This window comes from Aquarana catesbeiana, linkage group LG04, assembly GCF_042186555.1.
Source record: "Aquarana catesbeiana isolate 2022-GZ linkage group LG04, ASM4218655v1, whole genome shotgun sequence".
Lineage (NCBI taxonomy): Eukaryota > Metazoa > Chordata > Amphibia > Anura > Ranidae > Aquarana > Aquarana catesbeiana.
In genome coordinates this window covers 671,578,931-671,651,019 of record NC_133327.1, presented here as the reverse complement: position 1 = coordinate 671,651,019, position 72,089 = coordinate 671,578,931, and the positions used below count along the sequence as shown (strand labels likewise).

The 72,089-nt window shown below is 44.3% G+C and overlaps 1 protein-coding gene across 1 annotated transcript; it reads left to right on the top strand.

Moving 5' to 3' along the window:
* Positions 1-15,645: 15,645 nt before the first annotated feature.
* Positions 15,646-59,518, top strand: NAPB (NSF attachment protein beta). The gene is made up of 11 exons (XM_073628611.1): positions 15,646-15,873; positions 30,578-30,657; positions 34,674-34,790; positions 35,104-35,150; positions 38,033-38,110; positions 38,934-38,989; positions 39,082-39,166; positions 43,599-43,703; positions 49,047-49,115; positions 49,253-49,303; positions 55,418-59,518. The coding sequence occupies exons 1-11, from the start codon at positions 15,770-15,772 to the stop codon at positions 55,520-55,522; spliced, it is 897 nt and encodes a 298-aa protein (XP_073484712.1). The 5' UTR covers positions 15,646-15,769; the 3' UTR covers positions 55,523-59,518.
* Positions 59,519-72,089: the final 12,571 nt, after the last annotated feature.

The window sequence follows — 72,089 nt, the reverse complement described above, 5'->3', positions numbered from 1 at the left end:
AGCGGAGAAGAGGTAAATGGGTTAATGGTAGGGTAGGTGCAGCAGGTGGAGACAGGGTACTGACACATAGTTGGTAGCAGGGTATATTGGGCTGCAACTGTGGTTGCTGTGGGTGATGGAGAGAGAGACATTTGAGCAGGCAGCTGTCTAGCAGGAGGAATGGGTTGTTGCAAGCTGACGGAGGCTGGGTGCAATATATCTGACCGTGCCTGTAATAATGGTTGCACAAAATTCAGTTTACATGCTGCCTGCCTGACTAGAGACTCCACTGCATTAATACAATCCACTAGCACCTGTTGGGAACATGCTGATTAATGCTTAAAGAAATAAGCTGAGTCATCCTCCAATAACCATAGCAGAGATTCTACCTGAGTCACACTAAAAGAAGGAGAATAATCATTGATACCGTTGGGGATACTAGACAAAGCCAACTCTGCACAGATTTAAATAAATTTCTTTGAAAAATCTGCCTTGATCAACAAGAGAATGAGCCAAACAGATGTATTCCAAAATTGCTCCCTAGTCTGCTCTTTCACAATTTGGTGGCAATATTCCCTGTCTTCTGTTACAAGCAGTGCATAATACAGAACCTCCTCAGAATGCATTTTGCAGCAATTAGAAAATGCTTAGACCTGCCGTATTTATCGGCATATAACACGCACCTTTAACTTTAAGAGGGAAGTTTCAGAAAAAAAAACTTACATTGTAAAATAAGGGTCAGTGCTCTGCAGCCTCACCAGTGCCCATCAATGCAGCCTGATCTATGTCCATCTGCAGCCTCTAATATGCCCATTATTGCAGCCTGTTTAGTGCCCATCTGCAGCCTCTAACATGCCCATCTGCAGCCTCTAACGTGCCCATCTGCAGCCTCTAACGTGCCCATCTGCAGCCTCTAACATGCCCATCTGCAGCCTCTAACATGCCTATCTGCAGCCTCTAATGTGCCCATTATTGCAGCCTCTAACATGCCCATCTGCAGCCTTTAGCATGCCCATGATTGCAGCCTCTTTAGTATACATCTGCAGACTCGCCTTTGCAGATGATTGCAGATGTGCCAGTGCTGGATGACACAGATCCGCGATCTCCTGTGTATCCGGCGCTCAGTCACTCACGGTCCCGCCCGGCTCAAATGATGGACAGAGCAGTCACCCAATGCCGGGCCAGGGGGGTTGGGACTGTGTGTGACAGCGCCGGATACACAGGAGATCGCGGCTGTGTGTCATCTGCGGCGCTCATCCCCTCCTTCCACTCCGAGTAGCAGGGATCGGCGTATAACACACACACGATTCCCTCCTGATTTTTAGGGGTGAAAAGTGCGTGTTATACGTAGATAAATACGGTAATTCCCAGGTGAAGCCGATCTGATTGTATGGCTTCAGTATTATGTCAAGGATACCACATGCAGGCATCCAGCAGGGGTGATCAGATCAGTTGGCTGCACCTAAAGGAATCAGGACCAGATGAGTAAGTGAAAATATATTTATTAACCACTTCAGCCCTGGAAGAATTTACCCCCTTCCTGACCAGAGCACTTTTTGCGAATCGGCACTGCGTCGCTTTAACTGACAATTGCACGTGCGACGTGGCTCCCAAACAAAATTGACGTCCTTTTTTTCCCACAAATAGAGCTTTCTTTTGGTGGTTTTTGATCACCTCTGCGTTTTTTATTTTTTTGCGTTATAAACAAAAAAATAGCGACAATATTACATATTTTTGGTAAAAAAAAAAAACGCAATAAGCGTTTATTGATTGGTTTGTGCAAAAGTTATAGCGTCTACAAAATAGGGGATAGTTTTATGGCATTTTTATTGATAATTTTTTTTTTTACTAGTAATAGTGGCGATCAGCGATTTTTATCGTGACTGCGACATTATGGCAGACACATCGGACATTTTTGACACATTTTTGGGACCATTGTCCTTTATACAGCAATCAGTACTATACAAATGCACTGATTCCAGTGTAAATGACACTGGCAGTGAAGGAGTTACCCACTAGGGGGCAGTGTAGGGGTTAAGTATGTCCTGGGGAGTATTTCTAACTGTGGGGGGGGGCATGGCTACGTGTGACATGTCACTGATCTCTGCTCCCGATCACAGGGAGCAGAGATCAGTGACACTGTCACTAGGCAGAACGGGGAGATGCTTGTTTACATTAGCATCTCCCCGTTCTTCCTCTCCGTGAGGCGATCGCGGATATCCCCACGGTGATCGAGTCTGCGGGACCCACGACCCAACTCATGGAGCTCCCGGCCGGCGTGCACGCAATGGCACAGCGGCAAATTTAAAGGCCACGTACGGGTACGCCCATTTGCCCAGCCGTGCCATTCTGCTGACGTACATCGGCGTGCGCCGGTCGGGAACCGGTTAAGATAATGACACACTTCCAATACCAACACCAGAAAATCATAAACAAGCAAGTGGAAAGTAAACGTAACACAGCCAAAACCCCATATAATAACCTAAATAACTATATACATGTGGGGGGAACACACATGAGCAAAACAGCAAAACAGGACAGTGACAAGAGACAAGGGGAGCAAGAAGCCAGGTTGTGGGAGCAGGAATCAGGTTCCAGGGGACAGGTCTCCGAATCAGGGTACATGATCAGGAACGGATCGGATTTAGGCAGGGACACGGCTTGCAGGGAAAATACTGAAGCGCTGGACCTAAGTAAAAGGCGGGCTTATATACCCCCAGCAGTCCATATCAGGTGCAGCTTAATTCCCTGTATAGTTCATCTGCTGGTGGACACTGGAACTGCATCCTATAGATCTGGGAGCCACAGTGCCACCAGCAGGTGAGTCCTTTCCTGACACAACTTATTAATACATCATGGGTCATAGATTCATACCTTCAGGTGATTGGACACCGGCAAGCTTTTGAGGACAACACGTTCTCCCCCAGGGTGCCTCCCCTATAACCCTACCCCACTCCATTGAGCCCTTTTTTTTTTTCTTCTAATTCTTCAATCAACTTTTGCTGTCTTCCAATGCCTACACAGAAGCTGTGTATCTGAATCTGTGCAACCTAGATAAAACCTTGGGAGTTTTCTCAAGGACTGATCTTCCCCCATGCTTCTCGTTTGCTTGCTTTGACCATCTGGCCAATAAAACCCTGAGAGACAGGGCGTATCAGATTCAGTAATCCCAACCATGCTTAAAGCAAGTCTTCTAACTTCAATAATATTATATTATAACAGTGCAGCGCTATAATAACCATAAGTGTAAACGTTATTGCATCTCACATGTGTATCAACATAGACAATAAAGTGCATTGTGCAAAATAAAAAAAAAATCATAAAAATCGTGAAAAGTCCAAATCGTAAATTAAAAAGCAAAATTTAAAAACAGGAAAAAAAGAAAGAAAATCCCAGTGCAATCATGATGGCAGTAAATAACGGCAATAACAGTTCGTGTATCTTGCACCAATGTGCAGACAACCAACAGTGTTACAGTGTCATTTAAGAGCTGATGGGATATAGGTAGAGGGAGAGTAGAGGAAGGATCAGAGGATAGAGATAGGGAAACCAATCACCTAGGAGAAGTTAAAGAGGTTTAGGGAGCCTGGGTATACGTAGAAATGGGGATCCCAACATGCCTGGCCCAAGGTTCCCAAATAGCTTCGAATTTGGAAGAAGAGTCTGTTAGAATGCTAGATAATTTTTCTTGGGTCATAATCCAAGAGATTTTACGGATGGCTGCTGCGAGGGAGACCCTGGGTTGCTTCCATGCTTTAGCAATCGTTATTTTGGCACCAGTAAGAATAAAGAGAATTAGCTTACGGGTGTGTTTATGAGTCTTTGGCAAGTCATTGTTCAGGAGGGCGATGGCTGGGGTTCTAGGTAGATGATAATTAGTAACTTTGTAGATCAAGTTGGATATCTTTTTCCAAAATGTTCCTGATTCGCGAGCATTCTCACCATATGTGGGCATGGTACCCCGGAGGTGGCAATCTCGGAAGCATAGTGGATTTGCCGTTGGGAAGATGGCTGCGAGCTTAGATGGAGTTAAATACCATCTAGACATTACCTTGAGGTTAGCCTCAATTAGGAAAATATTCAATCTACCGGCATAAGATCTGGGGTGGACCCTCTGCCACTTCTCCAGGTTCCATTGAAACTGAAGGTCATCCTCCCAGGCTGTCATATGGGAAGATTTATCAGTTGGGTTGGCTAGAGACTGGTAGATTACAGAGATTCCACCTCTTAGCTCTCCTAGCTGGCCACACCATCATTCATAAGCTGTAAGAGAGGGGGGATTTGGTTTGTTGGTCCATCTTTTATTTAGAAAATGGATAATTTGTCTGTGTCTGAATTTTTCTGAGTTTGGTAGTTCAAGATTGCTCACACAGTAACTTAAGGAGAGAGGTCCCATGGAATTGAAGAAGTGACCAATTTGGTAAAATCCCTTATACAACCACCACCTAAATGACCAGCCCTGGAGGGAAGTCAGGGTTGTGGAAAATGTGTGCCAGGGGATGGTAGTCCGAGGTCAGGGAGATTGAGGGTCTCAACTTGTCCCATAAGGCTAGGGCCTGCGATAGGATGGGCAAAAAAAAATGAGCGGTCAATTTTTAGGGGGAGCCCAGAGGAGGAAGTCCAAAGTGAAGGAGGGAACTGCCTGTCTATCTAGTTGGATCCAGTCCGGTTTTTCAAGTTTAGAACCAACTGTAGACAATTGTGCCAGTCTAGCTGATTGAAAATACCAGTTGGGTAGACCCAATCCTCCTTTAAGTTTAGGCTGGAATAGAGTTTTTCAGGGGAATCCTGCTGCCCGAGCCACCCCAGACAAATTGGATTATTTTCCTTTGTAAAGGATCTTAAGTGGTCCTTCCTGACCAAAATAGGGAGGCCTCGAAACAAGTATAGCAGTCTAGGGAGAAGCGTCATCTTAATTGAATGAATTCTGCCTTGCCAGGATAGTTCTCCTCTAGACCAGTTTTTCAAGTCTGATTCGAGTTTCTTGTACATGGGGGGAAAGTTGGCTTAGTATAAGTTTTCTATTTTATCTGTGAGAGTTATTCCCAAATATCTGATGGATGAGTCACTCCATGCAAAATCGAATTAATTGTGTAGAGGAGAGACCTCTTCTGGAGGGAGTGATAGATTGAGGGCCTGAGATTTAGAATAGTTAACTTGAAGGCCAGAGACCTCAGAGAAGTCCTTTAGTACTTTGCACAAGTTAGGGATAGACGTCAGGGGGGATGTGAGGAACAAGAGGATGTTGTCCACGAAAAGGCCACATTTGTGGGTCTGGAGACCACATGAAAGGATTCGATTGCAATTGCAAAAATCAGGGGGGAGAGCAGGCAACCTTGTCTAGTTCCCCTGGAAATAGTTATAGGTGCTGAGTAGTGGCCCTGGATACGGATCAACGCTTTTGGGGAGGAGTAAAGAACATGAAGTATGCAAGTGAATCGTCGGCCGAAACCCCAGCATTCAATTAGTGAGAAAATATATGGCCACTCTACGGAATCAAAGGCTTTGTGTAAGTCGAGGGAGAATATCATTCCTTTCTCTTTAGGGCCCTTATCCCAGTTAGACTGAAGAATGGAAATTATATCTATGGCCCTTCTAGTTTGGTCTGGACCCTGTCTGCCTGGGATAAAGCCCACTAGGTAAGGACCTATAAAAGAAGCTAAACGGTTGGCTAAAATCTTTGTGAGTATTTTCAGGTCGTTGTTTATGAGGCCCAGTAAGGATTCTGTTGGACGCTGGAGAGGGTGCAGGGAACTGCTGGCCTTTTACCTGTGAGATGGGGGTGTAAGTGAGGGTCGCTGGAGAAATTATATGTCTCGATTCAGTTTATAATTCAGCGCTGGTTGCCTGTAGATGGTCGGCTGTGGCAGCCATCTTGGTACACCCGTCCCGGGCCTGACTGGCAAATTGCTGCCTGAAGTCCCTCCGCACTCCCGCCTCTGACATCAATATTGTTTGACGTTTGTTGGGTCCAGCTTGGTTACCTGAAAAGCTAGCCATACACTGAAATTTGGCCAGTTTAGCAGAGACCAGACTAGTTTTGATCGGTGTGTAGCTGTCCTTGGTCGACAGAAGTTGATCAAGGTTCATGTTGGAAATTTTTTATCGATCAGCAGCTGCCAGAATACAGTATCCCCATTATTGTCTGTGTCCCCCATTAGCAAGGTTCATCCTCTCTCTTTGTCACCAAAAATAAGAGAAAATTCCACATTTTGAGCTGCCCCCAGTACAGGAATAGAGGGGAAATCTTCCAATGGGGACACTACTTCCGGTGATCACCAGGAATTCCCTCATATTGGAGGGATCTCCTCTCACATCCTGTTGTGGTTAAAGGACAGGAAGTGAAAGGAAGTCTCCCTAATGGGACACAGTTGGCAAAAAAATTGTCAGGGGTTATAACCCCCCCCCCCCCCCCTTTACTCTGTTCAGAATAAAAAAATAAATGTTTTGACTTCAGTTCTAATTTATTATAATCAAGCACAATCTAGTGTTAAACCAATTGACTGCATACTGTAATTCAATTTCACAAACCAACATCCTACACATTAGGCTTGCCGACCAGCCGCCGTCATTACACTGCGGCAGGTTGGCACGGCTGCGCAAATCGCCGTAGTTGTATGTCGGGCGCTTTAGCCAGAAAGCAGGTGTGCTCGTGCCATGGTGCGTCGCTGGAGCCCCATGCGTGTGGCCGGCGGCCGCGATGTCCGCCAGCCACCCGGGATCGCTTCACAGACAGCCAGAAGGGGGACCTGTCAATGTAAGCAAACAGACCCCCGTTCTGTCAGGGAAGTACAGAGTGATCGTCTGTTCCTAGTGATCAGGAACAGCGATCTCTCTCTACTCCCAGTCAGTACACTCCCCCCCACAGTTAGAAACACCTCCCAGGGCACACAATTAACCCCTTGATCGCCACCTAGTGTTAACCCCTTCCCTGCCAGTGACATTTATACAGTAATCAGTGGCTATTTTTAGCACTGATCGCTGTATAAATGTCAGTGGTCCCAAAAAAGTGTCAAAAGTGTCCGGTCTGTCTGCCGCAATGTCGCAGTCCTGCTAAAAATCACTGATCACCACCATTACTAGTAAAAAAAGAAAAAATAATAATAAAAATGCCATAAATATATTCCCTATTTTGTAGACGCTGTAACTTTTGCGCAACCCAATCAATATACGCTTATTGCGATTTTTTTTTACCAAAAATATGTAGAAGAATACATATCGGCCTAAACTGATGAAGAAATTATTTTTTTTATTTTTTTTTTGGATATTTATTATAGCAAAAAGTTAAAAAATATTGTTTTTTTTCCCAAAATTGTCGGTCTTTTTTTGTTTATAGCGCAAAAAATAAAAACCGCAGAGGTGATCAAATAGTACCAAAAGAAAGCTCAATTTGTGGGAAAAAAAAAGGACATACATTTTGTTTGTGTACAACGTCGCACGACCGTGCACTTGTTAGTTAAAGCGACCCAGTGCTGTATCGCAAAAAATGGCCTTGTCAGTAAGGGAGTAAATCCTTCCGGGGCTAAAGTGGTTAATCTGTTTAGGTCCACCTCATAGCAGTTTTACTGCTACAGGGTGGCACCTGTGCACCAAATCACGTATATATACATGATCCGGCTTTTTTGCACACACAGCGGAGGCCACGGCGGATACCACGGACTCAATGTCTGCCGGCAAACGCTGATGATCCAGTACAGAGGCAGAACGCCCTTCTGACAGGAGGGAAGGCATGGATCCTGTTTCTCTGCAAATCAGGGACAAGGATCCATGTCTTCCCCTAGTAAAAGCATTCCCCGCACTGTAATAAAACACTGGCTAGGCACAAGTTAACCCTTTGATCACCCCTGATGTTAACCCTTCCCAGCCAGTGTCACTAGTACATTGACAGTGCATATTTTTAGCACTGATCACTGTATTAGTGTCACTGGTCCCCAAAAAGTGTCAAAAGTGTCAGTTAGTGTCTGAATGTCCACCACAACATCGCAGTCCCACTATAAGTAATTGCCGCCATTACTAGTAAAAAAATAAAAATATCCCATACTTTGTAGATGCTAAAACTTTTGCGCAAACCAATCAATATACGCTTATTGGGATTTTTTTACCAAAAATATGTAGCAGAATACATATTGGCCTAAATTGATGAAGAAATTGCTTTTTTACATTTTTTTTTCTTGGATGTGTTTTATAGCAGAAAGTAAAAAATATTGTTCTTTTTTTTTTCAAAATTGTCGGCCTTTATTTGTTTATAATGAAAAAAAAAAAAAAAAAACGCAGGAGGTGATCAAATGCCACCAAAAGAAAGCCCTATTTGTGGGAAAAAAAGGACATACATTTTATTTGGGTACAGCGTCGCACTACTGCACAGTTGTCAGTTAAAGTAACGCAGTGCCGTTTCCGGAAAAAAATGGCCTGGTCAGGAAGGGGGGTAAATCTTTCGGAAGTCAAGTGGTTAATTTGCTGTTGTCAGGGAGGCCAGCTGGGAGGTATTTATCATCCTTTTCGACTGAGCTACTTGTATCACCGGTTTGAAGTTTTTTTTTTCGTTCCTATATAGAATGTCTAGGATTATATAGAAAATCCACTAGCTAGTAGAAAGTAATTTAGCTGCAGAGCCACCCCCCCACCCCCAGCTTCCATGCCAGAGGGGGACAGATGATCTTCCTGCTGCATTTGACACCTTTCTGATAGAACACAGTAATATTCCCAGGTCCCAACTCACTTTATTGGAGCCCCTAATTACCACCATTTTTTATTCATAATAATATATTTACAGTACATTTGGTTAAAACAAAGTCTAAAGCATTGGTGAAAAAAAAAAACAACGTCCATAAAAATGTAAAAGCATTAAGGATTAAAGCTCCCGGGGGAATTGTTGGCAGTAAGTGTCCATTCTTTCCATCGAATCAATAACCTTCTGGATCACTTTCACTTCTGCCAAAGACAGAGGAACCTCTGCAGAAAGGACAAAGCCTGGTACAGCCTGACATTTCAGCTTCATCACTTCTGGAAGATTTATACGGCGCTGTCTTTGCCTTTATACTTTAAAGAAGATTCGTTTGCATTTGTTAGAGATAGTCCCTTTAATTCTCTGAAAGTAGCTTTAAGACCAGGCTCGTGTGAATGCACGGCAACAACATCGCGGTAATTTATTCTTAATAGCACTCCAATGCACCTTACCAATGCAATGAATCACAAACCATGGCAAGCACAACTGAATGCCGCATTCCAGAAAATGGTGCATAAGTTTTGAGGTGGGTATTGAGGAGCACCTAGTACAAAAGTTCATGACGCTCCGAGGTCTAATCGAAATGTTTATTGAATAAGAGCATCAGGGGAAGCCAACGTGTTTTGGGGGAAATGCCTCCCCCCTTCCTCATGGCTAGTGTACAAAAAAGGCAAAACATGCGAGCAAGTCCAATCACATCCATAGCTTCAGGTTATTGCCATTTTCCTTTCCAATAGTTTTTTGTTCTTTTATATACTTTTTATTAGAGATGGGCTGGACACCCACGGTTCGCGCCAGAACTTTCGTACATCGCAAAACCGAACAACGAACCCGTTAGAAGTATATGGGACTCAAACTGGAAAAATCAAAAGTCCCCATGTTGAAGGCTTATATGCAAGTTTATATGCAAGTTATTGGGCATACAAAGGGTATGGGGGTCCGGGTACTGCCCTGGGGGACCTGTGTCAATGAAAAAAAGTTTGTAAAATAGCTTCATTTTTAAATGAGCAGTCATTTCCTGATGCGTAAAGTGAAACAATAAAAATGAAAAATGTCTTTAAATATAGTGCCTGGGAGTTTATTTAGTCTGGCTGTAATGTGGCACATCTGTACCATTGTATAGAACCTGCTGTAGTAAAAATTACATTTATAAAGCCAAAAACAAATGGTCTTTTTTCCTGCAAGCTTTTTTTATTTTATAAACAATGGCTTGGGGAGCCAGTCTGTATGATGAGGCCACAATATAGTGCACTGGGAACAAGATTAAAGATGTTTTAGATAATTTCTGGTGTCTGTGGAGCAGACTTTAGATAGAAGTAACAGGTGCGGAAAAATTGGGCTTTGGGTGTTTGTGGTGCCTTCACACCGTAACCCTATAGAGGTAATCTTGATGAAAGCCAGAATTGGCCTTGCTATCAAAAATTTAAATGATATGCACCTGTCAAATAGGTACAGAAAAATTGGTCCATGGGTGTTAATTGTGCCATGAAACCTACACCAAAAAATGTCTTCCAGATAAAACCAACACCCGCAAAGCTAGGCAGCGCAGACAGTCTTGCAGGGATTCCAGAAAACACTTAATCAGTGACATCGGCATTAGGGGCTTGATAGCTGCTTCTAATCCAAGAATGATCCATTTTAATGAATGTCAACCGGTCAACGGAGTCTGTGGACAGACGCCCTCTTTTATCTGTCACAAAACCTCTGGCAGCACTGAATGCCCATTCGGAAAGCACTCTGGATGCATTGCAGCCCAGCAGCTCAATTGCATACTGGGCAAGTTTTGGCCAGTGGTCTATTCTCATGACCCCTTAGGACTTTTCCAAAGCCTCTCCAATCCCATGGAATGCCTTACCCCAATCTGTCCACTTATCTTCTACTCTTTTAGCTTTTAGACGATCCTTGAAAACCCTTCTCTTCAGAGAACCCTACCCTATCCACACCTAATAACTGTATTTTCATTTTCTCCATCAGCTCACCCCCCACAGTTATTACCTTTTGTTTCCACTTGACCCTCCCTTCTAGATTGTAAGCTCTAACGAGCAGGGCCCTCTGATCCCTCCTGTATTGATTTGTATTGTAAGTGTACTGTCTGCCCTCATTTTGTAAAGCGCTGCGCAAACTGTTGGCGCTATATAAATCCTGTATAATAATAATAATAATGACCCAGTAACCCAGTGGATCATCAACTGGAAAGCTCTCCATGTCTGTTTTCGCCCGCAGATAATCTCTCACCATATGATGCAGATGCTGCCAATGGGATGTGGAAGCTGACAGCCCTGGGTGCCGGGGACTAAAAAAATGTTGAAATGCATCACTGAGGTAGCCTCCTTCTGCACCGCTCCTCTCTTGACCAACAGAAGCCTCAAAACTAGCTATTACATGAGACTGTAACCTACAAGAGTCTGAAAAGGCATTTCATAAACTCCTCTTTAAGGTTTCCCCAAGCTATTTCATCCTCTGTTCCCTCTGTGGGGACGGGATGAGTTCTAAGACTTTCCCCTTGTAACAGTGGACAAGGAGGGTTGCCAACCAATATTGAGCCTTTTCCTTGATGCCACAAATTCTTGGGTCCTTTTGCAGGCTTGCAGGAGGAGAGAGCAGAGAAGGAGGATGCCTCCTCCACAGGCGGCACAGACCGGGGGCTGTGAGACCCCCTCCGCCCACAACATCTCTGCTTCCTCCCGCTTGGCTTTCAGAGGACTACAAGGGGGCGTGTCAGACCACTGGCTGAGCTCAGGAGAGGGAAAGCAGCCAGCAGTCTTACAAACAGGATGTCAGCAGGCAATAACGTTTTTTCAGCAAGTTCAGCAGCCTATTACAGAGGAACTACAGAGCTCAGAAGAACATGGATGGCAAAGTGGGTGAAGGTAGGAGATCAACAACAGGGACATGGAAAAAAACATTTTGCCTGGAGTTCTGCTTTTAGGTTTCTTGACTGTCGCTTGGCAACTCGAAGTTTCAGCTCCCTCCATACATTTTCTATAAGATTAAGGTCTGGAGACTAGGCCACTCCATGACTCAAATGTGCTTCTTCGTGAACCACTCCCTTGTTGCCTTGGTGGTAAGTTTTGGGTCATTTTCATACTGGAAGACTCATCTTCAGTATTCTGACTGAGGGAAGAAGGTTCTCATCCAAGATTTTACAATACATGGCCCCGTCCATTGGCCCCCAATATGGCAAAGTCGGTCTGTACCTTTAGCCCAAAGCATCATATTTCCACCCCTGTGCTTGACTGTAGGGATGGTGATCTTAGGGTCATAGTCAGCATTTTTCTTCCTCCAAAAGATGGGGGAAAGATGGCCCCACCATGCCGCAACCACTTGGTTGCAGGGCAATAGCCCAGGCAACGTGACCCCCTTAAAGCGGGGGTCCACCTATCTATCTTTTTTTTTTTTGAGTTCATTCACAAACTTTTCTTCTCAGCATTACATACTCACATATTGTGTGTAATATGTCCGCCTGTGTCAGATTTTGTCGGAAAGAATAACTTATATTATTCACTGCAGGCGGTTTCCATCTTCATTGTGGGCATTTGAAGCCCACAAGCATTTATTTCCTGGATGTGGTGAATGCTGTGCTCCCAGCATTCACCGCTCGTTCCCGCACATGCTCAGTGGCATCCTGGGAAGCCTGAGACTAGTTCCCAGGAGTCTTGGAGAGGCTAGAAACACGCCTACTCCCACGGGAGGAGAACCAGGAAGTGCAAAGAAGAATAGAAAAATAAAAGGTAATTACGGCGATTTAAATTTTTTTAAACGGCATGTCAGCATCTAGGCAAGGAAGAGAATACATACAGATATTGTTCAAAATTTGGGTGGAACCCCACTTTAAGTAATTGGGGGGGGGGATGCCACAACCGCTCTGCTAGCGCTTTTAATACACGTGGTTGTAGCAGGCTGAGATAGCAGGGTCAGCATTTTCATGGTTAAAACAGGTAATAAGGGGGCTTCACACCAAAATGTTGACAACAGAAGGGGAAAGACAGGTAGGCCCTCCAAATGAGACATAGTCGGGCGCCATTGCAACCTTATGTCCTCCTGAAATAAAAGCTCCTTTCCAGGCTGTCATGCCAGGGTACCATCATTTTTAGAAAGAAGTCACTAATAAAAACAATCACATTCATTCTTTCTTTTCCAGAAAACTTTATTGATGTGAAAACAATATTTTTTACCAGTTGTGAACCTGCCCATTATAGCTTTACTACTACAGCATGGCTGCTCTGCGCAGAATCATATGTATATATGCGTGATTCTGCTCTTCCAGTTAGAAGGGGTGCGCCGCTTCTGCTGTGATTAGTCAGAACAGAAGCTGATCAGCGGGTACCAGCCAATGGATGACCACCAGCACCCACTGAAGGAGACACGCAGGATGGAACTATGCATATCTAAACAAGGCAGAGCTCTGTCCTATCAGCGGCGATGTGCTTAATTTTGTTTGCCTGCCAAGCAGGGAATAAAATCCATCACTTCCCTTAGTAAAAGCACCACATAGTACAAAAAACACTGGTTAGGCACACATTTACCCCTTTGATCGCCCTAGATGTTTAACCCCTTCCCAGCCAGTGTCAATAGTACAGTGATAATACATATTTTTTTTTTTGTCAGTTAGTGTCCGATTATCCACGGCAATATCGCAGTCCTGCTATAAGTTGCTGATTTCTAGTATTAATAAACTAAAATTTCAGTATATATCCCATAGTTTGTAGACGCTATCAATATACGCTTATTGGATTTTTTTTTTTACCAAAAATATGTAGCAGAATACTGGTTTAAATTGATGAATAATTAGATTTTTTACATTTTTTTATTGGATATGTTTTATAGCAAAAAGTAAAAAAATATCGATTTTTTTTTTTTTCAAAATTAACAGCCTTTTTTTGTTTGTAGTGCAAAAAAACAAAAAAAAAAAACCGCAGAGGTGATCAAATAGCATCATAAGAAAACTCTATTTGTGGGAAAAACAAGGCATCGATTTTATTTTGGGTGCAGCATTGCACGACAGCATAATTGTCAGTTAACCTCTTACCTACTGGGCACTTTTACCCCCTTGCTGCCGAGGCCAATTTTCAGCTTTCAGCACTCTCACTCTTTGAATGATGATTGCGCGGTCATGTAACGCTCTACCCATATGACGTTTTTATCATTTTTTTCACACAAATAGAACTTTCTTTTGGTGGTATTTAATCACCGCTGGGTTTTTATTTTTTGCTAGACAAACAAAAAAACGCCTGAAAATGTTGTTTGTTATAAAATTTTGAAAACGGCTAATTTTTCTCTTTCACTGATGGCCACTGATGAGGCGGCACTGATAGGACTGCACTGATGGGTGGTACTGATGGGCACTGATAGGCAGCACTGAGAGATGGCAGTGATAGATAGCACTGATAAGTGACACTGATGATGAGGCATTGATACGTGGGACTGGTGGGCACTGATTAGCAGTACTGATTGGCAATGTGGAGACTGATGTCCCTGTAAGGGCTCGATTATACTTGCTTCGGCTTCAACACACTTTAAGGGCTAGTTTACACTTGCTTCAAAACATGGCTTCGGACAGGCTTTGTCAAAGCTCTCTGAACGCCAGTCAAAGCTCCTGTCACTAAATAAAATGGTTACCTTACAGTCTTGTTTACACCTTGCTTTTGCTTTTCTTTGGCTTCACTTCAAAAATTATACCCCATGTCGCTTTAGTGGTGCTTCAAAGCGTCTTCAAAGCCTCTATAGAAGTCTATGGCAAAACTCGCTTGAAGCCCCACCGAAGCCTTATCGAAGCTCCACAGAAGCCTCATTGAAGTCCCACAGAATCCTCATCGAAGCCCCACCAAAGCCTCATCGAAGCCCCACCAAAGCCTCATCGAAGCCCCACAGAAGCTCGATCGAAGTCCCACAGAAGCCTCATTGAAGCCCCACCAAAGCCTCATTGAAGCCCCACCAAAGCCTCAGAAAAGTCCCACAGAAGCCTCATCGAAATCCCACCAAAGCCTCATCGAAGTCCCACAGAAGCCTCATCGAAGCCCCATTGAAGTCCCACAGAAGCCTCATTGTAGTCCCACAGAAGCCTCATCGAAGTCCCACCAAAACCTCATCGAAGTCCCACAGAAGCCTCAGTGAAGCCCCACAGAAGCCTCATCGAAGTCTCACAGAAGCCTCATCGTAGTCCCACAGAAGCCTTATCGAAGTCCCACAGAAGCCTCACTGAAGCCCCACCAAAGCCTCATCGAAGTCCCACAGAAGCCTCATTGAAATCCCAGAGAAGCCTCATCAAAGTCCCACAAAAACCTCATCGAAGCCCCACAGAAGCCTCATCGAAGCCCCACAGAAGCCTCATCGAAGCCCCAACGAAAAGCAAGGTGTAAACAGGACTGTAGAGAGCTTTAACAAAGCCTGTCTGAAGCCTTGTTCTAGAGCAGAAGCCCTTAAAGTAACAGTGCTGTATCACAAAAAATGGCCTGGTCATGAAGGGGGGTAAATCTTCTGGAGGTCAAGCGGTTAATGGGATGTGTCCTATGCCTACATTATCATTATTATTATACAGGATTTATATAGCGCCAACAATGCAGCGCTTTACAATATAAAAAAGGACATTTTTCTAATAGGTGTCTATTGTTGGGAGGTCGGCTTCAAACCAACAGGGTGACAACAGAAGGTGAAAGAGAGACAGGCCCTCCACATGAGACACAGTCGGGCGCCATGGCAACCCTAGTATGTCCTGTGAGAAAGCTCCTTTCCAGGCTGTCAGCCCAGGGAACCCTCATTTTCAGAAGGAAGCCACTAATAAAAACAGTCACATTCGTTTTTTTGTTTTTTTCCTTCACAGAAAACTTTATTGATGTGAAAACATGGGATCAGTGGGCGCGCTTTGCCCGCAGTCAACACGTCTCCAGGCCGCGCCGTTGCCCTCAGCCAACATGGCCGCCCACCACGCCCACTAGCGAGGACTCCATTTCCCGTCATGCTCGGCGGCCGGCTGTGAGGCAGACAGTGGCCGGCGGGGGTCAGTGCAGGAGGCGGCTCGGTGTCAGCTGTTTTTTTTTTTCCTCGGTGCTGCAGTTCCTCCTCACAATGGCCATGGACACCTCGGGGAAGGAAAGGGAGGCCGTGCAGCTGATGGCGGATGCGGAGAAGAGGGTGAAATCGTCGCATTCCTTCCTGAGGGGTCTCTTCGGGTGAGGATGAGGAGGAGAGATGGATGGGGGAGGGGAGGGAGGCCTGTCTGTCAGGGATGGAGCTGTCCGGGGTGCTGATCTCTTCTCTATACACTTCAATGGGGATCATCACCTCCCCCACCCAGCATTTATATCTGATAATTTATATCTCACCCACCTGTGATCAGTCACATGACCCCTGCCATGGCATTGGCTGCATGGGGGGGGGGGGCATTTATATAATGAGGGGGCAATATAGGCCTCCCTTCCCCCACCTATGAGTCACATGACCCCAGCATTGGCTGCTTGGATGGGAGGAGGAGGGGGATGGGCATATAGGCCTCATCAATTCCCCCACCTATGATGAGTCACATGATCCCTGCCATGGCATTAGCAGATTATGGGCTGATTGTGTGTGTGGGGAGGGGGGGGCATATAGATCTCATTAAAGCAGTCCTCCCTTCCCCCACCTATGATGAGTCCCATGATCCCTGCTATGCAATTGGCTGCATAGGGGCCCAATCATAAAAAGGGGGGGGGGGGGCAATATAGGTCTATTTAAAGCAGTCCTCCACTCCTCCCCCCATCTATGAGTAGTCACATGATTTTTTTCCATGGCATTGGTTGCATGGGGGGCCCATTCATATAACAAGGGGGGGGGGGGCATTTAGGCCTCATTAATGCAGGCCCTCCCCTCCCCCACTGATGAGTCACATGATCCATGTCATGGCATTAGCAGCTTATGGGGCTGATTGGTATAGTGGGGGGGGCATATAGGCCTCACTAAAGCGGTCCTCCCTTCCCCCACCTATGATGAGATACATGATCCCTGCCATGCAATTGGCTGCATAGGGGCCCATTTATGTAACGGGGGGGGGGGGGGTGTATAGGCCTAAATTAAAGCCCCCCCCCCCCCCACAATGACGAGTCACATGATCCTTGTCATGACATTAGCAGCTTATGGCCTGATTGGTATAGCAGGGGGGGCATATAGGACTCTTTAAAGTGGTCCTCCCTTTCCCCATCTATGATAAGTCACATTGGCCACTTGGGGGGAGGGGCATGTAGGCCTCATTAACTCCCCCACCTATGATGAGTCACATGATCCCTGCCATGGCATCGGCTGCATGGGGGGGGGGGGGCAATATAGGCCTCATTAAAGCAGTCCTCCGCTCCTCCCGCCTATGTGTAGTCACGTGATCCTTTCCATGGCATTGGTTGCATGGGGGACCCATTCATATAATGGGGGGGCATTTAGGCCTCATTGAAGCGGCCCTCCCTTCCGCTCAACCTGTGATGACTCCCATGATCCCTGCCATGCAATTGGCTGCATAGGGGCCCATTCATAAAAGGGGGGGGGGCAATATAGGCCTCATTAAAGCAGTCTGCAGCTCCTCCCGGCTATGTGTAGTCACATGATCCTTGCCATGGCATTGGTTGCATGGGGGGCCCATTCATAAAACGAGGGGGGCATTTAGGCCTCATTAATGCAGGCCCTCCCCCACTGACGAGTCGCATGATCCTTGTCATGGCATTAGCAGCTTACGGGGCTGATTGGTAATATGGGGGGGCATTTAAGCCTCATTAAAGCAGCCCTCCCTTCCCCCTCAAACTATGATGAGTCACATGATCTCTGCCATGGCATTAGGTGCTTAGGGGCCGATTCATATAGTGGGGGGGAGGGGCAGATAGACCTCATTAAAGCGGCCATCCCCTCCCCCACTGATAAGTCACATGATCCTTGCCATGGTATTGGTTGCATAGGGGCTCATTTATATAACGGGGGGACCTTTAGGACTCATTAAAGCAGTCCTCCCCTCCCCCATCTATGACAAGTCATACGACTCCTGCCAAGGCTTTGGCTGCATAGGTTCTCGGGGAGGAGGGGGGGGGTTCATTTAGGCCTCATTAAAGCTGTCCTCATCCACCCCCCCAGAAACGATGCCTCTTCCTTTTTTTTTTTTTTTTATAACTCAAATGTGGGGGATCGGATTGATTTCCTGCTACCTTGGTCACATGATCGGGAGCTCATGCTGCCACCTTCTGGTCGTACGCAGAGCCCCGGGAGCGGCATGTGACAGCGCGGTCACCGAACCCTCGGCTACAATGAATACAGAGGCTCAGACCACTGTGGCTGCTTATGTCTTTACACCCCCAGTGGTGGTGGTGGTGGGGGGGGGACGGGGTTCTCCATTTTGAGTGTTAGGCTTGGGTCACAGGTTAGGCGTTTTCATGCGCACATCACCTAAACGGCAGCGCATTCATTTTTAGTGAGCTGCACTACCCACGAGAAACACGGGGAAAGAAGAGCCCAACATATTTTAAAAATGCACCGTGCTAAGGCGCCATGCGGTTTGGCGCACACAGAAATGTGCGGAGGAGCCATTAAAGTGGTATTAAACCCCAAAGCAAACGTTTATTATACTGCAGCTTACCGATTCTTAGATGTGGTGGCTGCATTCGTTTTCCTTTTTCAGGTTTTCTTTCTGCTATTTTCATCTGGTGATCTAGCCAGCAAGTCTGTTATTTTTCAAAAAGCACAAGCTCTCCAGCATATAGTATCAGGTTACATGGATGAGACAAACCATTTAACACTGGCAGATGCTTACAATGATCAGCTTTTATTTATGTAAAGCCTTTATCCCAAAATGATAAAAGTAAAATGCTGTAACTGATTATAAAGTGTGAGCTGCAGATTGGCTTCAGTTTTAGAAAACTGCTAAAACATCTAACAATACCCTCCCCCCCAGACTGACAATGCTGCTGTCTGCTGTGCCCCCTGTGCTCCTTCATCCAGAGTGGAGGGCGCTCTAATACAGAGAGTGTTAGTGGCCAGATCACCAGGTGAAAAGAAAACAAAACTAGCCTGGTTCTGGGAGAATGTCCATGGATGTCCTCCCACCTGCACCACCCTGTGACCGCTGTGTACTTTGGACACAAATAATCACAGGTTGAGGTAACGGGCCAATCACAGCTGGTTACAGTGTAAACAAACTTGCCAGTTATTGGCTCTCCTTTCCTCACACGTCTCAGCGTGGCCTCGTCTGCGCCCCTTATCTGTGTGGCCTCGTCTGCGCCCCTCATCTGCGTGGCCTCGTCTGCGCCCCTCTGCGCTGCCTCATCTGTGTGGCCTCACCTGCGCCCCTCCTCTGCGCGGCTTCGTCTGCGCCCCTCCTCTGCGCGGCTTCGTCTGCGCCCCTCCTCTGCGCGGCTTCGTCTGCGCCCCTCCTCTGCGCGACCTCGTCTGCGCCCCTCCTCTGCGCGACCTCGTCTGCGCCCCTCCTCTGCGCGACCTCGTCTGCGCCCCTCCTCTGCGCGACCTCGTCTGCGCCCCTCCTCTGCGCGACCTCATCTGCGCCCCTCCTCTGCGCGACCTCATCTGCGCCCCTCCTCGGCCTCATCTCTCATCTGCGCCCCTCCTCGGCCTCATCTCTCATCTGCGCCCCTCCTCGGCCTCATCTCTCATCTGCGCCCCTCCTCGGCCTCATCTCTCATCTGCGCCCCTCCTCGGCCTCATCTCTCATCTGCGCCCCTCCTCGGCCTCATCTCTCATCTGCGCCCCTCCTCGGCCTCATCTCTCATCTGCGCCCCTCATCGGCCTCATCTCTCATCTGCGCCCCTCATCGGCCTCATCTCTCATCTGCGCCCCTCATCGGCCTCATCTCTCATCTGCGCCCCTCATCGGCCTCATCTCTCATCTGCGCCCCTCATCGGCCTCATCTCTCATCTGCGCCCCTCATCGGCCTCATCTCTCATCTGCGCCCCTCATCGGCCTCATCTCTCATCTGCGCCCCTCATCGGCCTCATCTCTCATCTGCGCCCCTCTGCGTGGCCTCATCTGCGCCCATTAGCGAAAAAGAAAAATGAATTATTTGTAAAATTTATAATGGAAACTAAAACTTTTTTTCCCCCAAATTTCTGGTAAATTTTCATTTGTAGTGCAAAAAATAAGAAACCCCAGCGGTGATTACTACCAAAAGAAAGCTCTATCCATCTCAAAAAATGATAAACATTTAATACAGTACATTGTTGTATGACCGCGCGATTGTCATTCAAAGTGTGACGGCGATGAAACCTGAAGATTGTCCTGGGCAGGAAGGGGGTGCTTTCATAATGGAGCGGTGCGCTTGCAGGACAGGAAAAAAAGTCCTGCAAGCAGCATCTTTGGGGCGGTGCGGCAGCATGGTATTTAGAGCTCGTAAACTGCCCCTTCCATTGAAATTAATGGCCAGCGCTGCTGAGGTGTTTCGGCAGCGGCGCTTTCCGGCCGCTAGCGGGGGTTACAGTGGCCAAAAAGCGCTACTAAAACGACAGTAAAGCGCCGCTAAAATTAGCACCGCTTTACCGCTAATGCGGCCAGCGCCTCGGTGTGCTTAGAGTGTAATGTAAAACATGGTCACATTGCTAAATTGCCCCGATCCCCTACTTACCAGGATTGCGGGGTGCTTCTCCCTGCAGCCTTCTGTGTGTGTTTTGAATTTGGCATGTCTCCGCCTGCACAGCCAAATCATCTGTTCACAGGGATCTGCGAATGGAAGACTACAAATCCCACCTTCTACCACAGCAGAAGGGCTCCTAGATCTCAATGGAGCACAAGTGGGGTGACTTCTAGTCCCGTGTTTCCTTCCTCCAGCTCCATAACGGTAGGTTCATCATACTTCAGTACTGACGGCAGGAGCCAAAGCACTATCCCTACCATGCACACATCTCAGTTCACTCTAAAGTCTAAACCAATGATCTGTAAAGGCATTTACATTGGTTGTAAAGGGTGAAAAAAAAAAACGTCTATACTTACCTGCTCTGTGCAATGGAATTGCACAGAGCAGCCCTAAACCTCCTCTTCTCGGGTCCCCCACCGACGCTCCTGGCTCCTCCTGTCTTGTTGGTGCCCCCAATAGAAAACCGATTCCCATGGGGCACTCGTGCAGGCTCTCTCCCAAGCCCCACTGCTGCGTTCATCAGCACAGACAGTGGGACTTGGCCCCGCCCCTTCATCACTGGAGTTGATTGACAGGAGCGGGAGCCAATGACTCCCACTGCTATCGGTCTGCCCAGGGAGGAGGGACAAAGCCGGGAGAGCCGCAGCGCTCCTGCACAGCTCTGGATCGCAATGGGGTTCAGGTAAGAATAAAGGGGAGAGTCTGACACAAAAGATTTTTTACCTTCATGCATTAACTGCTTCTCGCCCAACGCCGACATATGATGTCCTGGATTTTGAGTGGAGATATCTGATTGGTGTTGGTGCAGGATATATATATATATATAATACACACATTAGAGCTGCACGATTCTGGCTAAAACGGGAATCACGATTTTTTTTTTTGCTTAGAAGATAGATCACGATTTTAGCGGCGTAACATCATCTTTCACATTAAAACAAAAAAAATTTGGCTAACTTTTATTGTGTTTTTTTTTTTTTTTTTATTCATTGAAGTGTATTTTTTATCAAAAAATTGCATTTGAAAGAGCGCTGGGCAAATACAGTGTGACATAAAATATTGCAGCAATTGCCATTTTATTCCCTAGGGTCTCTCCTAAAATATATATAATATAATGTTTGGGGGTTCCAAGTAATTTTCTAGCAAAAAATATTCTTTTTAACTTAAGAAGTGTCAGAAAAAGATTTAGACTTTAAGTGGTTAAACTTCCTGCATTTACACCTTGTTGAAAACTTGGCAGACTGCCCAGATTATTTATTTACGCAGAAGTTTTCACCCTTTGATCTAAGAAGGAAGCTTAGTTACAATGTATCAAGTTAAAGACTTGGCAGAATGCACATAGTCTCTCCACTTGTTTATATGAAAGAATCGGCAAACTTTGCAGGAGAGATCATCAGAGGGGGTGAATCGAGATCATGATTTTTTTAACGATTAATTGTGCAGCTCTAATATATATATATATTATATTTTATTTATTTTCTGCCAGCGATTCCCTGCACAGTACAAACAATCATAGTGGCTGTTCAGCCACTTCCCTCCGGTGCTTCTGCCGCCTCGCCGTGCGATCGACGACCCGGATAATGAATCGGCCGGCGGCCGTTTACCATAGAGCTGACTTGGGACCAGATGTTCCCTGGCCATCTCTGACCTTTTTGGAGGCCGGCGTGACGTCATCACGTCACTTCCGGCCTTGGGACGTGTAAACACTGAAGTTGTCTTCTTTCTTCTTCCTTCATTCTTCTTTTCCAGCCTAGAGGAGAGATGTGGGGTCTTATAGACCCCACATCGCCATGTAAAGAGGACCTGTAAAATAAATAAATAAATAAATAAATGCACATTTGTTTTACCTGCAAAATGATGTGTATTTATTTTTTTCTTAAAGGTGAACTTGGCCTTTAAGGACTGTGGACTCTGGTGCCAAAACACCATCACTGGCCCCACATATAATACCGCTCCATGACTGTTAAAATGACATCATCAGAACGTTTCTGGGTTGGTTTGTGGTGAATCCCATCATATTAGACTGCATCCTGGAGTAATGAGGCTTAAAATACACATCTCACTGTTCTCTGAGCCTGTTCATTTAATAATATATACCTGCAAGTTCAAATCAAAGCTTCCCAAACCACCAGTAAATGCAGGTTCACGCTACTGTGCTCTGGGAGACCGCATGTGCTTCGCACTGCAGTGGAAATCGCATGCGATGTCCGTGCGATGCTATTTTCATCTATACAGATAGTATGGCTGATATCGCATCGTTTTTGGACCAAACTCGCACAGGACCCTTTTTTTTTGGTCCGCACCAGAATCGGATCGCATAGGTGTGATCTGATTCATCTCCGAACTGACTGTTGGCAATGTGATATGCGAGCTGAAATGGGGGTGTCATTAACAATGTATTCACACTGCCATATGTGAACTGCTGGGAGTGTCGACTGCCGCGTGAGTCGGGTGCGATGCGGGAACTTGCATTGGATTCGCAGGGTTCCCGCATCGCACCAGTGTGAACCGACCCCCCCATTGAGAATAGTTTATGCAATAAAGAAAAGCTAAGTGCAGTAAGTAGAAGGAATCCGAGATGTATGGTCTGTACTGCATGCTTTAACCACTTCGTTTCATTTTTTGCATACTTGGTAAAATCTGCATTTTTTTTTTTTTTTTGGCGAAAAAACCCAAGAATATTATATATGTTCTGAAAGCAGAGGCTCTATAGAAGAAAAAAGTAGAACTATGGGCAAAACCTTCTTAACTTTTTTTTTTTTAAATTTTGGATAGAGTAAGGGGGATTATAACCGCTGTCAGATTATTTTTTTGCCATCTGTGTCCAATTGTTGAGATTTCCTTTTACTTCCTGTCCCATAGCCAAACAGGAAGTGAGAGGAAATCCCTTCAAATTAAGGGGATACCTTGGGGACCCCTAGGTCACAAGAACTAGTGTCCCCCATTGGAAGATTTCCCCTCTATTACTTTTCTGGGGACAACCCAAAATTTGGGGTTTTCTTTTACTTTCACTTTCAATTATAATAGCGAACATGACAAATAGAGAGCATTTGCTGAATTCTAGGGCAGACTGTCCTTGTTTCTATACAGTATAAATGCAAATTTAAAAAGGGCAAATTAAAGAGGCAGCAGGCTTTCAGTGTTTTATGATGCAGTCAGCATTTTAATTATGAATGAAGACTGTGCCATAGGGAGGAGTGCTGTATGTGCCAGCTCCAGCTTCTGTTTGTAGAGCAGTGGTGTGAATACAATCAAATACAGAACAACTGCTCTGGTTTTGGGGTCTTCTCACAGTGGCCTAAACACTTTGGAAATTCAATGATGAGCACATCCAGGCTTCAGGGTGATTCTTGTTGGCTGGTCCCCATTCACACTGGGGCTAGTAAGTAAAGCATTTGCATATATCAGGTATGTCCAAAGTCTGGCCAGCGGGCCAATTGCAGTTTAATTCCGGTTTAATACGACCCCCCTGATGATTTGAATATATATATCTTTTGTGCCCCCCCCCCCCCCCGGGCCACAAAAGAGAGAGATATATATATATATATATATATATATATACCGTATTTATCTGCGCTGCCTCAGAGGGGACAGGGAGGGGGCAGGGCGAGTGCCAACAGATAGGAAGTCCCGTCTCCTGGGCTGCCATTGGACGACAGTTCTGTCTATCATAGGAGGCGAGACTTTGTATTAAAGAGACCGCCGAGTAAACAGGAGATTCTCCTGTATGTAATCTGTCGGCGCTCGTCCCGCCCCTTCCGAGATTGCAGATGGACATTGACATCAGGCTGCACTGAAGGCAGTGGCGTGGCTGCACTGAAGGCAGTGGCGTGGCTGCACTGAAGGCAGTGGCGTGGCTGCACTGAAGGCAGTGGCGTGGCTGCACTCATGGCAGTGGCGTGGCTGCACTCATGGCAGTGGCGTGGCTGCATTGATGGGCACTGACCCTTATTTTGATTCACAGTTCTTTATTTAAATTTACATTTTTTTCCTGAAACTTCCCTCTTAAAGTGAAGGTGCGTGTTATACGCCGATAAATACGGTATATCCAAATAACACGCCTGAGCTCATTCTTAGTCCTAAGCGGCGCTCAGGGATTTGTTGGGGGCCACAAAAGATAAATATATATATCTCTATGTCTATCCAAATAACATGCACAAGCTCATCTCTTCACCACACACAGCCACATAGGCAAGAGAATTCTTGTAGGGCGGTGTATTAGTGCTCGGACGAACACACTAATGCCACGTACACACGAGCGGAATGTCCGTCAGAAAAAGTCCGATGGGAGATTCTCATCGTATATTCCGATCGTGTGTATGCCCCATCGGAATTTTTCCGTTGAAAATTCAGACGGACTTAGAGAACATGTTCTATATTTTTCCGACGGAACAAATTCCTATCGGGAAAACCGCTCGTCTGTATGCTGTTCCGACGTACCAAAAATGATGCATGCTCTGAAGCAAGTACGAGACGTCGTACGTGTTGTCCCGTCATACGTGTTGTACGTCACAGTGACACAATAAGGTGAGGGACGTGGCGGCGGCAGGTGAGTGGATGCCCGCTAACAGGCACTGCCATGATGGATCTGAAATGACAGGTGATCTTTACATGTAAGGGAGTTCACCTTTTCATTTTGCACTTTAACCCCTATGCACACTTGGTGTTTAGCCCCAGTGCATGGGGCTCTGGTGTTTAGATGCGGGTAGGGGGCAAAGGTGGGGGCGTCCAGCCCCACTGCCAGCAGCCTCTCAAACTCTGAGACGCTGACATCAGTCATGACTGCATGGGGCTGGACAGTACTCCTAGCTTTATTTAGGCAGCATGTGCCCAGGGATAAATGCTTGGTATGCAGATTTCTTGTGGTCCGGGCATTCGTGACCCTTAACGTTCGTATAGCTAAGGGCACCATCCAGCCACAGCAGCTGTCAGACTCTCCTAGAACCTGGATGGGACACCTATGCCTTTCGCCCGCAGCTAAATGCTGGAGCATCCTGCAGCGGGGTAAACCCGCAGCGTGCATGGCGCCTCGCTCTCACAACTTGTCCAAATGTTATCATCTAATCAAGTACAAGCAAAAATGCTGTTTATTTTCCTTGCATGTCCCCCTCAGATTACAGCGACTGCACTTCAAAGTGCACAGTGGGTTTGCCTTTAGTAAATAAACCCCTATGTGTTATGCTTGTGTTGGGACACGTTACGTTCAAGCAACCCAGCTATTTGGAAGAGGTTGGCAGCACACCTTAGTGGTTCTGGCAGAAAGTTTGTTTTTTTTTAATCTTAATGCATTCTAATGCCTTCTGTGTTCATCAGCCCCCCTATAACTTACCTGAGCCCCATCTCGATTCAGCGATGTTGCACAAAAGGCTCGGCTGTCCGGGACTCTTTCTCCTCATTGGCTGAGACAGCAGCGGGCGCCAATGCTGTCAAAGTCAGTCAGTAAGCCAATGAGGAGAGAGAGGGGGCGGGGCCGGGCTGTGGCTCCATGTCTGAGTGGACACACAGAGCAGTGGTTTGGCTCAGGTGCCCCCATAGCAAGCTGCTTGCTGTGGGGGTACTCGGCAGTAGGAAGGGGCCAGAAGTGCCAGCCAGGGACCCGAGAAGAGGAGGATCCGGGCTGCTCTGTGCAAAACCATTACACAGAGCAGGTGAGTATAACATGTTTGTTATTTTTAAACAATAAAAAAAAGAGACTTTTTGCATTAAGATAAAAAAAACCTTCAGTGTGCAGCAGCCCCCCAATACTTGGCTGAGCCCCATCTCGATCCAGCAATATTTCACAAAAGCCTTGGCTGTCCGGGGACGCTCCTTCATTGGCTGTGACAGCGGCGCCCGCTGCTATCAATCAAAGAAATCCTGGACAGCCGCACTCCAAAAATATTTGCCTTTTATTCAATAAAGTGTCATCCAAAATACAGGTGACAGCAGAGTGGAACAAAGCTTACGCGTTTCGCACTACACAGAGTGCTTAGTCTTAGCTATGACTGAGCACTCTGTGTAGTGCGAAACGCGTAAGATTGTTCCACTCTGCTGTCACCTGTATACAAAGCTTAGGCATTTCGCACTACAGAGTGCTTAGTCTTAGCTATGACTGAGCACTCTGTGAAGTGCGAAACACGTAAGCTTTGTTCCACTCTGCTGTCACCTGTATTTTGGATGACACTTTATTGAATAAAGGCAAATATTTTTGGAGTGCGGCTGTCCAGAATTTCTTTAATGTTTAACTGCTACAGCATTGCCAGCACCTGGACTTCTAGACTGAAGAAGATGCCTTTTTACTTTGATCTGACCCACCTGGAACGGTGATACTCTCTCTCCTCTGCTATCAATCAAAGTCAGCAAGCCAATGATGAGATAGAAGGGGCAGGGGGCAGAGCCATGGCTCCATGCCTAAATGGACATGCAGAGCAGTGACTCAGGAGTGAGCCTGCTCTGGTGCCCCCATAGTGAGCTAAGGGCGGCACAGTGGTGTAGTGGTTAGCACTCTCGCCTAGCAGTAAGAAGGGTCACTGGTTTGAATCCCAACCACGACACTACCTGCTTGGAGTTTGCATGTTCTCCCTGTGCCTGCGTGGGTTTCCTCCGGGTACTCCGGTTTCCTCCCACACTCCAAAGACATGCTGGTAGGTTAATTAGATCCTGTCTAAAATTGTCCCTAGTATGTATGAATGTGAGTTAGGGACCTTAGATTGTAAGCTCCTTGAGGGTAGGGACTGATGTGAATGTACAATGTATATGTAAAGCGCTGCGTAAATTGACGGCGCTATATAAGTACCTGAAATAAATAAATAAATAAGTGCTAGGAAGGGGCCAGGAGTGCTGACGAGGGACCCGAGAAGAGGAGGATCGGGGCTGCTCTGTGCAAACCCAACTGCACAGAGCAGGTTAGTATAACATGTGTATTTTGAAACAAAAAAAAGACTTTAATATCACTTTAATGCATTAAAGACTGTATGTGACCTTGTACAGCAGTTCACTTGTTACCCTGCATTGCAGAATGTGCCATAAAACCCCCGACTTTGTATCTGGAAGAAGATTTTGGCTCAGACTCTCACTATGAAGTGCTGTTTCATTTCCTGTTTTTTCTATAATGTGAGATAAGATGTCCAGCAGGGATAGTGAGACCCCCTCATCATGTCCCTGGCGGGTGGCGGGAGCTGAGATCTCTGCTGCACAAACCTTAGCTTGAGGCTGGTGCATAATTCAGCAGATATTTCAATTTAATTCAGACCTCAGCGAACGAACGGAGACAAATTGCTACTAAAGATTGTACTGGAAATATCCAGAGCAGAAGGAGCTCTAATACACAAGAGATGTCTGTGGATGTGTCTGGGGACAACACAGCCCATTATTATTGTGGCAGAAGATAAATTGATATAAAAAGGTGTTTACATGATGAGAAGTCTGACGTCAATATAAAAGCTGACTACATTTTGTAAGTACTCTTCCCCAACCAATTAGGGATGGAAAGGAGTTGAACCCATTAGAAAAACTTTGTAATATACAAACAACGTTTAAAACATGGGATATCCCAAGTATATGGATTTCTGGCAGATCTAGAGGGACGAGGGCCACTACCCTTTACCCGCTGCAAAGGGATTAATACAAAAAAAATGGGTGGGGAGGAGGAAAGAGAACAGGAAGGGAAGCTGTGGTGTTTGATGGATGTGGATTTTATTTCTCTTGCTTTTTTTTTTTTTTTTCCTTTTGTCCTTTTTGTTTGTATGTTTTTATGTATATGGAAAACTAAAGATTAAATAAAATGTGAGGTGTGTGTGTGTGTGTGTATGTATGTATGGAGATATATATATATATATATATATATATATATATATATATATATATATATATATATATATATATATATATATATATATATATATATATATACATAACACACACACACATATATACACACTGGGGACGGAAAGTATTCAGACCCCTTTAAATTTTTCACTCTTTGTTATATTGCAGCCATTTGCTAAAATCATTTCAGTTCATTTTTTTTTCCCTCATTATTGTACACACAGCACCCCATATTGACAGAAAAACACAGAATTGTTGACCTTTTTGCAGATTTATTAAAAAAGAAAAACAGAAATATCACATGGTCCTAAGTATTCAGACCCTTTGCTCAGTATTTAGTAGAAGCCCCTTTTGATCTAATACAGCCATGAGTCTTTTTGGGAAAGATGCAACAAGTTTTTCACACCTGGATTTGGGGATCCTCTGCCATTCCTCCTTGCAGATCCTCTCCAGTTCTGTCAGGTTGGATGGTAAACGTTGGTGTACAGCCATTTTTAGGTCTCTCCAGAGATGTTCAATTGGGTTTAAGTCAGGGCTCTGGCTGGGCCATTCAAGAACAGTCACAGAGTTGTTGTGAAGCCACTCCTTCGTTATTTTAGCTGTGTGCTTGGGGTCATTGTCTTGTTGGAAGGTAAACCTTCGGCCCAGTCTGAGGTCCTGAGCACACTGGAGAATGTTTTCATCTAGGATATCCCTGTACTTGGCCGCATTCATCTTTCTTTCGATTGCAACCAGTCGTCCTGTCCCTGCAGCTGAAAAACACCCCCACAGCATGATGCTGCCACCACCATGCTTCACTGTTGGGACTGTATTGGACAGGTGATGAGCAGTGCCTGGTTTTCTCCACACATACCGCTTAGAATTAAGGCCAAAAAGTTCTATCTTGGTCTCATCAGACCAGAGAATCTTATTTCTCACCATCTTGGAGTCCTTCAGGTGTTTTTTAGCAAACTCTGTGCTGGCTTTTATGTGTCTTGCACTGAGGAGAGGCTTCCGTCGGGCCACTCTGCCATAAAGCCCCGACTGGTGGAGGGCTGCAGTGATGGTTGACTTTCTACATCTTTCTCCCATCTCCCGACTGCATCTCTGGAGCTCAGCCACAGTGATCTTTGGGTTCTTCTTTACCTCTCTCACCAAGGCTCTTCTTCTCCCCCGATAGCTCAGTTTTCAGTTTTTCTGTCAATATGGGGTGCTGTGTGTACATTAATGAGGAACAAAAAATGAACTTAAATGATTTTAGCAAATGGCTGCAATATAACAAAGAGTGAAAAATTTAAGGGGGTCTGAATACTTTCCGTCCCCACTGTATATACACACACCTAACTGGTGATAGACAGGAGAGGATGAGAGGTACCTGCAGATCCCACTGATGGCCCCCAGGAGCCCTGAACCCAAGATGAAATGTCAACATTCTGCTCAAAAAATGAAACGACCAACCCCCCCCCGCAAATAATGGAAACCTTCCTGTTGGTTAGAGAATCTCAGAGCCCTGCGTTGAGGGATGTGTTCTGTATGGAAGGACTCCTTTTGGCATTCATGAAGCATTTCATCTGAAAAAATTGAGTTGCCGATGTTCCCTGCTTCAATTTTCTAACCTGCACTTGAAACATAAAGAGAGTCTGAGAATCAGTGTAACATTTGATCAGTCATACTTTCTGTTAATGTTTAATACCCTGGTGCCCAATCTGTGGCCCAGGGGCCACATGTGGTCCTTAAGCACTTTTTGTGCATCCCACCCAGTCCCTGTAGATACTAATCTCTTGTATCATGTCTGCAGTCTCTGACCATCTCTTGTATCATGTCTGCAGTCTCTGACCATCTCTTGTATCATGTCTGCAGTCTCTGACCATCTCTTGTATAATGTCTACAGTCTCTGACCATCTCTTGTATCATGTCTGCAGTCTCTGAACATCTCTTGTACCATGTTTGCAGTCTCTAACCATCTCCTGTATCATGTCTGCAGTCTCTGACCATCTCTTGTATCATGTCTGCAGTCTCTGACCATCTCTTGTATCATGTCTGCAGTCTCTGACCATCTCTTGTATCATGTCTGCAGTCTCTGACCATCTCTTGTATCATGTCTGCAGTCTCTGACCATCTCCTCTATCTTTTTGGGATCTACCTGGGGGGATGGTGTCTGGGGTATCTTTATCTGCTGATTAATAAACTTTCTGGAATACACATATTGCTATTGTGGTGAAGGATCTGGGCCTGCTGTTGCATCCCCTATATGGATAGCAGGACTGAACTCCAGACCAGAACTAATTTGGATTCTTGCATGAATATGTTGCTCTCTATCTTTGAAGTTCTTTGCTTTTGTTGTAAAAAAGTGGATTTGAGAATTTTTACTCAAACTGTAAATGGTTAGATATCAATTGTGTGTAAGTGTGTGTAAAAAATATATAATTTTACAGTATCTATCTCTAGAAGAGCGGTAACAAAGTTTTTTTATTATAATTTTTTTCCTTTCCCTGAATTAGAGGAAACACAAAAGTAGAAGAAGCCTGTGACATGTATGCCAGAGCTGCGAACATGTTTAAGATGGCAAAGAACTGGCCCGGTAAGTACCAGATTGTTTGGCTTCCATTCTTTGCATATTGACACGTTGACAGTATTAGCCAGAAGCAAGTTTTATTTAGTCATTTACATATTGAAAATTGATAAGGGCATATAAGCATTGTGGTAACAGCTGTTAAAGAGGTATTTAAGCGTAATTCCACCCAAAAATGGTATCATGTCCCCACTTCGGGAGACCGGGCCACGGCAAATTATGTCACAGCTTGGCTCCCTCCTCCTTCCCCCGCCATCGGGCCAGTAGGAGAGCGCAGCGATACCTCTCGTATGCGCAGTAGGGACCCAGCGTGAAGCCGTAATGCTTTACTACCGGGTTCCCATACCCTTACCCTGGAACCATCAGCTGCGGTCCCGACATCGCTGAACTCCAGGACAGGCAAGTGTCTTATTAAGTCTGCAGCTTCAGTATGTGTAGCTGCTGGCTTTTAATTTTTGCAGCGATGGGCGGACCTCCACTTTAAACCCCTTAACCAAAAATGTAATATGTTGCAGCTTACCAATCATTAGATGTGATAGGTGCATTAGTTTTCTTTTTAAGGTTTTTTTTTTTTTCTGGTGATCTGCCCAGTAACACACCTCCTGTGTTAGAGCGCCCCCCACTCTGGATGAAATGAAGGAGAAAAGGGGGCACCTTGTGGACAGCCATGCTGTCAGTATGTGGGGGGGGGGGGGCTTGGGGTGTTAGATGGACTAGCAGATTTAGATGCGCTAACAAATTGAAACCAAACTCCAGGTAGCACTTTATAAGCAGTTACAGCAATCCGTATTTTCCTTTTTAGGACAATCCGTATTTTCCTTTTTAGGATAAAGTTTTTACATAACAGCTGATCATTGTAAGATCCCCTGTCAGTATTAAAGTGGTTGTAAACCCATATAAAAAAACAAAACAAAAAAAATCTGCAAGACAAAGGCATAATGAGCTAGTATGCATCGCATACTAGCTCATTATGAAATACTTTCCTTGGATCGAAGCTGTTGCAGCGGTCCCGGCACACCGCTGTGACCAGCGCCATGTCTCCCAAAGTTATTTCTGGGTTTGCGGGCTCCGGCGCTGTGATTGGCCGGAGCCACGATGACGGTCACGGCACAGGCCCTTTTAGAAACGGCACAATCTAGCTGTTTCTTCAGTGGGCATGCGCCGATGACGTCGGCGCAAGCGTATATATGGTAAATATCTTCTAAACCGTGTAGGTCAGTCAGTCGCCTTCCTTCCACCGCTTACGCAGCATCATAAAGTGGAAACAAAGTAGTGGAATACAGATGTGTTTAGCATGAACCCGATATCTTACAAAGCTTGGTAGCTAGTAGGTGGTGTACAGGGATAGATCTAGAGTGAGAGAGATATTATACATGTGTGCACACACACTGTAACAATAGAAAAATTGGCAGCTGTGTTTTGTTTTGTTTTTTTATTTTTTTTTTTATTAGATACTTCTATAGCTCTGTCAATTTACACAGCGCTTTACATATATCTTGTACATTCACATCAGTCCCTGCCCTCAAGGAGCTTACAATCTAAGGTCCCCAACTCACATTCATGCATACACATACTAGGACAAATTTGGACAGGAGCCAATTAACCCCCAGCATTACTTTGGCGTGTGGGAGGAAACCAGGGTTCATTTTATCAATGAATACAAAGCTTCCCCTGATTGGCTGAGTCAGAGGTTGTGACATCATCAGCCCACCTCTCTGACTCAGCCATTTAGAGGAAGCTTTGTATTTATTGATAGATCGCTTGCTGAGCAGCTGACAGCTGAGCGCCGTTGCTGTAGACCAGGGGGAGGCATCTACATTTCCCACGAGGCATTACAAGGCTGGCAGTTACAATTACTTCCAGAGGCATGATGGGACTTGTAGTTCTGCAACAGCTGGAGGGCCCCAGGTTGCCTACCCCTGCTGTAGACTGATCTGTGTTCCGGGTATGAGACAGGAAGTCTCGACTCGCACCCAGGACACGGTGCGGTATGCTGTGTGTAGCCACAGCTACATACAGTCAGTGTTTAATTTTGTAGACTAAAATTTTTTCGTCTACTAAATGCTATTTTAGTTCACTAAAATATGACTAAAACTAAAATGGCATTTTTAGTCAAAAGACTATAACTAAAACTAAATTGAATTTATATCACAACGGCTAAATCTGTGTCTGTAGTGCACTTTTAAACCTTAAATGGGTTGTAAACCCTCATGTTTTTTCACCTTGATGCATTAAGGTGAAAAAACTTCTGGCAGTAACCGCCCCCCTGGTTTACTTACCTGAGCCCCGTAATTTCCACGCCGGAGACGTGCTGTCCCTCTCTGCACGGGGTCCCAACTCTTGATTGGATAAGTTAATAACAGGGCAGTCATTGGCTCCCGCTGCTGTCAATCAAATCCAATGACGCAGGTGCCAGGGGCGGGGCCGAGTCCAGCATTTGTGTCTATGGACGCAAATGCTGGACTCGAGAGCGCGCCCACAAGGTAACCCCTCGGGAGAGCTCTTCTCCTAGGGGGGTTATCTGAAGTGAGGAGGAGCTGCAAGAGCCGCCGGGGGACCCCAGAGGTCGATGATGGGGGCCACTCTGTGCAAAATGAGCTGCACAGTGGAGATAAGTATGCCATGTTTGTTTATTTTATTTCCACTCCCCCAACCCTCCTCCTCCCAGATCCCCTAAATACATACCTGAGCCAGATCGCGATCCAGCATTGTGCACACGAGCAGTGGCTCTCTCATCTCTCCCTCCTCGTTGGCTCAGACACCGCAGCGCGAGCCATTGACTCCTGCTGCTGTCAATCACAGCCAGTGAGGAGGGCAGTGGCGGCTGGTGCTCAAGATTTTTGGGGGGGCGCAAACAAACTGAAAAAATGTTTAAAAAAAAAAAAACAATTGCAGCCACTGTGCCCATTAAACGCTGCCAGTGTGCCCAACTGCCCATCATATGCTGCCAGTGTGCCCATTAAATGCTGCCAGTGTGCTCGCCGTCTGCCCGGCACTTGCCCTGTGTCTGTGGGGCAGTGGATGACGGCGACCAGCGGTGTCCTTTATGCGTCTCCTGCCTCATCTCCCGTCCTCTCCTCCTGATAGGCATCCAATAGCGGTGCCTGTCGTTTCAGCCAATCAGGTGACAGGTAACAGACCCGAGCCCCTGATTGGCGGAGAGGCGGTTCAGTGTTAGGAAAGGGAATAGTCATTCGCTTTCCTAAAACAGCTGAGTGGACTGCAAGCACCAAGCATGGCGCTCGCAGTTCACCTATTTTGTAGCCTATTAGAGCCTTACTTACCAGCTCTGCTCGGGCCGTGCGTTCCACGGAGCTTCTGACGTCACTTCCGGTTTACCACTGGCACAGGGAAACCGGAAGTGACGTCTTAACTCGGAGAACAAAGCACCTCCGAGTTGAGTGATACTACGGGTGGGCGTAAGTTGTCCGGCGCGATGGACTGCGCCACAAGCCAACTCAAAAGCCTGCAAATGAAGCGCCTCGTCTGCACTCTCGTGATTTCATTGACGTGGCGCTTCCCATACACTGTCCGGCGCCCCAACATGCACTTAAAGGACATTTTGTTTTTTTTTCTATTTTTTTTTTCGTGACTGCTGGAGGGGTGGGGGGCGGTGCCTGTAGGCCCTCTATGGACGGGCCGCCGCTGGAGGAGGGAGTAAGGGGCAGGGCCGAGCTGTGCTCTTGTGTGTCAATGGACACAGAGCGGGGCTTGGGAGGAGGGGTAGGGGGTGGGATGCCAGGAGCGCTGACAGAGATCTGAGAAAAGGATTGAGGCTGCTGTGTCCAAAACCATAAAACCATTACACAGAACAGGTAAGTATAACATTCAAGCATTTACAATCACTTTAATAAGATTTAGAGAATTTGACGAAGTGTGGCAGGTAGTCTAGTAACTTTTACTACTAGCATAACTCTATAATTATTTCATGGCTCCACCCATAGCTGTAATATAGTTGATAGCTATTGATTTTAATGCCTTTATCTCTGTATCCTATTTATTTATTTTTGTGATCTGTTTTGCAGCTGCAGGAAATGCGTTTTGTCAGGCAGCCAAGCTACACATGCAGCTGCAGAGCAAACACGATGCAGCTACTAGTTTTGTAGATGCTGGAAATGCCTACAAGAAGGCTGATCCACAAGGTAAGTTTTATGCTGTATGTGGTGTCCGCCATCTTTGCCACACCTTGGCTTTTTACACACATGAATCATCCCATTGCATTATCGCTGTGACACTTTTGGAGCCGTGCTCATAGATTGAATGGGCCGGTTACCTTAAACTGACTGCATGGATCACCGCATGTGTAGCCCACGTCTTTGTGCCCTTTTATCTCCTCACTTGTATTACATTCTCTACTGCATCATAATCATAAATGTCATAAATGAAACTCTCTTATTTTTACATTCTGTATGGTTAAGATGCTTTTCATTGTCTTTCCCAAATTGCTAACCCCAGAGGCCATCAACTGCTTAAATGCAGCCATCGATATTTACACTGATATGGTAAGAAGCGATTACTCACTAGTAAGCTGATTTGTTCCTATACATCCCATACATACATATGGGACATACCTGTGACTTGATTAGCACGTCTGCCATAAGAGAAATATAGGGGTTAACATTGCTGGTCCTCCTGAAATAGTTACTGGCTGTTATGCTGATCCTCTGGCTTCAAAACAGAGTCTGTGATAGAAAAAAAAAAAGTATGTGGATCTGGAAGGTCAAAGTAGTCAGGTGTCCTCTTCTACTTTTGTTCAGGGTCACAGACTCGGCATTAGAACAAAGCAGCTAGCATTTTACAAATGAAGAGATCAGTGATGGAAACCTTCTCTCATCACTGATTCCCTTTAGGAACATTTTGTATATGCTTATGGGACAGCAGGAGTAGAGCTCACAGATCAGCTTTAAAGTGATACTAAAGTCTTTTTTATTTTCAAAGAAAAAAAAAACGTGTTATACTTACCTGCTCTGTGTAATGGTTTTGCACAGAGCAGCCCGGATCCTCCTCTCGGGTCTCTCGCCAGCTCTCTTGGCCCCTCCCTCCTGTTGAGTGCCCCCACAGCAAGCAGCTTGCTATGGGGGTACTCGAGCCGCAGCTCTGTGTGTACATTCAGACACGGAGCCGCGTCTCGGCCCCGCCCCCCCTCTCTTCTGATTGGCTCTCACTGCTGTCAAAGTCAGTTAGCCAATGGCACCGCTGCTGTGTCTCAGCCAATCAGAAGGGAGAGTCCCGGACTGCTGAGGCACTTGTGCAACATCGCTGGATCCAGATAGGGGTTAAAGAGAAGGTCCAGCCTGGGTGAAAAAAAATTAAGTCAGCAGCTACAAATACTGCAGCTGCTGACTTTTAATATTAGGACACTTGCCTGTCCCAGGGTCCAGCGGTGTCGGCACCCCAGCCGATCTTCGGATCGACTCCCGGGTGCTGCCGCCGCCATTCCTGGTAAGGGAACCCCACACTGAAGCCTTTAGTCTTCACAGTGGGTTCCCTATTGTGCATGTGTGAAGCGCTGCTCTTTCTAATTGGCCTGGTGGCAGGGGAAGGAGGAGAGGGGGCCGTACTTCCAGGAGATTGGACCACGACCCGTCTCCGGAAGTGTCAAACAGGTCCCCCGTCCCCTTCCCTCCTGAAAGATGCGAAAGTTTAACTTTTGGGTGGAACTCCCCTTTAAGGTGAGTATTAAGGCTGCTGAAGGGGGCAGCTGCATTAAGATAAAATATCTTCTGCCTTTTAGAATCACTTTAACCACTTACCCTCCGGAAGGTTTTACCCCCTTCATGACCAGGCTGTTTTTTATGATACAGCACTGCGTTACTTTAACTGACAATTGCGCGGTCGTGCAACACGGTAACCAAATAACATTTATGTCCTTTTTTTTTCCCCCACAAATAGCGCTTTCTTTTGATGATATTTGAGCACCACTGTGGTTTTTTTTTTTTTTTTTTATTGCGCTATAATTAAAAAAAAAAAAAAAAAAAAAAAAGACAATTTTAAAGAGAATGATTTTTTCTTACTTTCTGCTATGAAACCCATCCAATAAAAAATAAAAAAAAAATAAAAATCAAACTTCTTAATAAATTTAGGCCAATTTGTATTCTGCTACATGGTTTTTGGTAAAAAAAAATCCCATTAAGTGTATATTGATTGGTTTGTGCAAATATTGTAGCGTCTACAAACTGGGATTTTATTATTCATTTTTTAACTAGTAATGGCAGCGATCAGCGACTTATTGCGGCGGACATTCCGACACTGACACTTTTTGGGAACCAGTGACACTAATAGAGTGATCAGTGCTAAAAATATGCACGGTCACTGTACTAATGACACTGGCTGGGAAGGGGTTAAACATCTAGGGCGATCAAAGGGTTAAATGTGTGCCTGACCAGTGTTTTAGTGTACTGTATGTGCAGCTTTTACTAAGGCAAGTAATGAATTTTATTCCCCGCGTTGCGGGTAAAGAAGACCTATCATTTCACCCCCGCTGACAGGACAGGGCTCTGCTTTGTTTACATAGGCAGGGCTCTGTCCTTAGTACATTCCAGACGTTCGGCTGGGGCAGTAATCCACTGGCCAACACCCGCTGATCGACATCTTCTAGAGTTGAATCACAGCATGGCTGGTCGGCGGCACGCGCCCCCTACCTGGAAGTTCCGGATCACGTGCTAGGCACATAATATAGGCGCAGCAGAGCCGCTTGCTGCCGTATATCTGTTATATGGTCGGCAAGCGGTTAAAGTGTACGTCTGAGCAAAATAAAAAAAAAAAAAGATATATGCAGTACATCTCTGCAATGCATGAACATTTTTCTGTGTTTTGTCTATTTAAAAACAATTCAAGTACAGAAAAATGCCTGATCTGCCAACAATCCAGCGAACTCCTAACATCCTGTTTGGGCTGACAATACAGTGTCTCAAAATTCCCAAGCAACAATGTCAGGCTGTCCAGTTCTCCTGCAGGACTACAGGACCCCCCTCATCTCCATAGCCTGAGGAGAAGATGTTCTGTAGTGCAGCAGAAGAGAACGGGGAAATCTCAGTGCAGCAAAGGCACTGTGCTTCCAGCTCAAACCGAAACTTGGGTGGTACACTGGATTTCCTGCAGGATCATCAGGTGTTTTTTGTACTTACAGCATTTTCTAGGGAAAAACATGGGGATTGTGCACTATTGCAGAGATGTACTGCATGCTTTTTTTTATTTTGCCCAGGCATACACTTTAGCATGTAAAATCACATTTTTAAATCTCCTACCATCTTTTTACAGAAACTTTTTGGTCAAAAAATTACTGCCTATGTGTTATATCTTCTGTCGTTTTTGTTTTTGTTTTTGTTTTTTTAGCTGTGTGTGTTCTTTTAGGTTGGTGACATAAACCGGTTTTCTTTTACAGGGAAGGTTTACGATTGCTGCTAAGCATCACATTACAATTGCGGAAATTTATGAGAGCGAACTTGTTGATATTGAAAAGGTAACATTATACATTTTTTATTTCATCTAGTTAACCTGTTTAAAGGTTAAGTGCGTCTTTCTGAACATATTACACCCGTATTTAGGGTGTAACGTGTTCAGCATTCACCCCCTGATTCCCCTCCCTCCCTGTGACAATGGACGGGGAATCCTCTCCCTGCACCTGCTATCACAATTTGAACCCAGTGCAGCTGTGCTGGGCTCCGCCCACTCGGCTATGTCATTTATTCAGTTTCCTGTGAATGAACAGACTACAAGTACCATCAACCATTATGGCTGAGAACTTTGTAGTTTTCAATGAGCTGTGAGGGCACTGGTGTTATTGATCTTCTTTCTCTCAAGTAGCTGTCTGCCTGTATCAAAGGTATGGGCAGACAGCTATCCTGTGAGTCTGCAGGAGCCTGGAATTGCACCTACGATCTCCTGATTTGCAGGTGCAATGCTCTCCAGGCTCTTTTTAGGAAAAAATAATAAATGCACATTTTTTTTTTTTTTTTTTTTTAAATCTGCAAAATAATTTGCATCTATTTTTTTTTTTTTTTTTTTTTTCAAAAGGTGAACTTTAACCTTTAAAGAGGATATATTGCATCTTATAATGCATTTTGCATTTTTTTTTTTTTTTTTTTAATTAAGGCTCAAAAGTAAAATAAAATGTTTGTTTGGATAAATCAAAAATATTACATGTGAATATTTTGTACCGTGTTAAATTTGTAAAATAAAAATCAGTAATATTCTAATGTAATTTTTTTTTTAAATTTAAACCTAATTTATTTTCCGAGTTGTATTCTTGACTGTCGTGATTAGTGAACTTTTGATTTTTTCAGGCCATTGCACACTATGAGCAGTCAGCAGATTACTATAAGGGAGAAGAATCAAATAGGTAGGGTAATATATTTATATTTAAAGTTTTTAGATATGATGGGGCAAGAAGTGATTTTTTTTTTTTTTTTTTTTTTTGGCTTTTATTTGTAGCTCTGCCAATAAGTGTCTGCTGAAGGTGGCTACATATGCTGCTCAACTGGAACAATACCAAAAGGCAGTAGAAATCTATGAACAGGTAAAGAGTCCCTTTCTTATTCTGACATTTGTCTTTATAGCTTAGTGAAAATGATATTATTCTGTGATGGGATTGAAACACATCGACTACAATACAAATTTCAGCCTTTTGAACCCGATAGTATTGAAAAAGTTTAAGTGAACCAATGAGGACAGATACATAGCGGATTATGTTAATAGCTTGCCTCAAAGTGACACCACTAGTGCACTCAGAATCTGGTGCACCTCCTGCATGGTAGCCAATCAGCTTCTAACGTCAGCTTGTTCAGTTAAAAGGGTTGTAAACCCTTGTTGTGTGTTTTTTTTTTTTTTTTTTTTTTTTTTTTTTTTTTTTTTTTTTTCAAATAACATGTCATACTTACCTCCACTGTGCAGTTCGTTTTGCACAGAGTGGCCCCGAACCTCGTCTTCTGGGGTCCCGCGGCACTGGTGGCTCCTCCCCCGCATCGAGTGTCCACGTTGGAGAAGCGCTGTCCTCGGACACCCGTGTGGGTGCGCTCCTGAGTCCAGTATCTGTGTCCATTCACACAGAATGAAGGAGAATGCATTAAGGTGAAAAACCATGAGGGTTTACAACCCCTTTAAGCTTTGGCAATAAAACCTGGAAGCTGATTGGTTTGTATGCAGAGTTGCACCAGATTTTGCACACTCCAGCTTTAGTAAATAACCCCCATGGTCACCTTGTCCATGCAGGGCAAAGTGATAATCTCCTGCAAAAGCCCCTCCCTGACACGTTCTACTTTTTGCTGCTCTCCTTTTTGCTTCTTTCTCTGTTGCAGCCCGTCGACCGTACCCGGGTCTTTTGGGTATGAGGGCGCTGTGACAGTTCTCAGGCCTAGCAGCTGATCACTAGACCCCCAGCACTCTCACATGACAGAGTTAGTGACATCTCCCTTCCCATGGTTGCCGACACTCAGGGCTGTCTTAATGCATGGGCAACCCTGGGCAGTGCCCAGGGGCCCCAGAGGTGCACATGGGCCCCATAATAATCTTGCATTACACATCATAAATGTCCCAGATTTGCTGGGACAGTCACACTTTTTACTAAACTGTCCTGTGAAGGCTGTGTCTCAGGATCTGGTTTGTGGGTACAGCAGCAGCCTGTCACAGGACTAAATCTACCATCTGAAAATGACACCCCCCCCCCCACCACCACACACCTCTGTGCTGTTTTCGGGGCTCTTCCAGCTTTTTGCAGAGGTTAAGAGCGAGCCCCTGAGGCAGTGCATCTTACTGCTGCTGCTTTTTTTTTTTTCTTGAGAGTGGGTGCATAAATTGGAGCAGGTTGGTAGGAGCCCCAGTGCATTACTTTGCCCAGGGGCCAACGATGCTTTAAAGGCGGTCCTGCCAACAATATTTCTGGACTGCTGTGACAAAGGAAGAAGGTGCAGGTAAGGTGCGTATATGAAGTCGGGGGAGGGGGGTCCAATGTAGAAACGCTGTCATGTTGCCCTGCTATTGTAGAGCGACAGCCTTTTAACTGCTTGAGTCTCAGGGCCGTTTTAAAAATGTTGCTGGGAACGTTTTTTTTTTTTTTTAAACACACTCCCGGCTGCTATACCATCCAGGAATGTGTACATTTGTAAATCCAACTGTCGGCTTTCACGTGGAAGTGATACTGTTGCAACTGCTACAATGAAGTCTAATTGAATGTTGGCTTGCTCTTAGGCTGGCCTTCGATGGATCAAAATTTGGCCACTTCAGCAGGGATGATCCATGTGTAGCCATTCCTGTTCAACAGAAGTTGATTTCAGAAATCTTGGTGAATAGCAGCCTCAGCTTCTAATGGGTGTATTTTTTATTTATTTTTTTGTATTTAATTACTTTACCCAAAAATTGTACAGCACAACATAGGCAAGAGTAAGCATAAACGGGTACAAAGGTAACCAGATTTCAGTTTTGGTGGGTAGACATTTAGAATCTGTGTAGCAATAATAAAGTACATACAAAAATTTAAACAAGCTTCAAATCGGTAAACAGCCAACAAGACACAGATATCCCTGCTGGAGGCGACGGAGAATTCCTCCAACAAATGCATACAAACATGGAAACAAAGGCAACCAGAAAGTGAGTAAAAAATACCGGGGGTCACTCAAAGCACCCCAATGATGGGTGTATTCTGACAGCGGAGAATCCTGCTTTCAGAATACAATGTGTCGGGGGAGGGGGTTAATTCCCTCCATCCACCAACTTTTATGGCCAGCTTTACTGTATTGCAGTTAAGCTGCTTCAAAATAAGACTCTGGTTCCGTTAATTCACTAGTGTGCTGTAGCCTTTGCTAAAATTCCATCTGCCTGCAGCATGCTGGAGATCTAGACCTTTGCTCAACAATAGCGCACAGCTGTCCACACCTCCAGTCCTCCAACATGCCCCCCCCCCCCCCCCCCCTGCATGACGCTCGTATTAACATCGCTGCACAGGAAGCGTGAGCAGGGTGCAAATATCTTTCCTTCTGCAAGCAGAGGGAATGTGAAATACTTTAATCTTAAGGGAGCTTTTTTCATTGTGTTGGACTGAATTAAGTTTTACAGTACCTTGAAAAAGTATTCATACCCCTTAATTTTCTACATTTTGTCATGTTACAACCAAAAACGTCAATGGATTTTATTGGGATTTTATGTGATAGACCAACACAAAGTGGCACATAATTGTGAAGTGGAAGGAAAATAATAAATGATTTTCAACATTTTTTACAAATATGCGAGAAGTGTGGCGTGCATTTGTTTTCAGCCCCCCTGAGTCAATACTTTGTAGAACCGCCTTTCACTACAATTAATGCTGCAAGTCTTTTTGGGGATGTCTCTACCAGCTTTGCACATCTAGAGAGGGACATTTTTGCCCATTCTTCTTTGCAAAATAGCTCAAGCTCTGTCAGATTGGATGGAGAGTGTCTGTGAACAGCAATTTTCAAGTCTTGCCACAGATTCTCAATTGGATTTAGGTCTGGACTTTGACTGGACTATTCTAAAACATGAATATGGTTTGATCTAAACCATTCCATTGTAGCTCTGGTTGTATGTTTCGGGTCATTGTTCTGCTGGAAGGTGAACCTCCATCCCAGTCTCAAGTCTTTTGCAGACTCTAACAGGTTTTCTTCTAAGATTGCCCTGTATTTGGCTCCATCCATCTTCCCATCAACTCTGACTGACCAGCTTCCCTGTCCCTGGGGAAGAAAAGCATCCCCACAATATGATGCTGCCACCACCATGTTTCACAGTGGGGATGGTGTGTTCAGGGTGATGTGCAGTGTTAGTTTTCCGCCACACATAGCGTTTTGCTTTTCAGCCAAAAAGTTAAATTTTGGTTTCATCTGACCAGAGCACCTTCTTCCACATGTTTGCTGTGTCCCCCAAATGGCTTCTCACAAACTGCAAACAGGACTTCTTATGACTTTCTTTTAACAATATCTTTCTTCTTGTCACTCTTCCATAAAGGTCAGATTTGTGGAGAACACGACTAATAGTTGTCCTGTGGACAGTTTCTCCCTCCTGAGCTGTGGATCTCTGCAGCTCCTCCAGAGTTACCATGGACCTCTTGGCTGCTTCTCTGATGAATGCTCTCCTTGCCCGGCCTGTCAGTTTAGGTGGACGGCCATGTCTTGGAGGGTTTGCAGTTGTGCCATACTCTTTCCGTTTTCAGATGATGGATTGAACAGTGCTCCGTGAGATGTTCAAAGCTTGGGATATTTTTTTATAACCTAACCCTGCTTTAAACTTCTCCACAACTTTATCCCTGACCTGTCTAGTGTGTTCCTTGGCCCTCATGATGCTGTTTGTTCGCTATGGTTCTCTATCAAACCTCTGAGGGCTTCACAGAACAGCTGTATTTATACTGAGATTGAGTTACACACAGGTGGACTCTATTTACTAATTAGGTGACTTCTGAAGGCAATTGGCTCCAGTAGATTTTAGTTAGGGGGATCAGAGTAAAGGGGGCTGAATATAAATACACACCACACTTTTCACATATTTGTTTAAAACATTTTTGAAAACCATTTATAATTTTCCTTCCACTTCACAATTATGTGCCACTTTGTGTTGGTCTATCACCTAAAATCCCAATAAAATACATTTAGGTTTCTGGTTGTAACATGACAAACTGTGGAAAATTTCAAGGGGTATGAATACTTTTTCAAGGCACTGTATTCTCACAGTATTTCAATATAATTTTTTAATGTTTAGAACTTCCAAAACACTTTCGATTCTTGTGATAAAAAATAAAAGGCCAGAAGAGTACACGGATTCTAAAACATTGGAAATATTGAGATAATGGAAATAAGCTGAGATATTAGAAAATAAAGATATAAAATATAGAACAGGCTTTTAAATGAAAAGATGGGTCAATGTGTTCATAACTGGAAGGACTTCCTAATCTGTCTTTATTTCTGCATGTGGGTGGTCTTTTCATAAATCCACAATCTAATCTCTTCTAGGTTGGTACCAGCACAATGGATAATCCTCTGCTGAAGTATAGCGCAAAAGAATATTTCTTCAAAGCTGCTCTCTGCCACTTCATTGTGGATGAACTGAACGCCAAGGTAAAGTGTGTTGTATATTCTGTGTATAATCTAAGCTATTGCAGAGGTCATTGTCTGTAAAACGACTTCCAGATCTGTTTTGGCCTGCCGTTTTTTATTTCCCCTCATTTTATTAAATTTGTATATAGACCCAAAGGCTTCTTTTACACTGGTGGTATGCTTGTGACCCTCTGAAAAGCAATCTGCAGTGGAGCGCTTTTCAGAGGGTGATATAGCAGTTTTAGTCAGTCCCTGGCTTCTTGTATATCTTGGGTACTCCCAACAATGAGGTCTCCCTGTTCTTGTGGGAATAAGCCAGGCAGCCATCGCAGGAGTGCAACAATGTAGGCGGAAAATGTCTGCAAGCAACCTGCAGGAGATCGGCAGTTCTGAGATGCAACAATGGAGAAAATAACTGAAAATAGTATTTTCTAAGCCCTTATTCACATTGACTGTGACCCTTGAAATTGTGTGACTTCATCTGAAATCGCATGATTTCAAAGCCAGTAAGCGTATATTGATTGGTTTGTGCAAAAGTTATAGCGTCTACAAAATAGGGGATAGATTTATAGCATTTTTATTATTATTTTTTTTACTAGTAATGGCGGTGATCGGCAATTTTTTTTTTTTTTTTGTAATCGGGACTGCGACTTTATGGCGGACACATCGGACACTTTTGACACATTTTTGGGACCATTGGCATTTATACAGCGATCAGTGCTATAAAAATGCACTGATTACTGTAAAAATGTCACTGGCAGGGAAGGGGTTAAACACTAGGGGGTGATCAGGGGGTTAACTGTGTTCCCTAGGTGTGTTTCTAACTGTAGGGGGAGGGGACTGACCTAGAGGAAGTGACGGATCGTGGTCCCTAGCTATTAGGAACACACAATCTGTCACTCCTCACAGAACAGGGATGAGAGACAGAACAGGGATGTCTCTCGTGCCTGCGACCATCGGCCACGAGCATCGGCACCCCTACAGTGCAAGAGGGCACATGCGCGCGCCTGCTATCCCGATCCCATGAGCCGACGTATAGCTACGACTGTTTGCGCTGACCTGACGCAGTATAATGACAGCGGCTGGTTGGCAAGCGGTTAAATGCCATCAACTTGGGGTTTACATCTACTTAAATAGTTTAAAATGGGGGGCTAAACTATCTCGAAATTGCTTTCGAAAGGCCGTAGATCAGTGGTCATCAACCCTGTCCTCAGGGCCCACTAACAGGCCAGGTTTGCAAGATAACTGAAATACATCACAGGTGATATCATTTGCTGCTCAGTGATTGCAGTATTCTAGTCTGCATCTCCTCAAGGTAATACATAAAATCTGGCCTGTTAGTGGGCCCTGAGGACAGGGTTGATGACCACTGCCGTAGAGAATCCTTCTGGCCCCGGGCTTTTTCCTGAGGGGGGAATGCTTTGATTGTCAGAAGAATTTCTTCGGTAGTGGAGGGTTCATCTAAGACTTCCACCATTGACTGATCAATGCTCACTAGGGCCGTTTGGGAAATTATTTTGAGACACTTGGGTTTTGACTCGATGAGTTAGAGGAGACAGCAAGAGGGTTCGGGATACTGTCCCGGGTGAAGAAGTCCTGAAACGTTGAAGCAATCGTGTCTGAGGATTGTAACATGCTATCATAGTCTGGTTGAACAAAGACCTAGAAAAAAAATATATACAATGATCCTATACCCACAATTGATCCAGAGGAAGGCAAAAAAACCCCAACAAAGCACGATCCAATTTGCTACAGCAGGGGAAAATATTCCTTCCTGATCCCAGAGAGGCGATCGGATTTTCCCTGGATTAACTTTACCTATAAATGTCAGTACCCAATTATATTATGTACATTTAGGAAAGAATCCAGACCTTTCTTAAAAAAATCTACTGAGTTGGACAGAACCACCTCTGGAGGGAGTCTATTCCATATTTTCACAGCTCTTACCGTGAAGAAACCTTTCCATATTTGGAGATTAAATGTTTTTTCCTCCAGACTTTAAGCGTGCCCCCTTGTACTCTGTGATGATATTAAAGTGAATAACGCAACACCAAGTTCACTATATAGACCACTTATATATTTATACATGGTGATCATATCCCCCTTAATCTCCTCTTCTCAGAGAATACATTCATTTCTTCTAATCTTTCCTCAGAGCTGAGCTCCCCCATGCCTCTTATCAGTTTGGTTGCTCTTCTCTGCACTTTCTCCACTTCCCCGATATCCTTTTTGAGAACTGGTGCCCAAAACTGAACTGCATATTCCAGATGAGGTCTTACTAATGATTGTTTTGCACGTATCGATCTAGCAATAGGTCTGCTAACTTTGATACCGAGCTCATACATGGTCTGATGAATACACTCTTTATGGAGGAAATAGACCTGATCAAGCAGTTGGCGAAGGTCTTTGTGTTTCACTTCCAGCTACTTAAAAAGGAACTGCAGTCTGCTCACATAATTTGTAATAAAAACATCTTTGCCATTCTGAAGCTTCCCTCCAACCACTTTGCATATTATTTTATATATACTGTGATTCTGTACTTGCCAAATATTCTGCAGGAATCTCCTTCCACTGAGTCTGGCTGCAACCATTTTAGCTGTGGGCAGCTGAAGCTGATGCCTGTTCACTTCCTGGATTTACACAGGCACACAGAGGCACACCTCCAGCTCTGCAGCTTTCATTAGCCCTTTTATGACTCATTCCCACGAGACAGAGAGCTGTGCATGATGTCATAAGCCTAGGCCAATGACCAGACAAGAAACAGGAAGTGGGCTGTATAACGTAATTACTGGTAGAAAAAAAATGTTTTACTATCCAAAGTAAAAACAACAACAAGGGCAGAAGATTTAATAGATGGAAAGATGAAAACATGACTGAAGGTCGGCTTTAAATAGTTACACTCTTCCTATAATTTTTCTTTCCTAATTTTGTTGGAGGCCAATTCTGGTGTGACAGGCTTCCCTCTCTTTTTATAGTCGCTCGCTTATCTGACCTCATCCTGGGAACACGAGCTGCCTCCCAGTTTCAGCTCCAACATCAGCCGAACAATCTCGGATAAAAGGTGTCCATTTAGAGAAAACCTTGGGAATGACTTTTTTTTGACAGTACACCTCTGTTCACGCCTTTGAGCTGGGGTAACACACATTATCGCAGCATTTGTAAATGCACGTGCTCCACTATACACAGCAACGCATTACTGTGCATCGTAGTGAGCTGCCTTTCAGGAAAAAATATCATACACCATTTTTTGCAATGCATAGTCTGCCTTAACACAACGCACCATAGTGTGCTCTGTGTAAATGGATGTGTGAACATTCACTTTGCATGTAATATTTCGTTTACTAATTGTAATCTAGAGCACTCCAGGTGATGTTGAAACCCATAACAGAAATGGTTTGGTTCTGATAACTTTCCAGGTACCTACAAAGCGTAGTGTAAAGTTTTGTTCCCTATGACTGATGTTTTTTGTTGCAATGTGTGTCATTGCTTTGTGTTATATGTATGTATATTGATCTGTGTTTGCTGAGTCACTGGCTATGGCAAGATAGGCCAACTCACTCAGTTAGTATTGAGGGAGCCAATAGGCTGGGCAAAATTAACCACTTAAAGCGGAGTTCCACACAAAAATGGAACTTCCGCTTTTCGGAACTCCCCCCCCCTCCGGTGTCACATTTGGAACCTTTCAGGGGGGAGGGGGGTGCAGATACCTGTCTAAGACAGGTATTTGCACTCAGTTCCGGCATAGACTCCCATGGGAGTCTATGCCTCTTCCTGTCCCTCCGCGCTGTCTCCTGGGAAACGCACAGCTCCCAGGAGATAGCGGGGACCAGTTACGATGCGCAGCGCGACTCGCGCATGCGCAGTAGGGAACCGGGAAGTGAAGCCGCAACGCTTCACTTTCTGATTCCCTCACCGAGGATGGCGGTGTCAGCTGCCGAGAACTGAGCGGGTTCTCGGCGTCAGCTGCCGACATCGCTGGACTCTGGGACAGGTAAGTGGCCATTTATTAAAAGTCAGCAGCTGCAGTATTTGTAGCTGCTGGCTTTTAATAATTTTTTTTTTTTTTCTTTAGGCGGTTTAGGTGGACTCCCTCTTTAAGGACCAAGCCTCTTTCTGAGATTTGTTGTTTACAAGTTAAACATTTTTTTTTTTTGCTAGAAAATTACCTAGAACCCCCAAACATTATATATTTTTTTTCTATTACCCTAGAGAATAAAATGGCGGTTGTTGCAATACTTTCTGTCACACCGTATTTGCGCAGCAGTCTTACAAGCGCACTTTTTTTTGGGGGAAAAAATACACTTTTTAATTAAAAAATAACACAACAGCAAAGTTAGCCCAATTTTTTTTTTTTTTAACATTGTGAAGGATAATGTTACGCCAAGTCAATTGATACCCAAAATGTCACGCTTCGAAATTGCGCCCGCTCGAGGAATGACGACAAACTTTTACCCTTAATCTCCATAGGTGATGTTAAATTCTACAGGTTGCATGTTTTGAGTTAGAGGAGGTCTAGGGCTAGGATTATTGCTCTCACTCTACTGATCGCGGCCATACCTCACGTGTGGTTTGAACACCGTTTTCATATGCGGGCGCTGCTCACGTGTGTGTTTGCTTCTGCACGCAAGCTCGTTGGGACAGGGCGCGTTTAAAACCTTTTTATTTATTATCTATTTTCCTTTTTTTTTTTTTTTTTTTTTTAAAACTTCTTCTTTTAAAAAAAAAAAAATTGTGTCACTTTTATTCCTATTAAATGGAATGTAAACATCCCTTGTAATAGAAAAAAAGCATGACAGGAGCTCTTAAATATGAGATCTGGGGTCAAAAAGACCTCAGATCTCATATTTACACTAAAATGCAATAAAACAAAAAAAAATCGCCCTTTAAGAGCTATGGGCGGAAGTGACGTTTTGACGTTGCTTCTGCCCTGCAATGATATGGAGATGGGTGGGGACCATCTTCCCCTTTCTCGTCTCCATGTCAGGCTAGGGAACGGATCCAATCGCCTCCGCCGCTGCCAACGGCTCCGGTAAGCGTCGGAGGGCACCGGAGCGCGGCACCCTCTCCTGCCGCCGATAAAAGTGATCTCGCAGGGAATCCGCTGCAGAGACCACTTTTATCTTGAAGCGGACCGCCCGCTGAAGAAGAGGATACCGGGGTTATAGCAGCTAGCTACTGCTGCAACAACGATATTGCTCTTTAAAGTACCGACGTATAACGACGGTGGGCGGTCCGAAAGTGGTTGAGATGTACATTACATTTTTTTTTTAACCCCCCCCTTTTCTTTCCCCAATGGCTCTTTCTACTTCTCCTCTGTTTGGGTACGAGGGATGTTCACTCCTCTACTTCTGTCCTATTTTTCAGCTTGCTGTGGAAAAATATGAAGAAATGTTTCCTGCATTTTCAGATTCAAGGGAGTGCAAACTGTTAAAGGTTGGTGTGTCTCGTATATAGGTTGTGTTTTTGTGTCAAGAACAAAGATTGCTGTATTGGTGTAGGAGAGGTTTGCTCAGGGTTATAGGTCGGGTTACTGGGACATTTTAAATGTCTTTTTAATTTTTCTCTCTCAGAAACTCCTTGAAGCTCATGAAGAACAAAATTGTGACGCATACACTGAAGCCGTAAGTCTTCTTTTAATACTTTAAAGGCTTTTCTATTTTTTTTTTTTTTGTGTGTGTGTGTGTGTGTGTTAAAAATAAATACAGTATTTATTGAAGTATAACACGCACTTTTACCCTGAAAATCGGGTGCAAATAGCGTGTGCCTGTTATACGCCAATACTTCACATTTAGCTGCCTCGGAGGGGACAGGGAGGGGGGCGGGAGGAGCGCCGTCAGATTACATACAGTGAGAATCTCCTGTTTACTTGGCGGCCTCTGTAATAGGAAGTCCCATCTCCTGGGCCGTCATTGGACCAGTGTTCTGTTTATCATAGAAGATTCTCACTGTATGTAATTTGTCGGCGCTCGTCCCTCCCCCCTCTCTGTCCCCTCTAGGCTGCAGATGGGCATCGATCAGGCTGCATTGATGGCAATGGTGAGGCTGCAGATGGGCACTGACCCTTATTTTGCTTCAAAGTTCCTTATTTAAAATTTAAGTTTTTTTCCTGAAACTTTCCTCTTAAAATGAATGTGCGTGTTATACGCCGATAAATACGGTATATATACAGTGGGGAAATCAGTTATTTGATCGCCTGCAGATTTTGTAAGTTGGCCCACTTACAAAGAAATGAAGGGTCTATAATTTTTATCGTAGGTGTATTTTAAATAAGAGACAGAATATCAACCAAAAATCCAAAAACAAATATTATACATTTTGAGTTGCAGCTCAGTGAGTAAAATAAGTATTTGATCCCCTACCTACTAACAATAATTCTGGCTACAGTAGGTGCTTATGTGGTACACAGTTTAGTCCTGTCAATTTTAAGAAGTTGCTCCTAACGACAACTCGTTATGTGTATAAAAGACACCTGTCCACAGACTTTCTTCTATTCAAACCTCACCATCATGGGCAAGACCAAAGAGCTGTCAAAAGAAAACGGGGACAAGATTGTAGACCTGCACAAGGCTGGAATGGGCTACAAGACCAACAGCAAGAAGCTTGGTGAGGAGACAACTGTTGGAGAGATTATTTGCAAATTGGAGAAATGCAAAATAACTATCAATTGTCCTCGTTCTGGAGCTCCATGCAAGATTTCGCTTCATGGGGTGAGGATGATCATGAGAAAAGTGAGGAATCAGCCCAGAACTACACGGGAGGAGCTTGTGAATGATCTCAAGGTAGTTGGGACCACAGTCCCCAAACAAACTATTGGTAACACAATACACCACCATGAATTGAAATCCTGAAGCGCCCACAAGGTCCCCCTCCTCCAAGAAGGCACATGTATACGCCTGGCTGAAGTTTGCCAATGAACATCTAAATCAGTGGTCATCAACCCTGTCCTCAGGGCCCACTAACAGGCCAGGTTTTATGTATTACCTTGGGGAGATGCAGACTAGAATACTGCAACCACTGAGCAGCAAATAATATCACCTGTGATGTATTTCAGTTATCTTGCAAACCTGGCCTGTTAGTGGGCCCTGAGGACAGGAGTTGATGACCACTGATCTAAATGATTCAGAGAAGGATTGGGAGGAAGTGCTGTGGTCAGATGAGACCAAAATGAGCTCTTTGGCATTAACTTGACTTGCTGTGTTTTTGGAGAAAGAAAAATGCTGACTATGACCCTAAGACCACCGCTACATTCAAGTATGGAGGCGGAAACTTGATGCTATGGGGCTGTCTCTCTGCTAAAAGTACAGGCCGACTTTGCCGCATTGAGGGGCCAATGGACGGGGCCATGTATTGTAAAATCTTGGATGAGAACCTTCTTCCCTCAGCCAGAACACTGAAGATGGGTCCAGCATGCCAATGACCCAAAACATACCGCCAATGCAACAAAGGAGTGGCTCAAGAAGAAGCACATTAAGGTCATGGAGTGGCTTATCAGTCTCCAGACCTTAATCCCATAGAAAATTTATGGAGGGAGCTGAAACTTCGAGTTTCCAAGCGACAGCCAAGAAACCTTAAGGATTTAGAGAAGATCTGTAAAGAAGAGTGGACCAAAGTCCCTCTGAGATGTGTGCAAACCTGGTCACCAACTACAAGAAACGTCTTACTTCTGTGCTTGCCAACAAGGGTTTCTCCACTAAGTACGAAGTCATGTTTTGCTTGGGGATCAAATACGTATTTTACTCACTGAACTGCTACTTAAAGAGGATGTAAACCCTGATGGGTTTACTTCCTCTTTGTTTTCGTGCAAAGGTAAAGCATAATGGGCTACTATGCATCGCATAGTAGCCCATTATGTTTCACTTACCTGATACAGGAGCCTGCGATGTCACCGCTGTCCCCTCTGCTACGGAGCATCCATCTTCTTTGTGGGTAACGTGGCTCCGGCGCTGTGATTGGCCGGAGCCACGATGACGTCACTCATGCGCATGGGAGCCGGCATATCGCCGTTAGCAGCGGCATGCTCAGTGCGCCTGCGCGCCACTGTCTACGGCGCATGCGCCGTAGACAGCGGTGCCTGTCTTTTTGCAAATATCTCCTAAACCGTGTAGGTTTTAGGACATATTTCTTGGACCTACAGGTAAGCCTTAATCTAGACTTACCTGTAGGTCAAAGTGGTCTGTAAGGGTTTACAACCATTTTAAGTTATAACATTTGTATCATGTGTTTAATCTGTAATTTTAGTTAATATTCTATCTCTATCGTTTAAAATACTCTTATGATAAAAACTATAGACCCTTCATTTCTTTGTAAGTGGATAAACTTACAAAGTCTTGCAGGGGATCAAATAATTAATTATTTTCCTCACTGTAAGTGCATTAGAAACTGGTGTAAGATGATTTAACAGGCAGCATAGGTTAGGCAATGTGCAGGTCATGAATAGGTGAGCGGAAAATCCGAGCACAGGGGCACATGTCCTTGTACACACACACTCCTTTACAGGAAGGATATCAGCATGGGAACAGTTACAACAGGCAGCCGGTAAAAATACAATTGTAGGGGAGTGACAGATAAAAAGAACTGCAGTGTGTGGGAGGGAAAGCAGAGACTGCAGCATGTACACATCAGTGCTTTGTTTTTGAAATGAGGACCTACATCAGCAGTCTGAAAACAAGACTGTTTGACCTCTGCAAATATATCTGCAATATAGCCTGTCCTTTTTGTGTGCTCATCAACATGGAGTGTCGGCATCGGACAGTGTTGATCTGCATTGTGGCCTGACAGCCTTCCCACTCCTTCCCTGACCTACAGAGACTATTGTGAGTGTCCTAACTTCCCAATTTTTTGGTGATCTCCTCCAAAAACAAATATGCCTAAAGAGGAATAAGCGGTATCAATCATGAGGCACAGGGGTCTCTAATAATTCTAAATAAAGGGCCAGTTTACTGTGCTTCAGACTTTAGAGGGGTCAGGCTATGGCCAGGGAGCACTTTTAAAAAAATAAATTTTTACAAAATGTACAAGTCCTGGCCATACATTTTTTTTTTTTTTCCCATCACTTTTATTTCTGTCACAAGGAATCCCTTGTGACAGCAATAGGCATGTGATAAGTACTCTTTTATTGATCGATCTGGGGTCTATAATACCCCAAATCCCTTCACAGAAAGCATTTGAGCACACCAAGATTGGTGTGCTCAAATGATTTTCATTTTCAAAATGGGCCGTTTACGTCCAGGGAAGCCGAGCTTACATCACTTCTGGGCTCCTATATCCTAGAGGCAATCAAAGCTGTTCCCGTCTTTGTTCACCTCCTATGATCAGCCAACGGAAGCGACTGCTGGTCGATTTGGTGTCCTTGCTTGGAACGGCGAACCCAATGAAGGCGGTGGTAGGGGGGGGGGTACGTCCCCTCCCGCTGCTTGCAAAAACAAACAGGTAGCTAGTTAGCCGCTAGGATCGCTTTTACAAGAGAGCTGACCGTTGGCTTTAAAGAAAACAACAAAAAACAAAACAAAAATCCTATACCGGGATGATGGGAACATCTCAGTATAACCACTTGAAGTCTAGTGACATACGGGTACGTTGCTGGTCGGCAACTCCCACCCCTCCCCATTCTAAGCCTGTTCTATCTACTCTGTAAAAGGAAAGATGCCTATACTTACCTATTCTGAAGTCGGTCTGGTCACATGATCTCTCCAGCTCCGGCTTCAGTGTAGACGAGAGAGTAGCAACAACGGCTGGACTGTGGCATCACCCGTATGCTCACTATGGGGCATCCATTCGTCGCTGTCCCTCCTCTAGCCTGAAGCCGGTGCTGGGACCCGATCATGTGACTGGACCAGAGCGCCCTCAGAATAGGTAAGTATAGACTGCTTTGCTTTTACAGGGTAGATAGAGTCGTCTTAGAATGTAGGTGGGAGTAGATTTAAAGTGGTTGTAAACCCTTACATGTACCCAGTGAAGTGAATACACAGAGATGAAACAAATCCTCCTACATAAGTTATACCTGTTTATTTGCGGTCTTCTCTTCTCGATATCTATTTAAAATGCATAATTTATAAGCTTGCCTGAGAGTTCAGAAAAAAGGGGGCGGAGAGTTGAATTTGCACTCTGCAGAGCTCAGAGAGCTGATTGGAGGAAAGGGACACCCCACTTTATACAGCTCTCAGGAACAGAGCTGAGGCTGTCAATCAGCTGGAGGTCCCTCCCCTGTCACCATATTTCTCGATGTCAGGAAAACGTATCAGAAGTAATTCATGCAGGTAGCAGAGGAACGAAGCAGCAGACAGAAATTACACTTGGTGCTTTGGATTGAGACAAGTACACACTGTAGAGGGATATGTTTTTTGTTCATATTTCATGTATGAGGTTTACAACCGCTTTTAAGCTTAGTTGGATTTTGACTTGCCTTCCACTTTAACCACTTGATGCCCACGCTATAGCTGAAAGATGGCTACAGCGTGGGCTTAAATTGCCGGGAGGATGTACATGAATGTCCTCCCATTCTTGCGCTGCCCGTGCGCCCCCTGCGGCGCACAGGTGGTGCACTCTGTGTCCTTCTGACTCGGCTGATCACAGATCGGAGTAAAAGGCCGATCCCAGCCCCTTACCACGTGATCAGCTGCCAGCCAATGACAGCTGATCACATGATGTAAACGGAAGCCGGTAATCGGCTTTTTTTTCCCCTCACGCTGACAGTGTGAGGATAAAAAAATAATCCGATTACCGACTTGTGTAAACGGGACATCGGTCCCACACAGTGACAGCCACTGCTGCTAATCAGTGCTGCCAATCAGTGCCACTTCCCAGTGCTGCCAATCAGTGCCAACTCAGTATATATACAAAGAGCGCAGCGCTGGATTTGAATATACAGTGAAAAATATTCAAGCAATAAAATTATTTTGTTCAAATAAAAAATGTGCATATTAATCTTCAAAAAATGTCCATAAAATACAAAAATATAAGTGATTAAACGTCCGTGAGGTACATGAAACACCAATCTGGATATCTGACTTCCACCGCTGTGAGACCCGTCACCAGAAAGATTGAAGGCTTACCGGACCGCCTCTTTAAAAAGGCATGAATCAATCACCACCATGGATGCTGTCCCTCTCCTGGCTGGATCCTGCTGTGAAGCACTGTGTCCAGGTCCTGCAGTAGCAGCTCAGCCGTGGTGCTGGTTTGTGAGGCAGCCAGAGGAGAGGAGGAGAGCAGCCCACCGGAGCGCCGATCGATGTCGCACGGCGGCCAAATTGTAATTGCCGCCTCCTTCCTCTTCCTGTCACAGCGCGCTGGGATAGGACTGGGCCGCTCCAGTCCAGAAATGGCATGAGCACTAGCGCGGAGCCAACTCAGTGCCCACCAGTGCCGCCTCATCAGTGCCCAGTGCCCCTCAGTGAAGGAGATTTTTTCTTTTTTTTTTTTTTTTTTTGTTTAGCAAAAAATAAATAACCCAGCGGTGATTAAATACCACCAAAAGAACGCTCTATTTGTGTGAAAAAAAGAAGATGAAAATGTCATATGAGTACAGTGTTGCATGACTGTGTAATTGTCATTCAAAGTGTGACCGCTCTGAAAGCTTGAAAATTGGCCTGGGTAGGAAGGGGGGTATAAGCGCCCAGTAAGCAAGTGGTTAAGGCAAACTTGCTGCTGCTAGGAGAGAGAGAGTGGCTGTAAAAGTATATATATCCTTATTGCACATAAAAAAAAAAACATATTATATCTCTCCATCCCAACTTCAGGTGAAGGAATTTGATTCAATTTCTCGCTTGGATCAGTGGCTGACCACCATGTTACTTCGGATCAAGAAATCAATCCAAGGAGATGGAGACGGCGACCTTAAATGAGGTGGAGATGTGCCGCCAATACACAACCGATCCCTGTTTTATTTTTTGTTTTTCAAAATGATGTATTTTTATTTTTTTACCTAATTATATTTTTTTTTTTTTTTCTTTTTGTGCCAGTAAAGTCTGTAATACAACACGATGTGGATGGCTGCATGTCATCTCCTCCATGAATCAGTAGTACAGGGAATAAGTGACTTCCTAAATAATGCAAAGCATTTTCAGCGGGCAGTGAGCGTTCCTTTTTATGTGATGGGACACGGACTGTGTGTGAGCAGATGAAGCTCCTCTCTGGGACATCAGCTGCTGGAACACACAGCATGGGCAGTCATTTGGCAGGCTAAACCAATATTCCTGAGCATGTCTGTACGCTAGGAAGCCGCGTGTTTGTGAATTTTATATCAGGCCTTGTGAATAATAACCGTTGCATACTATAAAATTGAACCTGCAAGCCAGTATGTGTATTAGTGAAGGTCCGGCTGCAAAGCCTGTACCACTGCTATTGCAATATTATCCAGAAAATTTTAGTTTTTTTAAATTTGTTCCACTTTGTTCTATTTTTTTTTTTTCATGACTTTCTGGATAAGCCCACCTACTGCCATACCTTTGTCCAATAAGAATACCTTGACTGACCTTTGAGGCAGTTGCATTGGACAGTGGATGTCAGTAGGTGGTGCTTAGGAATGACATCAGAAAAAGTCAGACCTTTAGTAACAAAGTGAAGCTAAATCAGAGAGGGGGTGAAGAAGAGGCTATCTGTATTAATAACGTTTATTACCTAGAAAACCTTCTTTATTGGCTTCTCTGATTTATTTTCACTTTGGTCTGATTTCTTTTTCCAATCTCTGGACTTAGACCCGCCTACCTGTCTGCACCCTGTCCAAACAAAGTATCCGTAATGACCTATCAATTTCTTGTATTTCCCTAGTAATGGTGAGAAACAAAATCAGAAAGGCATTTTCTGACTGATACAAAATGATAGCAGGTCCTTGTTTGTAGGTAAGGCTTCAGGATTTAAATGCTTCAAGTGGACCTGCTGTTTTGTAGCACATGCAATGCTTTAAAGCCCAACTCCAGGTTATTAGCAATCCCCCTCCCTAGTCCTCTGACCCACCTCCCTCAAACTGGTGGTAGTAAAAAAAAAAAAAATCTATCCAAATGCCTGTTTTACTTGACTGGGGCCGTGGTCACATTGATGATCCTTTTCTCTTAATCCGTTTACTTCCTGGGGTCCTACGATCGGGTATTACTACCTGCTTCATGTGCACACCTCCTATTGGTGGAGGCCCTCCAGCAGCCGGGAGTTGTCCCTCGTAGGCTCGGCGTGGGCAGCCGGGGGTCGTTCCCTCGTAGGCTCGGCGTGGGCAGCCGGGGGTCGTTCCCTCGTAGGCTCGGCGTGGGCAGCCGGGGGTCGTCCCTCGTAGGCTCGGCGTGGGCAGCGTCCCGTGTAGGAATCGAGTTTGAGGAGTAAGGTAATTGATGTACTATTTAAATTTTCATTTTTTTTCCCTGGAGTTGGGCTTTAAAGGAAAGCAGTGCAGGAAGACCTTCTAGTTGCCATGTTTTAGTGTGTTGCAATCTGAAGTATAAAACGCCTATGTGTTTTATCCCCTCCCAGGGCTGTTTTTATTAAAATGGCAAAAAGGGGCATATGTTTCGGGTCTGTCAAGGGAGCCCACAGACCGGCTTTCTGGACTGGTGATGATCTAAAAGTGATCATATTATTATTATTATTATTATTTTTTTTTTTTTTTAACTTGTATGTTAATATTGACAGCCTCCCCTTTTTCACGATTAAAATTTAGTGGCTTTCTTTGATTCTTACCAATTATAGACATTAGAATTCGTTGTACTTGATAGGACTGATGTTTCAGGAAAGAAAAGCCCTGGAATATATAAAAGTGGATATTTTTATTTATTGCCCCAAGGCCACTTTGGCCACAATTCTGTTATATTGGAACTTTGTACCCTTCTATTTATTTTGCCACAAAAGAATTGTGTAGCCAAATCTTCAGTTCTTCTGCCCCATTAACTTCATCCTGCGGTGGGCTTAAACTACACACATGGCTTCTGACTTTAACAAAAATCACTAAAGCCTGAAAAGTCTCAAACATACAAGTTTTTTTTTTATCACAAGCCTTTCCATCTCTCCTTCTTGGAGCAAGCCATTTACTACTGGCTGCAGGTCCATTCTAGGTATACCATTTGTTTCTAGTGACTCTGCTGGTTTAATCAACATCACGATTCCTGGCACCATAAAAGTGAACTTGTGGCCAGGCTATGGATATGGTTATTAAGTATTAACAAATGGCAAACGAGCTTCAAAGCAGCCCTCACTGACCTCTGGAGCTGCAGTGGCGAATGTCATCCTTAAAAATTACTGAAGTCCTCCTGATTGTACTTTTAGCAGCTCGGCTCCATCTGCTTCTTCTTCCCAGCAATACTTTCCAATCTCCTAAAGCGGAGATCCAGTCTGGGGGGGGGGGGGGGGGGAGAGATTAAGTCAACAGCTACAAATACTGTAGCTGCTGACTTTTTAGATATGACACTTACCTGTCCAGGGATCCAGCGATGTCTGCACCCCAAGCCGATTCATCAGCAGGCACCAGCACCTTCACTAAGGGAAACGGGCAGTGAAGCATACAGGCTTCACAGCTGGTTTCCTACTGTGCATGCGCGAGTCACGCTGCGCAGTCTGGTCCTACCGTCTTCTGGGACCTGTGTGTCTCTCAGAAGGCAGCAAGGGGGGGGGGGCGAAATACACAGAGATCGCTGTGGCGATCTTACCCCAGAAGTGGGAGCAGGTACCTGCCAAAATCTGGTACCCCCCAAAAAGTGCCAAATGTGGGGTGGGGGAGGGTGCGAACAAGTGGAGCTTCCCTTTTGGGTTGAGCTCCGTTTTTAAGTGTAGCATAAAATCTGAGAGGGGAGCAGGGTGCCGCTGAGAGATTCATTTGAACAACTTCAGTGCTTCTGCTATGAACTTTGAGGATGAATTCCTCCTCAGTACCTGCAGTTACAGAGGTCAGGGAGGGAATGTTTTAAAGCTCATTTGCTGCCTGCTAATACTCAAATGCCCATATTCTAGCCACAGGTTCAATTTAGGTTTGGGGAAAAAAATGGGTGATCAAACTATTTCTGTTGGGCCCGAATTCATAAAGATTTTGTAAAGAATGTTGGTGACTTTTAAAAGACCAAGTGGAGCTTTTTATAGTTTTCCCTGTGTATAGGGCTTGCTGCTTGCAAGACATATATATTATGTGTGGAGGCTCAGAATATTCATTGTCAAACCACCAAAAAAAGCATGCACTTGTGGGCTGGTTAACGTCGGGTCTGTTGCTCAAATGACATATTTAGTAATTATCTCGTTTTTTAGGTGTTCACCATGTATAAGGGCTTAACTGTTTGTTATTCAATGCAAACTAGACAGCTGGATGCCTTGTTTTCATTTAGAAATGGGAAGATGTTCGTGCAGTTCGTGAATACCACTGACATTGCATATGTCCTATAAATGTGCAGCCCGCTATTATTGAACATTGATTTACTGGAGTCAGTTCTCTGATGTGAATGTTCATATTTTTATGTATGAACAAAGGCTCCTCCATAGGGTTATTGAAGAAACTTCTTTTATTTCAGTCATGGGCCAAACATTGCTATGACAAAAAGCAAAACTGAAGAGATTTGGGTTTCTGCTGGCTCGTTCTTGTAAAAGGATTCTATCATAGGTATAAATAGGTAGACAGAATAGGTAATAGAATATATAGTAAAAGAATTTAAAGATAAAGGTTACGTCTATTTTTAGTTTGGGGGAGTGGTAAAGACTCACTCATTAAGCCCCCATCCATATTTGAGCATATTTTCCAGATAGTAGTATAAGACATCGCAACACCACAGGGAAAAAACAGGAAGAAGATGCAGGGATGATGACATGTGAGGTCACAGATGACATTGCTTTCTTTTGGCCAAAACACAAAAGTGAAAAAAAATAAAAAAATAAAATAAATTATTCAAAGGGGTTTTCTTCTCTTAGCTAAAAGTGGATGTCTGCTTAAGACCCCCAACCCCCACCGTGTAACACCATGAGGCAACATTCTTCTGAAGCCCACTATGTAATCTTGATCAAAACCCAAACTTTGCACCCTGAGGGACATTGGGGTTTGATTTACTAAAGGCAAATCCACTTTGCACTACAAGTGCACTTGGAAGTGCAGTCGCTGTAGATCTGAGGGGGAGATCTGAAATGAGGGGAAGCTCTGCTGATTTTATCATCCAATCATGTACAAGCAAAAATGCTGTTTTTTTATTTTCCTTGCATGTCCCCCTCAGATCTACAGCGACTGCACTTCCAAGTGCACTTGTAGTTCAAGGTGGATTTGCCTTTAGTAAATAACCCCCCCCCCCCCCCAGTATCTGAATGGGGAAGAACAGGTACACTTGCCACTATTTCCATGCATTTTTATACTGGTCTACTATGATCCCCCCCCCCCCCTAGTTAGGACCCCATCTCTGCCTACGTCTGATTTCTCATACAGGGCTACCCTGGCTCTATTCCCAAGCATGGATGTGGTTCCTATTTCACTTATAGGGGTGACTATTTAGTATTGCTACACAGAGTGATCTTAAAGGGATCTGTTATATATGTAGAATACCCTTTTTAATATGTACCCGCAGTGAGGGCAGCCATTATAAAGGTTACTTCATTTAAATACACCCAAACTATTTACTAGCTACCAGTAATGTAACTTTCATTGCTGATTTTGTTTTATTACCATGAAGTAATGAATTTTGGTTCGGCTTAGGATCGTAGCTCCTTTACTGAGCAGAAGTAACAGGTGCACTTTATTGTACTCGCGTACCGTTCAGAGCAGTCATATTTTTTACTTTTACATAGATCTATATATATATATATATAATATATATATATATATATATATATATATATATATATATATATATATATATATATATATATATATATATATATATATATATATATATATATATATTGGAGGATACCAAGCAAATTGTTATATCTTTAGGTTGTTACATTTCTCCTAGTATTTCTTCCTGCCACTTCTATGTGATTTGCCAGATCTAAAAGGGTTTTTGTACACGTTACCATTTTTTTTTATTTTTTTTTTTTTATTCTTATTTTTTATTAACTCAAAAAAAAAAAAAAATCTATCTTGCAGCTTTTAATTTTGTCACTCTTTTGACACTTGTCACTGTGACGGAACCCCACCGTATATCTGTTTTTAGTTTTGCATATGGAGCTACAACAGTGATGGCTGCGGTCTTCGGGGTCTTGTGGCGGGCTGCTTCCCCTCTGCACACCAACCATAGAGTATCGCTCGCTTGGCACTACCGCCATTTATAGAACAACTGTTTTTATTTTATTTTTTGTTTTTTATTTTGTTTTTTTAGGTAATGCAGCATGCAAACAGAGCAGCATACTTCAGTTAAACAGTTCAGTAAGATGCAGGCAAAGATGCAGCTGTCTCATCCAGAAGTCAACCAAAATCATACATGGTGAAAATAAAATACACTTTGCATTTTTTGTTCAGTGAATACAAAGCAATCTCTGATTTTGATGAGGTGGAGATTGTGATGTCACAGCCCCTCCTCGTCCAATGTGAGAGTGCCTTATTTTCATTGGGAAAAAAAAAAAAAATCCAAAGCATTCTATGAATGGCAGCAGTGCCCAGCAAGTGATGCCACGTGGTCAATGCGTAAGGAGGCCACTGGAGCAGCACCTGAAAGATTGCGACAATCGCTGTAGTAGTGCCGACCATTATAGTGATTTCCAGCTTCCCAGCAGTCCGGAAGGTATGGGGTTGCAAACGTTTATTGTGAGTAGCTGGACCAATGTAGAGTACGCAATACAAATATTTTCTGGAGTTCAACATTAAGAACAGATTATGTTGCAGGATAGGGGTGGATAGTTTTAAAGTCCAATAAATCAGCTAAATACAGTACAAGTGCATCAAACCTTGCAATGTCTTACAGTTTTTCTTTAAGAATAAGCCACAGCGCGAGGAGTAAAACAATAGACTGTCTCCTGCCAGCATGCTGTAATAAGGAACACTTGCTCTCTGATCTGTCAGACCCGTGCCCTGCTGAGTCGCAGTCAGAACTCTCCATTCAGCAAGGATTATAAGCTTTGCTGATAACCGAGCTGTAGGTCCAACTTCGTAGAGGTTGTGTTGGATTGCTGCAAAGAGAACACTGCTTCCATGCAAAGAGCAGAGGTCATCGTCTGCAGCTGCTGGCAGGGGACAGGTTTTTCTACATGAGCTGTAGTTGCTTTACAAAGAAAAACAAAAAGGAACACATTTGCTTTAATGCACCTGAAATGTATTTAGTTATTTTAAAGCTGAATTCCAGGAATTCAGTTCATATGTAAAAAATGTATTAATTAAAGGCACACTGAGTTTAGTCCAGCGAGGTGCATCACACCTCCTGGACCTAGCTCTATTATTCATATCTGACACCTTTTTTATAGTACTTCCAGAAGACCTCTATAGCTGTAGTTCCAGGAAAGCAATGCTGATCTTTCTGAGCTTTGCATCTTGAACAGGAGTGTCGCTGTAGCTGCTAAGCCTGCCCCTTCCCTCCTCTTGCCCATTCACAGAAGCCTTTGTATTATGTGAACACATTCATGCATTAAGTGTAAGGAGGTGCCTGTTGCCTCATAGATATGATTATCTCTGTTATTCACATCTGGCAGGTTTATTGCGCTCCAAGAAGATAACTTCCAGAGCTCTGATGCTGCTCACTCTGGTCTCGGTTCCTTCAAGAGCAGAGTCACTGGAACTGCTCGCCCCTCCTTCTGCCCATTCACAGAAGCCTTTGTATTTTGTGAATGTGTTCACATAATACAAAGGCTTCTCTGAAATGGCAGGGTAGAGGTGGGCATAGCTGCTTCGTATGACTTTCTCCTCTCTCACAGCCCTGAGCAGCTCCTGTCATTCCCGGCAGAGCAATAAACCTGTCAAATATAAATTGTAGAGATAGGCCCAGGAGATGTCATGCAGCTCCTTGGACTTCACTCATAGTGTGCCTTCACTTTTTACAAAGTGGCTGCATTCCTGGAATTCAGCTTTGAAGGGAAGACTTTTTTTTAATTTTAGTTTTCCTGTATGTACCAGAGTGGTAGTTGGGGCACTTTTTGTACTGTACAAGGTGGAATTCCCTTTACAGATTAGAAAACGTAGCATGGCCAATCTTACATTGCTAAATAGAACATCTCACTCTTTATCGGACAGCTTTTATGAGATAACTGTTGATTTTGTGCTGGTCTTTCATTTCAGGTGGTCTCCTTTCTTTTTGAGACGACCTGAAAACAGTATTTTTGCACAGTTGTGAAATATGCATTCCCCTTCTGTGTGTCAGTAACACGATGCAATAGTTTTTTTGTAGTCCTGTGTCTGTCGTTCTTGTGTGTCTTGATGTAGATTTTTTTTTTTTTTGAGTATATTGTGGGTTAGTTGATGGCATGTGTGTGTTGGCTGTTGTGTTTTAAATTTTGCTGCCACGATTTTCAGCCTATATAACAGACAATCTGTCTTCCTTCTAGGTGTATTATGATGTATCCCTATATAAAATAATTCTAAGCAGGAAACACTTGGACTCTTTTTGTGTGCACATGTACAGTTAATAAAGTGTCAATATGCTACAGCACTGACTTGTTTCGTCTGTTATTGCTCTTAGAGTGAAATGCTTCTTTATATGTTCCAAAATACAACTACCGTGTGTGTTTATAAAACCGTAATTCTCCCTGTGACACCCAACCTTCACAAAGGTGGAGGAGCCCCTGAAACGCGTTGCCCAGCAAACCCTGCAACCCCAAAGTGAGGTTGGCAGTGAGCCACAAGGATGCTGCTGCATTTCAACACTTGGCGGCTCCTTCTTCACTTGTAGACATCCAGTTTGGAGTCCTTCTACGTGTAGCCCTTCAGCTGGCTTCAGAGGACTGTTCGAGACCATCACTCTACAGCAGGGGTAGGCAACCTGGGCCCCTCCAGCTGTTGTGGAACTACATTTCCCATGATGCATTGCAAGGCTGGCAGTTGCAATTACTCCCAGAGGCATGATGGGACTTGTAGTTCTGCAACAGCTGGAGGGCCCCAGGTTGCCTACCCCTGCACTACAGACTTTTACATCAGAATAACTGAGTGCAATACTGTTTTTTTTTTTTTTTTTTTTTTTTTTATTCTTATTAAAGTTTGTTTTGATAAACAAAGGTTGTTGCTCCCAAAGACTTTGCAACCCCTTCTTCTGCTCCTTAACCTCTTCCTGTCTGTCGTACATTAGAGCTGCACGATTCATCGGTAAAAGATCGTGGATTCGACCCCCTCACAACGATCTTAACCGCTTGCCAACCAGCCGTCGCAGTTATACCGTGGCAAGGAGGCTCGGCTGCGCGAATCGCTGTACTGGTACGGCAGTTTGTGCACTAGCTTCTGTGGGCACGTGCCGATTGGCCAGCGGGGGAGACAATTCGCAAGTCCGGTGGAGTTGATGTCTGGCGGCCGCCCGCAATTGTTCCATGCAGAGACAGAACGGGGATCTGCCAAAGTAAGCAAGGCAGATCTCCGTTCTGATGGGACGACGCTGAGATTTGTCTTCCTGCTATGCAGGAAAAAGGATCTGTTTTGCCAGGCAGCCCATCCCCCATACAGTTAGTAAACACACTGATCGAACACTGTTAACCCCTTGATCGCCACTGATGTTAACCCCTTCCCTACCAGTGCCATTAGTACAATGTCAGTGCATATTTTTAGCACTGATGACTGTAATAATGTCACTGGTTCCCAAAAAAGTGTCAAAAATGTCAGGTGTCCGATCTGTCTGCTGCAATGTCGCAGTCCCCCTGAAAATCACTGATCACCACCATTACTACTAAAAAAAAAAAATAGTAAAAATGCCATAACTCTATCCCCTATTTTGTAGACGCTTTAACTTTTGCGCAAACCAATCAATACACGCTTATTGAGTTTTTTTTTTTTTTTTACCAGAGTGGCCCCAAACATCCTCTTCTGGGGTCCCCCGGTGGCTCTTGCTGCTCCTCCCCGCATCAGATAACCCCCTCGGGAGAGCGCTTCTCCTAGGGGGTTATCTTGGGGCACGCTCCCGTGTCCAGCATTTGCGTCCACAGACGCGAATGCCGAACTCGGCCCCGCCCCCCAGCGCCGCGTCATTGGATTCGATTGACAGCAGCGGGAGCCAGTGGCTGCGCTGCTATCAATCGATCCAATCAAGAGCCGGGACCCCGTGGAGAGAGGGACAGTGCGTCCCTGAGGAAGAGATGAAGGGGCTCAGGTAAGTAAAACGGGTGCGCTGGGGGGGCAGGTGACTGGCAGGTGTTTTTTCACCTTAATGAATAGGGTGCATTAAGGTGAAAAAAGAGTTTGCAACCCCTTTTACGTAGTTTTCTATCAAAAACAGCAGATTTTAGAATACATGTGATAAATTAAAAAATGGTTCCAGATGCAAAGTGGTTAAAGATCCAATCTGTGTCGTCTGTGGTGCTGCAGTGATTTCTGAATGTGGTGATCAGTCATTTGTCAGAGCCTCCTGACAGGCGCACACATGGACAGCTTATCTCTGAATACATTTGCACACTTCAGTAGAAGACAGTGTGTGATGGGATGAGTGGGTAAACTGCCATCTCATTTAGTCACAGTGTCGGCTTTATTTATTCTGAATAAAATTTACTCCTCGTGCCTCTGGCCATCTGTCTGCTGAGCTACAGGACTGAGAAGGGGAATTTTATCTGTACTGCATTCTAATTCCAACACTGCAGGATTTATCCTAATCCCACGGCTTTTAGGAAGTGCGTGGCCTCACCGGGAGACGAAGATTAGCAGCAAGTTTATTGCCAGTGTTGTTAGATACAGTACAAGATTGCTATAGCTCTGGGGTCTCTAAACGATGGCCCTCCAGTTGTTCAGGAACTACAATTCCCATCATGTCTGTGAATGTCAGCGGTTTTTACAATGCCTTATGGGACGTATAGTTCCGCAACAGCTGGAGGGCCGTAGTTTGGAGATCTAGACTATGAAGAGAAAAGTCTGTCATGGCTTCCAACTTCTCCTTACTTGGATGGACTGTAAAAAAAAAATTGGAAAAAAAATATTTTTTCTTCGTTTTTTTTTTTTTTTTTTTTTTTTCAAAGCCGTATTTTTCCGAAAAAATTGAAAAAAAATGTTTTTTTTAAAAAGATAAATAATATATGACATGATCTCTTAAGCCGTGTACCCGCGGGCGGACTTTTCGGCATCAAAGGTCCGACGGACTTTTGAGGGACTTCCGAACTAATGGACTTGCCTACACACGATCAAACCAAAGTCCGACGGATTCGTACGTGATGTACAACCGGACTAAAATGAGGAAGTTGATAGCCAGTAGCTGCCCTAGCGTCGGTTTTCTTCCGTCGGACTAGCATACAGACGAGCAGATTTTTCGACCGGACTCGAGTCCGTCGGAAAGATTTGAAACATGTTCCAAACCTAAAGTCCGTCTGATTTTTGACCGAAAAAGTCCTGCTGCAGGTCCAATGAAGCCCACACGCAGTCGGATTGTCCGGATTTGTCCCGTCGGACCAGTCTGGTCAAAAAGTCCGCCCATGTGTACACGGTATTAGATTGTAAACTCTAACAAGCAGGGCTTTCTGATTCCTACTGTATTGTAATTGTACTGTCTGCCGTAATGTTGTAAAGTGCTGTGCAAACTGTCAGCACTATATAAATCCTGTATAATAATATTATTCAAACTACATAACCTGAAGGCCTTAATAAAATATTCTGAGACTTTATATAAAATCTTAAATTATTGCAAGTTCTCTCAGCTGAAAACCAGCAAGTCCTGGAATACAATTCAAGTAACACTACTTCTCAATGCAGTTCTCAAACAAGAGAAATATGCATTTCTGCCACTAGGGTGCGCTGCAGGGGAAAGGCTAAATTTTTGTTTGCTTGTGGGCCCCATCCTGTACCTTTTACAGCTGGGTGATTGTTGGGATACTTTGTAGATCAGTGGTTCTCAACCCAGTCCATAAGTACCCCCAACAGGCCATGTTTGCAGGTTTTCCTTTATCTTGCACAAGTACTTAAAATCAGAGTCAATTTCTTGGTATTTTGGACAGCTAATTTATCTAAGGGAAATTCCCAAAACATGGCCCGTTGGGGGTACTTGAGGACAGGGTTGAGAACCACCGGTGTAGATGATCGTTTCTGTCCTCTTGGGCCTTGACAGGTAAGAGGGTAAAGTTGTCTGACAAATTTAGTTTATATTATTTAACCTTTAAATAATTCCTAATAATGTTCTCCACATCACAGCATAATGTTCCCTATAGTCTGCTCAGAAAATAGTTTTTTCTTTTCCTCCTCTCAGTGAAATGGCGAGACCAACCTCTAGAGTAGGGATATGCAATTAGCGGACCTCCAGCTGTTGCAGAACTACAAGTCCCATGAGGCATAGCAAGACTCTGACAGCCACAAGCATGACACCCAGAGGCAGAGGTATGATGGGACTTGTAGTTTTGCAACAGCTGGAGGTCCGCTAATTGCATATCCCTGATCTAGAGCATGGGTACTCAACCTGTGGCCCACCAGCTGTTGCGGAACTACAAGTCCCATGAGGCATTGCAAGTCTGAGAGGTACAAGCATGCCTTCCAAAGGCAGAGGCATGATGGGACTTGTAGTTTTGTAACAGCTGGAGGGCCACAGGTTGAGCACCCATGATCTAGAGCAGGGATATGCAATTAGCGGACCTCTAGCTGTTGCAGAACTACAAGTCCCATGAGGCTTAGCAAGATTCTGACAGCCACAAGCAGGACACCCATAGGCAGAGGCATAATTGGACTTGTAGTTTTGCAACAGCTGGAGGTCCGCTAATTGCATATCCCTGATCTAGGGTTTGGAAACATTTCCACAGTGCAATTTACAAAAATTTTGAGAAGAAATATTCTTTTCCAAATGTTACTAGGATGACAAAACACATCCTGGCATGCCAGAGGTGCCCTAAAGACATTAAAAAATACTTTGTGGAAATAAATGATGGAGGACCAGAATGAAAGTGCAAGTAGCTTTTCCCTCCAGAGTTCTCATTCCAGAAACACTCTTTCTGCTGCTTCTGGATAATCACAATGGAGTTGATTTACTAAAACTGGAGAGTGCAAAATCAGGTGCAGCTGTGCATAGAAACCAATCAGCTTCCAGGTTGTTTTTGTCAAAGCTTAATTGAACAAACTGAAGTTAGAAGCTGATTGGCTACCATGCACAGCTGCACCAGATTTAGCACTCTCCAGTTTTACTAAATCAACCCCAAAATGTTTCTTCCCCAACAGCATCTTCAAGTGTTGCAAACCACAGCCTCCCAAAAATACACAATCCCTTCATTTATAGATAAAAAGACGAAAAAAAAGGTAACAATAACTGTAAGCGCAAATACAGTGCTAAAGTAAATAAGTGTGGCACTAAATAATAACTGTGCGTTATTGGGCAAAGCCTGACAGAATGGATATCCGTGAGGACAGCAGCCCAATAAAGTGCATTTAATGAAACACCAAATTAATTGTGTATAATAATAGTGGGGGTAAAGTGTGTGAAAGAATTGTGTCAATAAGATACTCAAAACGGTCCTGTATACGCTGGTAACCAGTAATAACAGGATCGGATCACCATAGGGTAGTGATGGGAAAAATATATAAGGGGTAGTTAATCCCTATAAATCCCAAATTACTTTGTAAACATGTGGAAAATTAAATTTGCGTAGACTTTTATAAAGTGTGGTGACACACATAAATGAAAAGAAAAAATGAAAATAATATGACACTATAACAACATATACTGCTGTCAAAACCAAAAGTCCAGCATGTACTTATAGGTAGCTAACATGGCTAAAAGTCCAACATCAAATGAATGGGTAAACATCTAAAGATGTGGTTGGAAGGTCTACAGCAACCAAAACTAATGGTGTAAGGCCTTAGATTCGGGGATGGCATCCACAGGATAAGGTGTCCTGCATATGTGTAGACGGGATAGGCAAAAATACCCTTACCGGCAATGGTGGACCCCTCAGCCAGCGGCTTAGGGGTCAGACAAGCTTAAGATATGGGAGGTGGTTCCACAGCAGCTGGAGATGTTGGAGGAAAACTGCAGCACTCACCAACCGAACCTCTCTGGTTACAGCGACTCCCGGTATCCAAGATGCAAATCAGGAACTGCTTACAAGGAAGCCGCTTCCATAAATTGGATGTAGATCCTCAGAAAGAATGGGGATCAAAAAGAAGACCTCCCCATAGTGTGAATCCGCTTATTGGAAAGCATTTATTTAAAAATCGAGAGCAATACAATACACCATGACCTAAACACTAGAGTCAGGTATAAAACAATAAAAAGCGCTTTAAAATAAAAGTGTCAAGACAGGCATAACCACCCGATGCGTTTCGTCAGATAGGACTTCAACTGCAAATACAGTGCTCACAGACTAAAACACAATTATAGTTTACTTGGTCATTAGTCCATAGGCAGATCAAATAGTTCAAAGGTTTAAGAATAAAATGATGGCAGGGCAAAGGGCAGCTGCTGTCCTCAGAGAGCTAGCTCTGTATGTAGAAAGACAAAAGAGAGAACACCGGAAAGCGCCACCTAAGTGCAGTATTAAAAACGGCTTTAATGGCAAGGCAAGAACATAAAAAGGCTCATCTGTATTGGTGAGGTCCCTGGGAAGGTCCTTGTGTCCTGATCCGGTCTCTATGTGAGGCTGTATGGTGGTTCCGTCAGGCTGCAGCTTGTCCTGTGGCCACCAGGAAGAGGCCGGAACTGGCGTGGAACGCACGGAAGTGACGCCAGGAGCCGCAGGAACACATCTGGGGGAGCTCCCACACAGGAAGAGAAGAGGCTGGCAGGCTATGTGCTCGGACTACTATTGGCCTGAGGTGGAAATGTCGGACGGCCTGGGGGATTGGTGAGGTCCTTATGTATTTTAAGCAAGTTGTAAAAATATGGGACTTTATAGAAATTTTTCTTGAGGTAGGAAGCTTCCGTTTTAGAAATGATCTCATCTTCAAGAGCTTTATTGATAAGTGTAGTTGCTTCTAAAGAAAACTGGAAGGTGGGATCACTGGGGAGAATTTGATATGTGTTTGTATCTGATGGTAGCCTACGTGATTCAAGGGTGTAATCAACCCTATCTTGAATTTATGTTCTTACCTTTTGTAAGTGTGTTTTCATACCTTGCCACATTACTGCATAGAACCTGCTTCGCTATCTTCTGTGAACTTTGGTTTAAGAATCCTGTCGATTGACGGGCCAAATTAAATTTCTTTTGATCAGCATACCCGCCCGTGTGGTCTGACTAGTTATTTCCCACATGTAGACTGCCATGGAGTCTGTCAAGAAAACGGAAAATTTGTTATCGAATACTTACCGTAATTTTCCTTTCCTGATGGACTCCATGGCAGGCGGAGTTCCCACCCATCGGTCAAGAGTTGGCTAGTTACGGAACGCAGTCTCTAGCGGTGAGCTCAAATTTATGGGTGTGGGGTCCTAAAACATTGGAGAGGAGGCGGGGTTAACACACACGTAGACTGCCATGGAGTCCATCAGGAAAGGAAAATTACGGTATTTGATAATACATTTCCAGTTTTTCCTCACTGTAAGTGCATTTGAAAATGGTGGGGTGAGGAGGGTGTTTGGTGTTTGTTCACCCTTTCCTTTTTTTTGGTGGCGGGAGCAGGAAGAGTGGTAAAAACAGGAAGATAAGCTGCATTGTTACCTCTCTAAGCACTCCTTCAGGGTCCCCTACAGCTCTATCTCCACCTCTCCTCCTCCTTCTTCTGTAGGGGTCCCCCAACACTCTGTCCTTTTCTATCCACTACACCAGGGCTTGACAAATTTGCTTTGAATCTAGGAGCCAGCAAAAAAAAAGTTAGGAGCCAGTTTTTTATTTTTTTGATAACCAACAAAGCTCATGGGTAGAACATGTAACAAGTTACGGAAGGTAAACCCTTTCCCTTTTAAAGCCGTTTTTGCACACTTGTTTAAAAAAAAAAAAAATTAGGCCTGAAGATTACATAAAACCCCCAAACCATTATATATTTTCTGAAAGCAGACACCCTAGAGAATAAAATAGTGGTATTTCCATTTTTTTTACATTGCACAATATTACCACTAAGGTCTGGAAAATGCAAAATGTCAGTAAAAAACACATTAAAGTTAATTTTAAGGGGCACAAAAACACAATAAATTACCAAATTCTTTTTTGGTAAAATATAAAAGATGAGGCTGCACCGAGTAATTAGATACCCAACATGTCAAACCTTAAATTTGTGTGCGTCCTGAAATGGTCACAAACTTCAGTATCCTATATTTTCCATAGGCGATGCGTTAAAAGCCCCCTATAGGTCATCGGTTTAGCGTTACGAAAGAGGTCTATGTGGAGTTAGGGGCATGTGTTTGGATGTATTTTAATTTTTTACAATTAAGAAAAACATTTTTTTTTTTTTTTTTATTACATAGGGGACAAGAAGCCCCCACGCAATGTTTTTTTTATTGACAGGTTCTCTTTAATGATACATCCAAGGTCTAAAATACCCTGCATGCCTCCCCTCTGCTCCACTGATTGTAACGCAATGCATTACATTTTTTCCCATCCTTGATGGCCAGGGAAACTGTCAAAGGGAACAATAGAGAGATAAGTACAGCGCTGCGCTAAAACCAGAAAAAACACTAAGATAGCAGCTAACACACCTATAGACTCAAGGCAAGATATAACAACGAAAATAAAAGTGTAGCGCTCTATACTATACAGACATATGAATCAAAAAACCCCAACCCATAAGTGCATACAAACAGGAAGTAAAAACCTTATCACACCTCGTATGACCATAAATATGGATTGCACAATAAAGTGACACTGTGTTATTCAGCAAAACAGTTAGGGACTTTTGGTGTGCGTGTTTAAAAGTTATCACGCTATGTGAGTTTTTTTACTTCTCGCATGGCATATGAATACTCGTTTGGCCTATGTCAGATTGCCTATGGATGTGGAAGTTGTGCTGATACCCCCCCCTTCCTACTGTATGCTGACGACACTTGACAAGACACATTGTCCAGACCGGTTGGTCAATAAGCCTTTTTGACTTGTATGACGTATGTCCTTTCAAGTCATTATGTTCCGGTAAGCCTCTTGATGTTTCCGGTGATGGCTCCGGTGTTCTGACTAGAACTGTCCTCCTATCGCATAGTGTCCGCCCCGTACTGCGCAGGCGCAGCGCTTGCGCAGTACGGAGCAGAAGGAGATGCCGAAAGTGTCCGAAGTTGATCAGCTGACCATCAGCTGTACACGGCGCTTGGGCGATGGCTTTGTAAGAGGGCCCCTCGCGGGCTCGCTTCGCTCGCCACACTTCGGGCACGGCCTCGCTGCGCTCGGCAATTATTTATTCTAACTCTATGTCCACTTGGATAGTAGGGAATGAACCTGGACACAGGGTGAGAATAAAAGCGCAGGCGCCGTGTACAGCTGATGATCAGCTGTTAAACTTCGGAGACGTTCGGCGTCTCA

What these genes read in the sequence shown, in the direction of transcription:
- NAPB (XM_073628611.1), top strand. Translation starts at nt 15,770, where the DNA reads ATGGCCATGGACACCTCGGGGAAGGAAAGGGAGGCCGTGCAGCTGATG. An exon ending in GATGGCAAAGAACTGGCCCG is followed by an intron (nt 30,658 to 34,673) that starts GTAAGTACCAGA and finishes TCTGTTTTGCAG; the next exon opens with CTGCAGGAAATGCGTTTTGT. An exon ending in GGGAGTGCAAACTGTTAAAG is followed by an intron (nt 49,116 to 49,252) that starts GTTGGTGTGTCT and finishes TTTCTCTCTCAG; the next exon opens with AAACTCCTTGAAGCTCATGA.